The 63,511-nt window shown below is 50.7% G+C and overlaps 2 protein-coding genes across 2 annotated transcripts; both read right to left on the bottom strand.

Annotated features, from left to right (window-relative positions):
* Positions 1–5,565: 5,565 nt before the first annotated feature.
* Positions 5,566–35,822, bottom strand: SLC1A5 (solute carrier family 1 member 5). Its single transcript, XM_034792408.1, has 9 exons — positions 35,183–35,822; positions 18,597–18,639; positions 17,142–17,228; positions 15,889–16,055; positions 13,195–13,428; positions 11,903–12,097; positions 10,385–10,519; positions 7,726–9,398; positions 5,566–7,625 (listed from the first exon to the last, which is right to left on the bottom strand). Exons 1-8 carry the CDS (start codon positions 35,737–35,739, stop codon positions 9,161–9,163), a joined length of 1,656 nt encoding a protein of 551 aa, XP_034648299.1. The 5' UTR covers positions 35,740–35,822; the 3' UTR covers positions 5,566–7,625; positions 7,726–9,160.
* Positions 35,823–50,242: 14,420 nt separating this feature from the next.
* LOC117889145 (phospholipase A2 inhibitor and Ly6/PLAUR domain-containing protein-like) lies at positions 50,243–61,762 on the bottom strand. The gene is made up of 6 exons (XM_034793014.1): positions 61,669–61,762; positions 57,779–57,936; positions 57,120–57,236; positions 52,327–52,479; positions 51,725–51,865; positions 50,243–50,716 (listed from the first exon to the last, which is right to left on the bottom strand). The coding sequence occupies exons 2-6, from the start codon at positions 57,825–57,827 to the stop codon at positions 50,370–50,372; spliced, it is 807 nt and encodes a 268-aa protein (XP_034648905.1). The 5' UTR covers positions 57,828–57,936; positions 61,669–61,762; the 3' UTR covers positions 50,243–50,369.
* Between the last annotated feature and the right edge of the window lie 1,749 nt (positions 61,763–63,511).

Below are 63,511 nucleotides of genomic sequence, written 5' to 3'. Positions count from 1 at the left end.
TCACTAAGTCTTGGAGCACTGGGGAAGTTCCAGAAGACTGGAAGAAAGCTAATGTTGCACCAATATTTTTAAAAGGTAAATGGGATGACCAGATAATTATAGACCTGTCAGTCTGATATCAATCCCAGGCAAAATAGAGTGGCTGACGTGGGAAGGTAATATGATTAATGCCAATCAACATGGGTTTATGGAAAATAGACCCTGTCAACCTAACTTGATACCTTTTTTTGATGCGATCACAAGTTTGGTTGATAAAGAGAACAGTGTTGATGTAACAGACTTCTTGTGAGGCGTTTGACTTCGTACCTCATGACATTTTGATTAAAAAACTAGAAAGCTATCAAATTAACTTGGCACATTTTCAATGAATTCAAAGCTGGCTCACTGATAGGTGTCAACATGTAACTGGAGCCGGGAATCAGCCTTGCACAGTTGTATTTCTAGGAGGCCCCTCAGGGATCATTGGCCCTACATTATTTAACCTTTTTATTAGTGACCTGAAAGAAAACATACGTTGCTGATAAAGTTGGCAGATGACACCAAAATTGGAGTGGTAAACAGTGAAGAGAACAGGTCACTGAGAGAGAGCGAACGGGATCACTTGGTAAGCTGGGTGCAAGCAGACCGTAGGCATTTTGATATGGCTAAATGTAAATGTGTACATCTGGGAACAAAGAATGCAAGCCGTACTCCCAGGATGGGGGACTCTAGCCTGGGAAACAGTGACTCTGAAAAAGATTTTGGGCAGGGGGGCAGACAATCAGTTGAACATGAGCTCCCAGAGCAATGCTTTGGCCAATAGGGCTAATGCAATCCTTGGATTTCAACAGGGGAATCTTGAGTAGGAGCAGAGAGGTTATTTATTTCCCCTCTGTATTTGGCACTGGTGTGACCACTGATGGATCCTGTGTCCGGTTCTGGTACCCACAATTCAGGAAGGGTGTTGATAAACTGGAGAGGGTTCAGAAAAGAACCATGAGAACGATTAAGAGATTAGAAAACCTGCCTTATAGTGACAGACTCCAAGAGCTCAAACTATTTAGCTTAACTGTTGCCTGACCTATTGATTGTTTATTGATTATATTAATTACTTAAGAATTCCCCATTAACATTCTGAGGTTTGGTAGGTTCTTGTCTCCAGCTCAGGCCCAATATTATTAAAATTAAAGGTCAGTTGGGAACCCGGGTGTGCTTGGTTGCAATACTCGCACTCGTTTTATTAACACAATTGGTAAAATTGCAACATGCCAAGCCAGCAAGGTAGATTGAGACAATTCCCTGCTCCAACTCCGGGTCTTCAACCAAGATCAGAAAGTGCATTTGAGCATCTATATACTCACACCATCCCTTGCTGAACAACCTGAAGTGTTAGTTATTATCCTCCTCGTCACCATCACCAGTGGTCGTAACCCTGGCACCTCCCAGGAGTTCCATCTCCCAAAGCACTCAGGCCAGGATACAACTTTTAAATGGTGTTACACAGACGCCACTATGCCTAATGTTCAGGAGGGGCTTCTCCCCTTTTCCTCCTTTGTATTTCCTCACCCTACTGTGATTGGGGGCCCCTTCTCCCATAGACTACTAGCCTGTTTACCTCACGCTTATTAGCATATACGTCAATTAGTTACCACGGCACCCTTGTGGTCAGCCATCTGCTGATGTTCCTAACTTAACATATCCCCCCAAGCTGATAGAAACTAGCATCTCGTGACTGCCTGAGAGCAGTTTAGTCACCATAGTGTTCTGTCCTGCGAGATCTTCTGAGCCAGGGTCCCTCCTAAGGTTAGCTGTTCATGCTAACGTTTTGGGGACCATATGCCTTGCTTAGTTTAGCTAAGCTATTGTCTTGGAGGCCTGTCTCACTGCGTTATTGCTTTAACTTATACTCCCGCCTTACCTAGCAAACACCTACAGGCTACATAAAGAGAAGGTTAGGGGGAGGCTTGACCTCAGCCTACATGGGAAACAGGCCCTTCAATCTAGCAGGGAAACGCCTACCACAACTCAAGGGCTGGAAGCTGAAGCTAGATGGATTCAGACTGGAAAGAGCGTACATTTTTAACAGTGAGTAATTACGCTTATCAAGGGCCATGGTGGATTCTCCATCGCCTACAGTTTTTAAATCCAGACGGGATGTTTTTTCTAAAAGCTCCACTCTAGGAATTATTTTGGGGCAGTTCTCTGGCCTGTGCTATCCAGCAGGTCAGGCGAGGTGATCCCAATAGTCTCTTCTGGCCTGGGGAATCTGAACTGTTGAGGATCTGGGCCCAAATGGGAACTGGTTTGATCTTTGCGATCGCTTTGGAGCTCCATGGTAACCCCCAGGCTCAGCAATGCTGTGTTTAAAACTCTCCCCAACTGACAGCTGCCCCTGGGATCTGTCGGAAAACATCCCCAAGACACGCCAGGGCAGTTCTCTCGCTCCATTCCTTGCTGTAAAGAAATCCACAAGGTTGTAATGATGGAGCCCTAGTTAGAAATCTAGAATGAGAATAAATAAATGCGACAAAGAGCCCTGTGGCACCTTATAGATTTACAGATCCAGACTACCATGGCTATCCCTCTGATAATAGATAAATGGAGGCTCATGGCATGGACTGGTGGCTTTTGAAGAAATGGCTAGGCCCAGCTCCTCAAAGGTATTTAGGTACCTAACTCGCAGGAAATGGAGGGGAGTCAGGTGCCTGCAAGTGCCCACATCTGCACAGATCCCCTGCATTTTAGCATGTTTCCTTCACCCTATCGTCAGTTCTCGCCTATGAGCCCTTGGTTTTGTTGCACTCCTAGATGCAGTGTATATCCCCTTCCCATTGATGAAGTGGGCAAGTGGCGAACTAATTAATAAACTTGCACTGGTTGTCTTGAGCAGTGCAAGACGATCTATTCCTGAGATACAAGGCTGGGAGCTGGGGGGATTTGGCTGGTGCCTTTCTCTGTGTGATTCATGAGTGGCTCTGGGAGCATTCATGCAATGGAGCCGGGTGTGGGGCTCCACATGCGGTTGTGCTGAGTGATCACAGCGCCCGGAGGGGTTTGCTGCTTGTCACTAGCAAAACATTGTGAGAGACAGCCCAGGCTGGAGAGTTAAGGTGGCACAGTGGTCCCACAGTCCCAGGCTGCACCCCAGGGATCCTGTCACAAGAATATTGTCTCCCAAACAGTCTGTGAGTGGTAAAAACAAATCCATATAGCCATCAGGGAGATGCTGGAGGGAGAATAGGGCAGAAGGTCCCAGCGACAGTAAAAATATGTCCACTAGCTATAGTGCAACTGGGGGGAAGGGAAGCTGGGTCCTCTGCCTGTTGCAGAGGAAGTAAGCCAATCCACTACCGGAAAAGAGAAGCGGGAATGCCTCCCGCCCAGACAGGCAGGGTTGATTAGGAGGAAGATGAGGAGTTGCACTGAGGGGCCAAAGCAGGCGTCGAGGGACGAGCTCCGTTCCAGTGAATGCGGCCTCATCCCAGGACTGGCTATTACCATCGAGACTCAAGCTGTGTAGCCCTTCCACAGAGACCTGGGCCTGGCTTGTTTACTGCAGGGCCTGCCAAACCCATGCAGTGTAGCCCAGTTCTTGCCAGCAGAGGGCAGCACCGACCATCCTCTTCACATGCCATTGCTGGACGCAGATGGGAAATCCGTATCCAGTCTGAGCACTGGGGGCTGCCCTCCTGGCCTGAGCAGGGGCAGGGTTACAGGGGAGCCCGGCTCAAGCTCTCTGTGTGGGGAGGAAGCGGTGGGGCAAGACAATGGGCAAATTAAGTCGCCTACAAGTTAAGCCGACGCAGAGCCCCATACAACCTTCTGCTGTTCTGCAGTCCCCTTTTCGACTGGCCCAGTGTAGCTGGGTCACCTCCCATAGACCCAGAACTATACAGGGGAGACCCACCCCCTCTCTCTGGGGGAACTGGTGCTTCTCAAAGCCCCTGCCATGAGGCTTTGGGGAAAAACTGCAGAAAGGAACTAGCTCGAGACTCCAGGCGGGAGCAGCAGGGGACGCTGCAGCGGACTGGACTTTCCTCCCACCCTCTTCCTCTCTGCTCCCCGCTCCCTTCCTAAACCCACCCAAATAAAATCGTGGCACGAACCTGCCCTTTGATGCCATCACATTGTTCACGCTCCACCCTTACCCCAGCCTGGCTCTGTCCGGGCTTATTCAATTGTCCACATGGAAGGGCAGACTGCTACCACTTGTACAGCCCCTAGCACAATGCCATCCCCTGTAAAAAACATGATTAACAACAATAAAGGGAGTATAGATCAATCCTTTAAATCTGGCCCACAGTGGAAGAACAGCTTGGGCTATGCTTCCTTATGCACTTTGGGTAGCTTGGGAGGTTACCAATAGAAAGTCAGGTCCTGTCTTGCCTACCATAGATGATGCTGTGGCCAACTGGAGAACCAGGAGTTGTAAGACAGACACTGGGAAGGGACACTATGTTGGAAAAGGCCTAGTTCACAGCAGTCATCCTAGAGCAGGGGTAGGTAACCTGCAGGACGCGAACTGATTTTCAGTGGCACTCACACTGCCTGGGTCCTGGCCACCGGTCCGGGGGGCTCTGCATTTTAATTTAATTTTAAAAGAAGCTTCTTAAACATTTTTAAAACCTTATTTACTTTACATACAATAGTTTAGTTATATATTATAGACTTCTAGGAAGAGACCTTCTAAAAACATTAAAATGTATTCCTGGCACATGAAACGTTAAATTAGAGTGAATAAATGAAGACTCGGCACACCACTTCTGAAAGGTTGCCGACCCCTGGGCTAGAGGCGCTCCTCTTCCAACCCCAACAGAACAAGACTGGATTGGGCCGGTATTTAAAGGACAACAGTCAAGTGGAAGCAGTAGTGTGGAAAAAAAAAAGGAGAAAGAAAATAATCTTTATTCATTGCTAAGCAGAACACAAGGGCAACACCCCCTGCCAGCCCTCCTGCTGTCACCTGCTTGCCAACTTTCACCTGAAGTCATCCAGTGTGCAGCCAGCAGTTTAATGATTGTCACGCTCTGCTGTGCCAAAGCCCTTGCAAGTGAGTGGAGGCAGATTCCAGGCCCCCAGAGGCTACAAGCCAAGGCGGGTGCCGGCTTTCGGAGACTTGCTCGCACTGGGTGATTGTGCAACATTGGATTTCCCTAGGATGGGGGAGAGCGAAGGCTCAGGGGCTGGCTCCGGGGGAGGCAGCCTCGGGCAGGAAAGCAGACGGGAACCGTATGGCTGGGCCAACCTGACTCACCGCAGATGGGAAGCGAAGCCCAGCCGTGGCACAAATCGGCAGCTGGTCCCATACCCAATAGCCCAGGGACTGCATAAACCAGCGTTCCCTGCTTTTTCCGCGTGCTAGGACCTGGTTCTTTACTCTGTCTTTATTGACCTCCCCTCCCCCACATACTGTCTACGATGCCCATCATCTGAGGGTTAGCTCACTGCTCCCCCTCACCTCCGCTGCCAGCCTAAAGTAAGGGGGCCCAGGCCCTATTGGGGCCCCGCAGACCAGCCACAGCAGCAGAGCCCGCCTGTTCTGAGGCCACGCTAGGAGGATCACAGCGTACAAAGCACAAACGCACCTGTGGACAGTCTTGTTTTATTGTTTACACAGTCAAGAGTAGACACAGTTTAGAGTTACAGTCATTGCAGCATTGAGGACAGACACTGCCACCACCCGCCCCGAGCGTCCTTGAGAGCAGCACTGCCCCTGCAGGGCTCCTACCAGCAATTCCTTTGGCATTGCGTACTTTGGACTTGCCCCTGCATCCCCGTCCCCCTCCGTCTCAGGGGAAGTGGGGAGATCTCAGCCCAAAGACCGGTCTAGGGATTGGTTCATACTTCCAAAAGGCTGAAGCAGATTCAGACAGACCTGTACCCAACCTTCCTGCACCCACAGGCACTGATCTGTGGCCCGTGTAAACCACATTCCGCTGCTCCTACACACAGGTACCTTCTGGAGATGGAAATTCTTATCTCCAGGGCCAGGGGTCAGGGCTGGCTTTCAAGCCCAACCAGTGATGAGACCTGCAATCCCCCCAAGCAGAGTCTGCCTGAGAATCACGGAGCTGCCACTACAGTTACTCTTGCTTCAAATTGTGCTTCCCTCTCCCCGGGACTGGGATGGCAAAGATCCCCTGAAATCCAGGGTTAGTACTGACCGGGGTCGGACCCAAGCCTGCAGATGGGGCTGTGCTTGAGGAGTGCTATATCACCGTAGCAGCTACGGGGCCTAAGCAAGGCTCAGATCCCAGTGGGGGATGGCCCTCAAATCACCACCCCCAGGATTCAGTTATCCCCCATATTGGGCCTTTTCTCACCCCCTTCTGGAACAAAGGGGATGGAGTCTCTGCCCAGGTCACGCTGGTGAGAGGCAGCTGGCGCGGGCCAGCCCAGGTGGGAGCATGCCCCTGCAAAGCCCTACCTGTGTTACTGCGGGCTGGATCCGACCTTGGATCTGGGGGCATAGCCGCTGGTTCTTGGAGCTGGGATGCCCTAGGATTATTTCCAAGGCAACTGCAGAATGGGTCTATCCTTCGGGGGGAATTGTGGGCAGCCTTGGAGGACTAGCAGCAGATACCCGCAGCTGTGCTAGCTGGCCCAACCTTAGAGCAAACGGGGCCAGAGGGTTTTGTAGGTGGCTGGGCTAAAACCCAGGTTATCTGCCTCCCCTGAGGGAAGGAGACTGGCTGAAGGTCACCGTGAAGCTATGGCAGAGGTCAAGAGGCCCATGCTACAGCCCAAAGACAGCCGCGCTACCGGCAGTACACCTTGTGCCTCTAGAGCCGGCTCACCCGCGGCTCCGGTTTCTTCCCTCACCTGGAGTAATGATCCTGACTGCCACTGGTTGGTTGCCATGGAGACGGCTGCCAGAGGAACACTTGGCACAAGGCCACTAAATGCCCTGAAGCGCCTGTTTCGTGCCAATGTCCCCAGCAGCGAAAACAGCATTAAAAATATCCCCCCCCAGCAAAGGGAGTTCACACAGGGATCAGCCGGGGCTTGTTCTCTCCAGCGAGCGGCTTGGCACTCTAGGGGCTGGGCACGAGGGGGTGAGCACTCATCTGCAGCAGCTGCCCAGATGTTTGTCTGGTGGCAGGAGCCCCCTGGGTGGAAGCAAGGCTGCCTGGGCCTGCCAACAGGAACCAGACCCTGGTGGACCGTGTGCGATTCCCCCACAGGCCAGGCTGCCTGATTAGCCACTCAGATTTCTTCTTCAGAGAAGGGAGGCCGCCCAGAGGACGGTGGGCAGCACCAGCCTAGGTTTGGCAGAGAACCGCAGCCTGCGGGCCGACAGGGCACAGCAGGCAGCCCTGGCATCTCCCAGGAATGCCTCGGTTCTCCCAACACCCCCCGTTGAACCCTCAACTCAGCCTGAGTCCTTAGAGGGCAAACAAAGGGCCTCCAAAAGCCCAAGTAAAACCAGCGTTAAAGAGCCAGCTTAAGTAATGAAATGCTCCGCCCCTGGCCTAGGCGGGAATCAGCCAGAGACACTGGGTCAGTAACAGCACATGGCGCCAGCAGAGCGGGCAATCACATCCAAGATCCGGCCAGTATAGCAACCACCCTCCCCTGTCAGATCTACCGAGGGGCCTGGTATCTTCTCCCAGCCTGCCCACCATCTGTTTAAAACGGGGACGGACCTTGATGCCAAGAGCAACCCCCCCCCCCCCCCCCCCCCCCCCCCCCCCCCCCCCCCCCCCCNCCCAGCCGGCCCACCATCTGTTTAAAACGGGGAAGGACCTTGATGCCAAGAGCAAACAACCCCCCCCCCGTGATTCCTCACCCCCAAGTCCCTGGGGAAAATACAGCAGAGATTCAAACGGACCAACCCACCGGACTGAGGCTGTGGCCGAGGTCAATACCTTAAGCGCTACCAGGGCCTGACAGCTCCCAGAACGGCTTGCTGGGGAACGGAATGGAACAAGCCATTCGCCCCCAAGAACAGCCCCAGATCAGAGCCCCCCACGGCTGGTCGTGGCACAGGCGAGAGCAGCAGATTCCAGCTGGCATCGGAACAGCCCTGCAGGATTTGGGTCTAGAAGGCTGAGGAGTGAATGAGGCCAGAGGAACCGCAGCCTTTCCGAGGTTATGCTGAAGAACCAGAGGGTTGACACATCAGCACTGAGCTGTAACCCTTGGCTGGAGTGTCCAGCCCAAGAACCAGGGCTTGGAGTCAAATAATTAAGGCAATGCCTAGCTGGGGTGTTGACGTACAGGCTTCCCCATCAGTCCAGGATCTGTCCCGTTCCCTTTTCATGGTAGATGCCAGGTGCAGCCTACAGTCCATTGGTGCTGTCTAAGGGCTCCCTCCCCTCTAGTCTGGAGAGACCAACTCACTTGTATCATTTAAATAGCAAAATAAATTACGTCAGCCCGGCTGGAGCAACCAGTTTCTCGGGACACCAAGAGACCGTGGGACACAGACACATGACTCCACACCAACGTCAGCGCCGGCTCCTCCGGGACCGGCGTGACAGACAGGACTGGACCACAGCCACACAGACAAAGGCACAAGCTGTTTCACAACCGAGTTGTAGCCACATGGAGAGAATGCGGGGGGAAATCTCTTCCAGGGACCCCCAGCCGGAGCTCTGGAGGAGCTGGAATATCAAGTCTTTCAGGCAAGGAGAGGTCAGAGGTCGGGAAGGGCCCGCGAGCCAGCCGGCCTCCACTTGAGCAGCTGAGCGCACAACGGAAGGTGGCGTTACCGGTAGTTCGAGAAACGCCAGATGCTTAAGTACATTTAAAGCGCAAGGAGGTCAGTTCTGGTGCTTGCTTGGTCCAGAAAATTAACAGGAAGAGGGCAGGGGCGGGAGGCCAGACCTCAGAAGGTCAGAGGCAAGGAGTGATTCAAGAGGCCTCTGACCCAGCACAGGCTGCAGCCAGCGTCAGGAGAATGGGATTGACATAGAAAAGGAGTAAGAGGTGGGGCTGGGAGCCCAGCCTAGATTCCGGCTCCCTCAACCCAAGTCAGATGGGTGGGTGCCAGGGGGTCACTCTAGAGAGTTGTCGGGTTGTCTCGAGCTCATCAGCCCCCTCACAGAGATTGTCTCGGCCCAGGAGGTTCAAGGTTTAAGAAAACCAGAAGTGGCCGTTTCTGCCCCGATTGACATCTTTAAAAAAGAACCCTAAAAAAAGGAAAAGTCTCCGACCAGGACCACGCTCCGGGCGCTGATTACATCACAGACTCCTTCTCGCAGGAGCCAGCGGCAGCCAGCGGGACGGGCCCGTCTCTCTTGATCAGTGGGGAGCCTTCCTCCTCGCCCGGAACCTTGCTGGGGCCCAAGTCCTCAGTCTTGATCTCCACCAGCTCCTCGGCTTCAGCCTTCCCCATTGTCCTCTCTGTGTACACCTGCAGGAGGCCGGCTCCAAAGGCATCTCCTTCCACGTTGAGGACGGTGCAGGTACGGTCCCTGAACAAACACAGGAGGATCGGTAGGTGAGCAGACGGGCGACAGCAGGGAGTCAGACACTGCTCCCCAGCTCTGAACCAGGGGCAGGGGCTTCAGCGCCACCGGGAGACGGCAGCCCAGCGCTGCCACAAAGCCCCTGCCCAGCAACCCAGAGCCCTTCACGCAGCTCTTGACCTCGGGTTGGGCTGGATGCTGACTTGGCACAACTGTGGCAGATGCCGCCAGAGGATTTCTAGAGCAGGAGGAATGCTGCACCCCGCAGGATACACCCTTGTGCCCCAGGGCACGTCCAATTCAGAGCCGGGGATTTGCTCCGAGCTGGTCCCACTCCATCAGGCTTTTTAGCTGCTAGGCCCAGAGTGTTCAGACATGGGGAAATAGCACCGAGCCCACTAACCAGGCCAGCCAGTTCCCTAGCTCACCTTGGACAGGAGCCAGCAGCAGTCTCCTCGCACTGATCATGCCCACGATCGAGACCCTCTTCCCCGTCCTGACCTACCCACTCCCCTCCCGGGCCTGGTTACATGCAAGGGCAACCTCGCAGGCATCTGCCCCAAAGGCTGCTCTCGTGGGAGACTAACCCACGCACCCCCTTGCTTCAGCTGCCCACTGGCAAAGCGGCACTGCGCCGTGCCGCAGGGCTTGTCTACATGGCACCGTCCCTTCCCCTTTGGAAGCAGGGGCGGCTGCGTGGCAGGCGAATGCAGCAACCGCAGCCCCATCCAAGCAGAGACAGCCTATGGGGAGTGCAGCCGTGTGTCACTTTGCCCAGGGCTCTCCCCGTGCGAGAGAGACTGCTCTGCGCTGGTTTAACGTGCTCTGCTGAGGCTGCAGAAATGTAGGGGGCCTCCGGGAAGCGGATTCCCACGGACCCAGCCAGCCGGCCCATTCCAGCCAGCTGCACCCGCCGAGCCCATCAGACGGATCTGTCTGTTCTACCCCGTACAGCCCGTGTCAGTGTCTTTGCCCCCCTGTCCTGCCCTTACACGAGCCAGTCCACAGCCAGGATGAGGGAGATGTCGTTGGTCGGCAGCCCAACGGCTTCCAGGATGATGGCGAGGGTGAGGACGCCACCGGCAGGGATCCCCGCTGCCCCCACGCTGGAGGCTGTAGCTGTAACACTGCAGGGCAGAGAGAGAGATCAGACACGTCACCAGCGCAGCAGGGGTGCTCGTACATAACACTTTTCACTGGTGGATCTCAAAGCACTTCACAATGCAACTCACTTATCCTCACAGACTGTGGGGCAGGGCTCTCATTCCCATTGTGCAGATGGGGAAACTGAGGCACACAGGGGCCAAGTGACTTGCCCAAGGTCTCACAGTCTGTGGTGGAGCTGAGACTTGAACCCAGGTATCCCAAGTCCTTGGGTAGTGCCCCAACCACGTGATCTTTGAGTTAAGGAGTATGTGGCCAACGGATGTGTGTCAGCACTGCTCAGAGAAGGGACCTCCCAGCAGCACGACCAGCCAGTGACAGGCCCCACGTCAGCCAGCAAAGCCAAGGGCAGAGTGAGCTCTTCCCCTTCCACCCACTGCTGGGGAGGAGCATGGGCAGCGTCTCTCGACTAAGGAGGAAGAATCCGGCTCTAATGAGCCACGGGACAATCATGGGACACTTTGATCACTGACCCTCTGGTCACCTTGTGTGATCTGTGCCAGATGGATCGGCATGGCTGAGCGCCCCGCACTCAGAGGCAACGGCATATCCCAGTCTGACTCAGTGCCCACACTTGGAGGGGGGTTCGGGGCCGGGGCGGAGCAGCTGGGTGAAGTGAAAGCTCCTACGACAACAGCTCGTCTGTGCCTTAGCTCAGACAGCGACCGTATCCCAAACATCACCCCAGCAGTGTCTGCACTGAGGAAACGCAGACACAACCCAGGGGTGAAGGCCACCTTTTAAGAGCACGGGGTGCCGGGGGGAGCGGCGGCGGAACTGGGCCCCTCAAACCCCTGGATTTCCAAGACCTGGGAGTTCTGCAGAGGCAGGACATTCAGCCTCTTGGCTGCTAACCCTTGTAACTCGCACTGGTTAGCACCAGGGCTCGGCTACTCATTCACTGCGCTCAGTTATAAAGCAGAAGCAACTTCCTGCTGTGAGCCAGCGTCACACGAATCTCCCCTGGTCTTGGCAGCACGCTCATGACTGCACTTTTCCTACGTGAGGCAGGAAGGGAGATTCCGTTTCCTGCAGAAAGCCGCAAGAGGAAGGGGAACAGCCGGGTGGGGCCAGACAACGGGGCCTAGCAGTTAGATCAAGAACCTGGGAGTCAAGGACTCTCGCCTCTGGACAGAAGCATGGTCTCGTATGGAGACAGGACTCCTGGGTTCTAGTCCAAGCCCTGCCACCGCTTGGCAAGTCCCATCACCTCCCTGTGCCTCAGGACCCCACTCGCCCCTGCGTAAGCCAGGGCTAGTAACCAGCCCAGCTCTCGGAGTGGGGTGGGGCAGAGTGTGTGGCTCAGTGTTTTAGCGCTAGAGCAGGGTGCGGGCTGCTCCACTCACAGGATGGTGATGACCTGGATGAAGTTGAGTGGGATGTTGTTCAGCTGGGCGATGAAGACGGCCGCCACGCACTGGAAGAGGGCGGCCCCGTCCATGTTGACCGTGGCCCCGATGGGCAGGATGAAGCGGCTGATGTGCTTGGAGACGCCGTTGTTCTCCTCAACGCACTTCATCATCAGCGGCAGCGTGGCAGAGCTGTGGAGAGATCAGAGCGCGTACGCTGAGTACTCATGCACCCGCCCAGCGAGGCCTTGAGCTGGGTGTGTACGTCAGGGTGGACAACCAATGCAGAACTTCCTAATAGATCCACAGGCACCCTTCCCTGTGGGAGAAGGGCACCCATAGGCTACGCTACAAATGGGAAACAGCCCCCACCAAGTTTGTTACCTCCTTGGTCTATATGTTCTGCTGTGCAGCAGCCAAAGCCAGGTGCTTCACAGGAGAATGAATACACCTCACTTAAATAAATAAAAAATATAAATTAAATAAATGAATGGAGATATCTTATCTCCTAGAATTGGAAGGGACCTTGAAAGGTCATTGAGTCCAGCCCCCTGCCTTCACTAGCAGGACCAAGTACTGATTGCCCCAGATCCCTAAGTGGCCCCCTAAAGGATTGAACTCACAACCCTGGGTTTAGCAGGCCAATGCTCAAACCACTGAGCTATCCCTCCCCCCTTAACAGAACTTAGAAGCAAGTTTCTTCCTGACCCCAGTGAAGAGTTTATGCCCTGAAGCCCAAGGATGGAGAGCCCTATTTACTGCATCCTCCCTAGGATATGATTCTACTGCCCAGAAAAACCTGAGTACTTTTCTTGACTCTTAAAGATACTAGACGTGTTAGTATCATGCAGCAGTGAGTTCCACAGGTTAACGCAACACTACCGCTGCCAGTTAGAGTTGCTGAGTGACCACAAACCCAGCAAGAGTAGCAGCAGCAGCCCAGGACCGCTGAAGAGGAGGTAGCATTTTCTACCTGATTATGCTGAAAGTAGATTATGACTTTCAGCATAATCAAGCACGGTCTCTGGTTCTTGTATCACATAAAGAAATTGTTGGGTTCAGTACGTGAGCAGCAGGGTGGAGTTGGGGTGGTGAGGTCAGACTAGATAAGATGGTGAGCCCTTCTGGCCTTGGACTCTATGAAGGGACCTTCTAACAACCCCAGTATCTATCACCCTCTCTCCTTTCCAGGCTGAGCAGCCAGGGCCTCCCTGATCTGATGGAAGCCTCCCTACGAGAGGTTTACTCAAGCCCCATAGCTCCTGTGCCCACAGCTAGTATTGCAATACCTGGAGGAGGTGCCGAAGGCAGTGGCCAGCGCTGTGAAGATGCCCCAGAGGAACCTGTAGGGGTTCTTGCGTGTGAAGATGAAGTAGATAACTGGGAGGAGGATGAAGCCGTGGATGAAGTGCCCCAAGATACAGCAGCAGATGTACTTGCCCAGGCTGGTGAAGAGAACCACCACGTCCTCCATCTCCACAATCTTGCCAGCCACCAGGAACATGATACCAAGGGGGGCGTACCTAAGGGCAGGAGAAACCAGTGAAGACAGGGAGACTCCCCCCCCCGACTCAGCCAGGTTGGCAATTATCCTCATTTTGTATATGGGAAAAGCCAGGTTAAGTGTCTTGCCCCAGATCTGCGTGCAGTGGGCCAAGCCAGGATGAGAACCCAGGAGTCCTGGCTCCCAGGCTCAGATCCTCAAAGATATTCAAGCTCCTAACTTCCACCGAAATCTGGGCTGAATCCCTTTCTTAGTTCATGCTACCTCTCATAGGTCAGGAGGAATCCACATCTCCTGAAACAAGTCTGCCCAGCACATGTTGCTTGGGAGTGGAGAGAAGGTTACATCAGAATGGCCATACTGGGTCAGACCAAGAGTCCACATAGCCTAGTATCCTGTCTTCTGACAGTGGTCAACGCCAAATGCTTCAGAGGGAATGAACAGAACCGTGCAATTATCAAGTGATCCATCCCATTATTTTGTCCCAGCTTCTGGGAGTCAGAAGTTTAGGGACACCCAGAACACAAGGTTGTGCCCGTGACCATATTGGCTAGAAGGCATCGATGGACCTATCCTCCAGGAATTTCTCTCATTCTTTTTTGAACCCAGTTATACTTTTGGCTTTCACAGCATCCCCTAGCAAGGAGTTCCACAGGTTGACTATGCATTGGGTGAAGAGGTATTTCCTTTTGTTTGTTTTAAACCTGCTGCCTATTAATATCATTGGGTGACTGCCTGGTTCTTGTGTCATGTGAAGAGGTAAATAATACATCCTTATCCACTTTCTCCACACCATTCATGATTTTTCAGACCTCTATCATTTCTCCCTAGTCATTTCTCAGCCTCAGTCAAGCTTTTTAATCTCTCCTCGTATGGAAGCTGTTCCACTCCCCCAATCATTTTTGCTGCCCATCGCTGTATCTTTTCTAAGTCTAATATATCTTTTTTGAGATGGGGCAACCAGAACTGCATGCAATGGTCAAGATGTGGGCGTACCATGGATTTATATAGTGGCATTATGATATTTTCTGTCTGATTATCTATCCCTTTCCCAACATTCTGACTGCCGCTGCACACTGAGTGGATGTTTTCAGAGAACTATCCACAATGACTCCAAGATCTCTTTCTGGAGTGGTGACAGCTAATTTAGACCCCTATCATTATCAACACTAAATTTCATCTGCCATTTTGATGCTCAGTCACCCAGTTTTGTGAGATCCTTTTGTACCTCTTCGCAGTCTGCTATGGACTTAACTGTCTTGAGGAATTTTGTATCCTCTGCAAATTTTGCCATCTCAAAGATCATCCCTTTTTCCAGATCATTCATGAAGGTGTTGAACAGCACTGGTCCCAGTCCCAACCCCTGGGGGACTCCGGTATTTACTCTTTCTCCACTGTGACAACTGACCATTTATTCCTACCCTTTGTTTTCTGTCTTTTAACCACTTACTGATCCACGAGAGGCCCTTCCCTCTTGTCCCATGACAGCTTACATTGCTTAAGAACCTTTGGTGAGGGACCTTGTCAAAGGCTTTCTGAAAGTCCAAATACAACAAGAGGACTGAGCGGGGCAGGATCCCAGAAGAGGTGGATAAGGAGTTCAGCCATAGCCAGGAGGACTTTTGCTGATCCTTGCTGTCCACTCCTCCAGCCCAGAGAGAGGATTCTATTTATTGCCCTTTCCGGTCCAGAGATGCGCGCATCAGACCCTTCCAGAAGCAAAGAACCCCACAATCCGCTCATGTTTCCCCCATTCAGCTAGGGAAAAAACTCCCATGATCTTTCCACTCCCATCTCGCACTACACCATGGCGTTTCCAATACAGCAAGTCATTTACCCATCTCCCAACAGCGGAGGAAGAACAGGAACATCCAGCCGCTAAAAGGAGGCAGAACTGGGTGTCAGCACCAATGCGTAGTCACCGCTGCACCTGGCATATTGGCACACCAGGAAAGAAAGTGCCAACAACCACGTCCAAGAGCATCTGCGGTATAATATTACGCCCCCGGCATGTGTCTGACCCGAGATCAGCAGAGCAGGGCCAGGTTCTATTTGTGGCTCTGCAGATGACTGCCACCCTGGATGAATCACTTGACATCTCCCATTCTGTAGTCAGGCTCACATCCAGGTCTCGGAGGGCCTGAGAGCAAGGCACTAACTGTACGTACTGGTGAGTGAGCCCAGCTCTTCCAGAGTGAGGATGTTAACGAATTAGCACCGAGCCAAGTGGAATGGTCTCCATTACAGCACAGAATCACCACAGTCTATCTGAGCAGCTTGGTAGATTCCCATCACCGGCTCATCTAGCCCCATAATTATCCCCACAGGCCTTTGCACCCACCCCGCACCGCTCTGGCTATCTACCCAGGGCGACGCACTACAGGAGACAGTCTCATCGCCCAGTTACCAGTCACTGCCCACCCCTCACCGAATCAACCCCCTTCTCCCCCAATGGGTGCAACTAGCTGCCCTTTCATACCACATGATCCAGGCGACCAGCACCATGGTGGCTTCATTGAAGGAGTTGAAGAACTTTATCAGGTTCTCCCCCTCGGGCCCAAGCTTCCGCAGAGCGATCCCAAAGACGATGGCAAAAACCACCAAACCCAGGATGTTCATCCCTTCCACCTCATCTCCCAGGGGAACCTGAGCAGAGAAGAGGTCAACATTTGTCATCAGAGGAACAAGGTAGCTCAGAGAAGACAACAGACCAGGGATCAGAGAAAGGCTCTAGCTATTTGCGGCTGCTTGACAGGCATGAGTTTGGCAAGAAAGGAGAGCCTTGTAGAACTTTAGCCATCTGTACTTTAAGGTCCCAGAAGGCTGGAGAACCTGGAGAGGTGACTTCCCTGCATTTGCGAGACACAGACACATGCATTGCCTGGGTCTTGTCTTTGCGATCCTCTGCCCAGCACTCACACTACTGAACATATGTCTGTACAGTCATGAGCCTCCATAGCGGACCACGCTGGGTGGCATCTCCAGGAATAAGGGAGATGGTCTGGATAGCATTTGTGAAGGTTGGTGTCATACACAGAGTCCTTCCATGACCACTTGACTGAGGACAAGGGGGAGCAATGGGAATGGCCTGTTCTGATTCATGTTGTTAGAACATACCTATCCAGTCACCATCCAATTTTTAAAAATACAGGGCTTCATCTTTGGGAGCTAGCACCTTGTCTGTACTAAGGAGGCCTGTCTGGCTCTCCCAGGGGTTCCTTAGACACGGCTGGAAAGGGAACAGAGCAGGATGCAAAGCCTCTAGTTCTGAGAGACTACTACGTCCAAGCCATGAAGAAGCTCCCTGCAATTATGTCCTATTCCAGAGCAATGGAGAAGAGGCCGATGGGGTACCAGCAGTGTCCTAGTCACAGACAAGGAGGAAGCCGGGTGGGACCGCAGAGTTCCCATCTGGACAGGACTCTTAGCACCAAGGCCCCTCCAATCCAAACAGAGACAACTGCTTAGCGGATTTAGATGGTCCCACCCCAACCGGGCCTCACCACTAACCAATCCCGTATGAGCAAACAGGACGGCCTCAGGCCAGCCTAGTCTCTGGCTCTGTTGTAAAGCAGAGGCCTCCGTGTGCAGCTTCTGACATGGGTTGGGATGACAGCAGTTTCACCTGCTCCCTGTGTTCTTAGCAGCAGAGGCCAGGCTGAAGGTTCATCTCAGCAGGGATCAGACCAGAGCGGCTTGTAGCAGCACCATTCCCCAGGATGAGGTTCTTACCTTCTCCTCTGTGATGGTTTCATTGAAGACTCCCAGCTCATCGGTGACATTCTTTCTGATCACCACTACCTTGTAGTGGGTAGCATACTGGAAAGACAAAAGGGGAGATAAACGCTTCAGCCATGTCTTATGATTAACCCCACACGGTTTGGGGGCCTACAAGATGGGCTGAGATGGAAAAACCCACCCAATGTTGTTTACTGGCCAATAGGGTGGGGGAGTGTGCGTGCTTGGTATGAAGTTATAGGTCACACAGTACAGCGTAGTGACCAGTTACACTTTAGTTACACTGCAATTACAACTATAACCACAGCATAATTGCCACAAATAAATATAACCCAAAGGTTAGCGCGGTGACAGATTTGCTTATGATGCCCTTGTTCCATTAGCAATAACTGCACCTGCCAAACTACACTGTATGTAAACCCTCCAATTACCGCGATGCTCACACTGAAGCCTTCACCTGCTACCCAGATCCTATAATCAGGTGCTTAGCCGGAGCTTGCCAGTTCCCAGGTGTATTTTTAGAATCCATGTGCATTAAATGCACTGCAGTGGGAGCAGGCAGAGTTCCCACACAATGGAGAAGGGCGAATTTACATCCCCATCTGGGATTTGCCTTGGTTGTTAACATAATTCTCAGCCTGAGTTCCCCCCCACCACCCCACCCACCTGAGCTTAGCTCTCCTTTAAGGGCTCTCTCCCTCTCTAAAGGGCACACACTGATTGTCCTTCTTCAATCTCAGGAGGCCATCAGACACCATGGCAGACCCATTACAAGAACCTGGGGAGACTGAGCGCCACTTGGATCTACCTGATCCTAATTCCGAGTGACTCAGCAAAACCACCACTGTCTCTCTAGAGCAGGCATTATACACCCAACATCACGTTCATCGTTTATTCTTTTCCCAGAGGCCCCACTGTGCTAGGTGCTGTATAAATATATTGAGGGCACTTCTCGCCCACGCTAAGCCCAGGGCCGGCTCCAGGCACCAGCTCAGCAAGCAGGTGCTTGGGGTGGCCAACCGAGAGGGTCGGCAGGTCCGGGTCTTCGGCAGTAATTCGGCGGCGGGTACCTCACTCCCTCTTGGAGCGAAGGACCAGCTGCTGAATTGCCGCCGAAGACTGAAGCGGCGGCGGTAGAGCAGATCGCGATCACGTCTTTTTATCTTTTCTTTTTGCTGCTTGGGGCGGCAAAAACCCTGGAGCCGGCCCTGGCTAAGTCTATGGAAGGCAGCTCTTGAGAGTCCTGCAATACACCATGAGAGTCAGTAGGTTCCATCTACACTACTGACCTGTGAAGGGACTGTTCTGCCCCCAACCCGGAGGATATCTGCAGTGCAGGCAGTGTCCTACACTCGGACAAACAGCTCAAGGACAGTTTCTAGAACAGTTATTAAGGGGAGACCTGCGGGACACAGCGCAGCGCATGGGATGATGCAGCGAGTCACTTACCGAGCGGAACGCCGCCGACACCAGGTTGGAAGGGAAGATGTTCCTGTGGAGAAGGAAAAGGGTTAGACAGAAGCTTCAGAGAAATACAAGGTCACTAAATTGGCCCCCTTCGCATTAAAGATCTCAGAGCAAAGGTTTGTCTATACAGGAAAGTTAAATCAATCTTGTTTGTTCACTCTAAGTACCCTGAATTAACTGTATAGAACTGAAGGATGCAGCATGGAGCTGTTATGTAGCCTTAAGGTACAACCTCTGTTAATTACGGCAGCCACACAGCTCTGCCGTTGTTCAAATAAAGCAGGAAGCGTTCTGGGCAGCCGTCCCCATAGTGCCAACTTCTACCGCTCAACTCAATGCTCTAGGATTTTTCTCACGGTGCATTGGGGGAAGCCTTCCAGAACCTAGAGGAATTCTGGGGCTTGGGGAAGGAGATCGGAGAAACACCGATGATTCCTCTCCTAACATCCCACAATTCATCTGCATTTTGCCAGCGCCATTTTCAAACCGCTAATCAGACCGCCCTGGGGGGACACGGAGCGCAGCGCTCATGTCAGGATGAGGCATGTGTATTGGCAGTCACTCAGCCGACAGGCCTGGGTCAGGTGCTTTGGGTGCCGCAGTGATACAGCTGCTGAGGGGGAGAAGAGGAAATCCAGCCGTTACTCCAGCAGGGCATTTAACCGGAGCAGCCTTACTGAGTGCAGCGCGGCTTTTGGGCTCGGTCAACTAGCGCAGATGGAGGACAGGACAGTGCTGCACAATGGGGCTGACCAACAGTAGCTGCCGCAGGCTACGGTCCTAGAGATCTCTGCAGAGCTCACCCTGGAGCAGCAAAAGCCCAACATGAGAATTCCCCTCTGCACAGAGAAGTGTGGGGCCATTTGGAAGCTCACCCTCCGCCCCGCCCCCCCACACTGCTAGTGGTCACTTAGTGATCTGGAGTTTTGTTTTGGGGGTGGGGGAAGAGAAATCAACTGCTTGGGCTGGTCTTGTGGAGGTGTGCAAGGCTATTAAGAGGATGCTTCTGCCCCAGGTCAAAGTTTGGCAATGCCTGTGCATGGTACAGGGGCGATTGCTAAGAGATCAGTGCCTTTTCTTTGCACCACCCACACATCCCAGGCCAGAGATTTTGCTGAAAAGGGCGCTGCAAAATGGTGGCACATGTGTTTGGAAGAGCGAAGGGAAAGCAGCCCTGGCACCGCGCCAGGCTGGCTATTTCTCCTCATTGCATGCCTTGTGCAGAACATAGCAAACGCTCATCACAAAACATCCACGAGCCAGGGAAGAGAGCCTGGCCAAGGAGCGAAGAGAATTTCTGATTATAGACAACCTCTGAGAAAACATGCCCCAAGCGTTCAGGGAAACAGGAGCAGTGATGCAACTGTGCTCCTACAGAGAGGCCGACGGATAGTTTGGGGTAATGAATGTGTTGCAACTAAAACAGTGACTCGGTTTTTATTAGGAACTCATAGGATGGAGGGATGTGATGTAAGTGATGTCCCAGCCAAGTTGGGCAAAAAGATCCATTGAGTTAACAAGTAACGCCCACCCCAAAAACACTACTACTTTAATAAAAGAAACCCAGCCAGTTAACCAAGAATGTAGGCCACAGAACTGAGACACACCCAGCCTATGGGGTGCTCACAATCTCCTGGAGGAGGGGCACTCAGGCCTATCCTTCTGCAGAGGGTTGAGTGAGGTCTTTCCCACACCCCAGTCGTCCCAATGTGATGTGTTCCCCATAGTTGGCAGGGCAAGACTTAGGGGCAGTGCTTGACCTTTGCTACAAAAAAAATCTCTATCAGGTCCCTTTCCAGGGCCACACACTCTCCTGTGAGCCTCCACCATCCTGCCTTCATAGGCTGCAGGCACTGGTTCCTGGAATGTTTCCTTTTGTCTCTTCCTGATCATTGGAGATTTGAGCTAATTTTATTGGTGCCAGGACCCTGGATGCACAGGCCCCAGGAAACAAGTGCTGAGGTCAATCGGAATGATCATATTTATTCTCCCAGTGCTAGTCCCCCTACCAATAGTGAGAAAACCTTGCTTCTCCCTCTGACTTCAGAATGCCCTTCCCCTCTTCTCTTCCCACTTGTATAGCACCCATGTAGCAGGGGTGGGTGGGGGGCAGGTTAGTGGTAGCCTGCAGGGGTGCTTATCCCATCCTTATGGAGAACTGGCCTCAGGCAGTCTTGTTCTAGAAGGCAATGGGCAAACCTAGGAGAGATGCAGCACTGCTATTCCTGAGGAGAGGGTCTGCCCAGCTCCTGCAGGAATGGAAGGGGACCACTAGCTCTACAGGGTGTATAGGGCCATGAAAAAGATGTGTGCTAAAGCACAGCATTCCCTGAACCTTCATTTTTTTTTATTAAATGAACACCTGTAAAAAAATAAACCTTTACAGCCACTAAAACACAAAGGTTAACAGCCTGTAGGAGGCGACTGAAAATGCCTTGAGATTCTGGAGTGGCTCCATAAGCTGCTTGCGGCCATCAAACCTCAGTTTAATTGTATCTTAATTGAAGTGCACTGGAACACGCTGGGAGCCAGAGTACAGTTCCTGGTGGAGCTGCTGCTACAACAAGCATAAACTGTGTACAGAGTAACCCCCACCATGGCACTGGCTGGGGTATTTACTAGTTATAGCTTTAAGTCTCTGGCACAGGTGCCCTTTTGAGCATGGAGGAGGACGGGGATGATAACTTCTCTCTGCCGGTTTGTCTTCTAGCTCTGCTCAGCTTGGCAGAGGACAGCGGATACCCAGAAAAGAGCTGTTTAACACCCCCTAGACAGTTGTATTGTAACATGGCACATAATATGGGTACACCTCCCACCCACAGCACGGTGAAGTGGACTGCTGGTAGATCTCTCCTCCATGGCAGCTTCAGGCAGGCTGCACCCACAGGGTTCTTGTGATCTCTGCCTGTGCTGTGTCACACAGTTCTTGTCTACCCAGGAAGACCTCCTCTGGCTTAGACCCCGTAGTGTGGAAAGGACCCTAGACATCTTGGGTATTGTCATGGTGTCTTGGATGCCTTGTAGAAAACAGCTCCTAAGAATGTCATCACTGGAGTCCAGTCCCATTACCTACCCATGTGATGAGCATTACTGGAAACCCTGTTCTCCTCCCTTGCTTTCAGGTACCTCTGACAGAGCCCCTTTGCTCTGGCTGGGCACTGGAACCAGGCCTGGCAGTGCCCCCTCATCTCAGTATCTTGTAGATGTCTGCAGTCCAATGCTGCACATTGCTCTTGCAATCAAACTCAGGTGGTCTCCAGGAAATATGGGGCATGAACTCACCCCTATCTGGTACTGTACAGGGGCAAAGCTGGCTGCATGCCACCACTTAGAGTATGCATCCAGTCAAGATTAGCCCAGAGCAGAAGGCAGCACAGACAGGCCAATCCAGATGTGAAGCAGTGAAGTGTAGGATAGCAACAGGAGGAATGCCAGCAGCAGAGTAGTTAGTAATGCATCCATGTGAACCTTAAGCAGACAAACTGGAGTCACTCCTGTTCTAAATAGGATTCATTACAACAGCCTGAATCTGGCAACATCCCTCTTTAGACAAGCCCCGACTCTCACAACCACGGTGACCTTCTAGCCATTTTACAAAAGCACAGAGATCAATTGCGTCTTCCACGATTGCAGCATCAGCACTGGGGCTAGAACCCAGAAGTCCTGAAATGGAGGCTTTGGACCTGACCTGTTTGCATGGCTTTTCGGGTTGCTTGCTAGCAGCATAATACATAAAAGTGCAGGAGCCTACAATGCTCTTTGTGCTCAGAACTCAGTGACGTCCTTATGAGTTAGGGTAGGGGAGTGGTGGGTGTGCTCCAAGATGAACTCGCACTGGAGTGATATTCTCACCTGAAAGCCACTAAAAGATGGCACCATGGAACCCCATGTTTGTAAGGTCTCCCTTATCCCAGGGGGCTCACTTTACACTTGTTACAATAGCACAGAGGTCTCAACTGACTTAGGGAATCCCACTGTGTTGTGACCAGTACCTGCATCTAGCAAGAGGGGAAACCAAGGCACAGGCGGGGGGAGGGAGGGGGGGAGAAAGAAGAGGAGTGACTTGCCTAAGGTCACCCAGCAAGTCAGTGGCAGATCTGGGACTAGAACCCAGGTCCCAAGTCCCAATCCAGTGGTCTACACTTCCTCGTTCCTTCTTGCAATCAACAACTATCAGGTTGACTAATTTTCCAAGGGAAGCACATTGTGCTCTGCAGCAATCCTGCTTTTATTGGAGTGGAACAATTCTGTTATGAGGAGAGTTAGAATCCAGGCTGCTCTGAGTTAAGGGGAGTCCTGGGTGCTAAGAACTCCTCCACCTGATGACAGGACCATATTATAAAGGGATTTTTAGTAACAGCCCCCCTGCTCTCCCCCTCCCCCCCTTTATCAGAGGTTTGGCACAAAGGCAATATTCGTATTTGCCTCACAAGTTGTCCATGGGGCCTTTTCATGTGCCTTTGTCACTTTCATTTAGTAGTCATCTGTCTGATCAGATCATCCACGCCGGTGAGCCACTAGACAACAGAATGACTGTTCCCAGCAGAGTAAATACCAGCTTAGCTGCATATCCTGGAGCATGCTACGCTGCACCTAACCAGCGGTCTCTGGTAGCCGGATCCATCACTTCTTTCCCTGACAGTTGCAGTTTCTATTGTTGCCTTTGATAAGCCCTGCTACCCATCCATTGGCTAAATGAATTTATGCCTGGCACCCACAAGTTACTTGTGATACCCACCCTATGGGTACACACAATATACATGCCTCTGTCCTCTACACATCTCTAACTATGGGCAAGAGACAACCGCTTTGCTTCCTACTAGAGCACAGACAACACGACTGGTCTCACTGGGGAGCTGCCAGGGTTGAGAACACTGCACAGACCTTTGAGACACTAGGTAGATTGGCAAGTTTCTATAGGAATAATTCCTTGGGTCAGTTTCATACAGTTGTAGGATACATTGTGCTTGACCCATCAGCCCCACATTTATCCTTTGGGTCCCACCACCTTCCTCTAAACATACTGACCAGCCCTCTTAGTTAAGGATCACTCATAGATCAGTCTGACCTCCTCCAGGGAATTGAGTAGCATAGCTGGACAAGATTAGACCCAACACTACATCCCCTGACTATCAGAACCACCTCCCATCCCCGCAAGGATGTCCAAGCTCTTTGTACCCAATTCATTTAACTGCAAAATGAAGGCCAAGAGCTTAGCAGGATTGATATGAGAATTAGATGTTCATAAGGAGAACTAGGATATCCAGAGTTGGTCATTAATATTAAAAGCCAGGAGTTTTGGAAGGGATTACCCTGGAAGCAAGGAAGGGTGTTGCGACAGCTTCTAACTTCTGGGATCAGGGGATAGTTTCTCTGGGGGCAGGTTATCCCAACACTGCTGGGTTTCTTGGACTTGCCTCTAAAGCAGCTGGCATTGGGTTCCATGGAAGGAATGGGTTAGATGGGCACCTGATCTGATGCAGTCTGGCAATTCCTGATTTCAGAGATGGGGAAAACTGAGACCCAGACAAGGGATGGTGGCTCACTCAAGGTCACGCTGCAAGTGGTAGAGATGAGAATTGAACCCTGGAGTCCTGACTCCCAAAGCTGCACCTCGGCCACACAAAACAGAGCTTTCTTCCCCCTGGGCAACATGACACTAACGGCTACTTCCATCAGAAATTTTACATGAGATCAGGGAGAGGGGATTTCCCATGAAAGAGCCAGCAGGCCCTTCAACAATTCCCAAGGCTGAAGGCAGACCTGAATGATCTGTGCCTCAGGTGCTGAGGTGGGGTGAAGAGTTACCCAGGCACTTTGCCCTGCATTCACATCACAGTCCAAACCCAACTTCTCCCAGCCCACATAGGCAAGTTTGGCTGAGAAGCACCATTCCTTTGGGGCAGCGGGGAGATGCCCGCATCCTCTCCCCCAGCAGCCGGCCCTGAAACACAAATCCAAACAGCAGTCACACGGGGCCGCCACAATCAAACCCCAGCGATTGCCACATTCCAACACAGGACTGGTTCTAAAGGGAGCGACTGCGTTTTCCCCTCAAGAGAACTATCCTGATCTAAAGCAAACAGGGCATGAGCCCAGCTCAGCCCTAGCTGGGAGTGGGGTGGGTAGGGGGACTGTATACTCCCCCCACTGGAAGGGGCTTACCGACTGCAGAGGTAAAGGGAGTATTCAGGCAGGCTTTGGAAGGGAAAGTATATGGCTGCCATGCTTGTGATCCTCTTAAGGACACAACACCCTGTCCCCAAGTTACCCAAAGATAGGAGCCAGTAAGTACCAAAAGCAACAAAGCTCCGCAGACTCCGCTGTCATGTGCCTCTAGCTAATCCTGCACAATAGGGCTAGTGTGAGCCTTCCTGCCTCATTCCCAGAGCGCTGCCACAGACTGCATCTAGTTCCCAGCCACCCTCCTTTATAGGACTCCCCAACCAGTCACAGAGCCCAGCATAAGGGGCAGTGTGATCACCAGGGCTGTGGGGTGTTCTGCACATGTACAGAGCTCTATTCCAGCACTGTGGTCTCCTGCAGCAGCTTCGGTCCCTGCCTGTCTCAATCCCATGGGGAGAAGGGCACATTCATTACAGAGCTCCATTCTTCACTGATTGCCATGAATCCAGGGTATGAATTCAAACTGTCAATCATTCCGCCTCTGCAAGGAGTCAGATCCCACTATGTAGACGCACCAGCCTTAACTGGTCCCATACACGACAACCTAGGACTGGTTTATGCTGGCTGGAAAGGACTACAGGGGGAAAACTCATAGGGCCCAACTCGGTTGCCCTTGTGACTCGTTCTCACTAGTGCAAAGCATCGGTGAACCACCACCAGATCAGCATGGTGGCATGTCACTATGTGCACTGATGTGAGTGACTGTACAAGATCCCACAAGCAACAGAATAAGGCCCCAGATGTCTGAAGTGGTTCTCTATTTTTTTCCATTCAAACCACGGAGTGGCTTTCTAGCCTATTCTCTTTCCCTTATAGCCTCTGCAGGCCCAGCCCCAACCCCACCACCTGCAGCTAAAGTCCATATTTTACCAGACTTCCTGTTTTAGCTTCCCCATCTGTGCAATGGAGTTACTAGCTCTGCCCAGCCTCCCCAGAGGAGGGGAAGATATTGATAACGGAGCACTCATGCTCCACTAACCTACGCCATAAAAGATCAGGATTTTCACATCCAATCTTACCAGCCCCTGCTCCAACTCTAGGTAGGTCTCCTAGCTCTGATGTTGGCGTGATCACTCACACTGGGTCCAGCTGGCTTTCACAATTAAGGGCTGGTCTACACTACTGCTTAAGTCTATGTAACTTACGTCGCTATGGGTCTGAAAAAGACGCACACCCTCCCCGAGCATCGTAAGTTACATCGACCTAAGCGCTTTCCACACCAGCGCTACATCTCCTGCCGACATAGCTTCCGCCTTCTCACGGAGGTGGAGTAATTTTGCTGACTGGAGAGTGCCGATGCGCTTCAGTTGCGCTACAGCTGCATTGGTGCAGCTGTGCTGTTGTAGCGCTCCAGTGTAGACTTGCCCTTCGGCTCAGGAAGGCAGTAGATCGTCCACAAACATGTCAGAGCATCACAGGCCAGCATCTCTCCTCCTCACATTCCCCAGGAGCTATAGGCCAAGGTTTCCTTCTGTTTCCACCCAAGCTGTTAGGAAGGCTTCTCTGAGCACAAGCCAGCCTGTGCAGCTGACTCAGATGAGTGCTGGTTAGAAATAGTGGAAAAACAGAGGAGACTGTTGGTGTCTGATGGCGGAAAAATTTAACTGGTTGTTAAGATGGATTCTACACATTTCTGAAACCTCTAGTCCCTTGGCAGAAATAACGGGAGCAAACCCCTCGCTCCAGACAAGCTGAAGCCCAGCGGGAACATTTCTCTGGCTCTCCCAGGGCGTTGTCTGTGTCAGAGCTTCCAGAAGCAGGGATAAGGTCTTTGATTTTTTATAACCAAGTGCACACTGATGCTTTGATACATCACACATCTCCGTGCAGGAAGCCTGGCAAGTAGGGACAGAATCTAACCTCCTCAAGCGTCTCTGATTTAATCTCAAAATAAAGTGCTGCCTTGCCAGCCCCAGAGACTGGAGAGCTGCTTTTATCCCCAGGGCAGGTATAGCACAGGCAACGGCAGGATGACCACACACCCAGGCATGCCTCAGCCAGCAGCACTAATTGTGTTGTAATACCTACAGTGTACAGCAGTGCTTTTCAGCTGTAGATCTCAATGCACTTTACAAAGCAGGTCTGTACCTTTCACCCCCATTTTATAGCGGGGGAAACTGAGGCATGGTGAGAGGAAGTGGCTTGGGCAAGGTAATCCAGCAAGCCAGTGAGAGTCTGAACAGAACACAGCTCTATGGCACCCCAGTGCAGTGCTCTAACCACCAGGCCACACTGCCCCCCAGAAGGGTCCTCAGCTCTGGCAGTTGCTCACTCTCATTCCCCCTCTTCTGATCAGGATAGCAGAGCCTAGAGGAGCCAAACACACTGTAGGGATCATCCATTTTCCTGGGAGCAAGGGGGAGAGGAAGCAGTTTATTCAGATGTGCCCAGATGCCCTTGGATGGGCATTTTGACCTGTTCAGTTTTGACTGTGTCCACAGTTCTCCTTTGAAAGAGGCTTCAGCACAGCTTCCAATGGGGGAGGGAAAGTGCTGGCTTAGGGGTCATGACCAGGACTAATAATGCCAGCAGTAATTGCTGGATATAGATCCCTGCCTGCTAGAACTGAGACCACACTTATTTCTGAGCAGGCATAAGAGGGCAAACAGATGTTCAACCCATGTCAGAGTCAAACCAAGGATTCCAGATCCCGGCTGCTGCTGGTTGTTCTACGCCCTCCGGATAAACATGTTTACGATGTCACTTGAGCATGCTAAACCTTCCCTAGCGCCAAGACACATGGAGCAAAGTCCTGGTTAACAAAAGCAAAAACAGGATCACTGAAGATTAGTGAAATGCCAGGAAATCCCAACGTAAAGCCAATGACTCTGTCCTCAATTCCCCCTTGCTGCAAAGGGATGAGATGAAGCCTATAAAGGACAAAAGATCTGCCTTGAGGAAGTCTAGCGCTGCAGTTTTAGATGCACCCTTATCTTCGTAACAGAGAATCCTGTGGCCCCTTTAAGACTAACAGACGTATTGGAGCATAAGCTTTCGTGGGTGAATGCCCACTTCGTCAGACGCATTCATATTCACCCACGAAAGCTTATGCTCCAATACGTCTGTTAGTCTTAAAGGGGTCACAGGACTCTGTTGCTTTTTACAGATCCAGACTAACACGGCTACCCCTCTGATACTTGACAGCCTTATCTTAGGTATCTCTTCCACGTCTAACGGAGGTCTCAAGTGGGCAGCAGTTTTGCATGAGCAGAACCATTGACGTCTAAATTTGTGCTGCCACCCAGCTGACACTTCTATAGTGAATGAGAACCTGTCCCTTTACCAATCACACTGGCCCAAATCCCACCCCTCCACCATCCTACTCTTGCTACAGACACCCAAGATCGCTATTGTTAGAACAAGTTCTTTGCCTCTTTTGGACATCTCATTGCTCTCTGAAGTTTCACTGTCGCACCTGTGAGCTATTCCCAGCTGTATGCGAGAGTCAGACATAAATCTCTTTAAAGACTAATGCCCAAAAATTGGCCCAGAGCAGTGAGAAGAGATTCAGGACAGTTAAAGGACCCAAAATAACCTTTCTAAACTTATTTAACTTGGTCTAATCAATTTAAACGCTCCTTTTGACCTGGGTCCTGTGGACAATGGGCACATGAGCCAGCCACTTCAGGAAAAATGGTCCATTGGTTACAACATGAAAGCTGGCATTTCCCCAAGTCCCAGCTTAATTCCCTGCTCCACCACAGACTCCCCGTGTGACCTCAGACAAGTCAGTTAGCCTCTCTGTGCCTCATTCCCCCATCTATATACTGTGGATAATAGCCCTGCCCTACAGGGGGATTCTGGGGATAAATACATTAGACCGTGAAGCACTTTGAGAGTGGATGAGAAGTGCTACATAAGGAATTGTCAGTTCATGCAGAGTGCACAGGCCCTTCATTGTGACAGAGCACCGTGGCTGAATGGGACCGTTGGGTTCTGCCACGTAGGTCTGTGTATTTGTTTTGGGAACAGATTTAACCATGGCTTTTTAAAAAAAAGGACAAATCCCCCTTATGCTGGATTACTGTCGCTTATGAAAGCTACAGAGTAGATTCCAGCTGTAGCAGAATGCACATTTTAACTCCAGCCACTCCAAACTCTTCAAGCACAGTCGTCAATGGGTTTGGACAGTTAAGGCAGTTTATAATAATTTAAGCTACCAATCCCATGGCAGCCTCTGGGGCCTGCCGAGTGTCAGCCAGGTGCAGTATTCATTTACACACAGCCTAAAAAGATCAATGCAGACTTGACCTGAGTGACAGAGCAAGACAGCCGTAGAGCCGGGAATAAAAACCAGGAGTCCAAGATCTACTCGCCTCCAAATCTGGCAGTAAACTGAAGTATCAGATGCATCAGTGACGATCCCTTTCTCTAGGCTGTGCGTGGTTTTATCTCAGCATGTGTTTTGCCCAGAAGTTTTGGTTTAAGGTAGTCCGTTTTGGCCCATGTAGAACAGGTGCTATCCTGGGCAAGGAGGCAAGTGTCCCTGACAAGTAGCAACTGGGTAAAGCAGAGAGATCATTTGAAATAAGGGTGTGTCTACACAGCTTAGTGATCACCAAATACGCTATTCTAGAACAGCTGTGTGTGGTCACACTATTCCAGAAAAGTTACTCTGCATTCTTGGCCCTACAGATGGGGGAGCGAGCTTGGAGATCTAGTTTGTACCCTACTTTGCCACTAGAGATGGTCTGAGGCAGAAAGCCCAGCTGGGCTCTTTAGATTCTCCTTAGCTTGTTCATCATCTTTTGGCTAAAAAAAGGTTGTTTGAACTGGAATCAGCAAGTTTAAGACAGACCACACCACCAGTTAGTCATTTTTCTGCTGAACACTTCACTGGAAAGGCTCCAAATGGGGGTGTCTTAGAGGAGACTGGATAATTAGAGTTAATGATCAGAGTTGCCCCTCTGATCTGACCAGCTGGCCAAATTCAGGGCCCAGCAAGGTCATTTCTATTAGGAGGAGAAATAGATGAGTCCGTATTCTTGGTGTTACCTTGTTGATTCACAACATCCAGAGTCGTTTTCCCAGCAGGCAGTTTCTTTGCTCTGAAATTCCTAAGCCTGCCATTCCAGCATGCTCTATGCGCAAGAAGCTTCCTCTGAGGGTCATGCTCACAATTCCTTGTCCTGACTCTCTGCATCCAACACCAACTCTTAGCTCCTTCATTGGCAACTCATCAGTTCACACAGCTTTACTCTGACCTGCCATGCATCCTAGTGCCTTTGGCAGTAGCCCCCCATTGTTTGCAGCTGTTTTTACTACACAGAGGGGCTTAAGTGCTTCTGAGTCTGCAGCTGTCTTCATGGACAAAAAGGTGCATTTTTACAAGGAACTAAACCCCCGTCATCTATCCTGCTATACAATCCTGGTGGTGACAAGGCCCTGTCATTTTATTGCAAGGTAAACTAAGTGAGGTCAACCATGGGCAGAGGGAAGACACTGTAATGAGACAGCTGGGTGAGGTCTGTACAATGACAGGACCTTGGTCTCCACAGTTTTCCTGCTGTAAACAAAATAAAGACCCACCCACCCCACTTTTTTGGGAGGGGTGGGGGGGTGGAGGGACAGTGAAGATGTAGTTCAAGGATTTGTCTAAACACAGTTATTCAAGGACAGCTATTGAGCTTTGAATTCACAACATATTTGAATCTGAATTAACTTTCAAATGCAGACATGCTCCAGGAGTACTTGGCAAACCCACAGGCTTTAACAAGGGTGGTGATTGTCTTTGGATCCCAGCCACACCTGCTGGCACCCAGGAGCACCTTCCGGCATAATAGCAAGAGAGATTTATAATTTCGCCTATTTGAACTCAGACAAAGGCAATAATAATTCATTGGCAACAGGCAGTTAGAGATTTCTCCTCTTTTGTAAGAGACATTTGCATCCCTGACCCACACTAAGGCCTTGGCTACACTGGCAATTCACAGCGCTGCACTTGCTGCGCTCAGGGGTGTGAAAAAACACCCCCCCCCCAGCACAGCAAATGCAGCGCTGTATAGCGCCAGTGTAATCAGCGCTCGCAGCACTGCACGCGCGCTCGCAGCGCTGCAAGCTATTCCCCTCGGAGAGGTTGAGTACTTGCAGAGCTGTGAGAAAGCTCTTGCAGCGCTGGTGGCACAACTACACTTGTGCTTCACAGCGCTGCCGCGGCAGCGCTGTGAATCCGCAAGTGTAGCCAAGGCCTAAGCCAACAACTAAAGCATGGGCGCCCTTAACTCTCCCTCGCAAAAGGCAAGGAAACAAACCAGGTCACAAAAAAATATGCAACAGCCCCACTAGGAAGAGAACACTTTGGCTGCTATTTCTGATTTTAGCACACAGGCAACAAGACTATTTTGGATGGGTTAATTAACCCTCTCACCTTTCCACCCTACTATTCTAGCGGTGCTCCCCAAAGACCACAGACTTCTTGTGCTGCTGCCCTTGGGGCATAGATAAAGCAACATCGGATGTCTTTACCTCCTAGGAGCTCCTTTTAGCCTTTTTTCTAGGCTTGAGGCAGACAGCTTCGTTTTAGACCCATGCTTGACAGTTCAAAGCTCTGCTTTACTATCCCCCTACCCAGCCTCCGCATGGCTAGTGCTGGAATGCCTGCCCAGAGCAGCACTCCAGTCTCAGCCCCACCCTATGCAGCACTTGCTTTGCCTGGAAGCAGACTCAACACAGAGTCAACATTGCATCAGACAGACAGGACTCCACTTACATACATCACACCCCACATCTCCTGAAGACAAGACTAGTGGTGACTCCCTCCCTGTTTGGTTTGGTTCCTGAAAAAGCCAGGGCATCTAATGCAAGCTACATTTTCATGCCACTGAAGTGAGGGCGTTTCAGCATAAGACACTGGCTTACGTGGAAGCTGGCCACTGGCAGAGCACTATGTCGGAGCCCCTGGGCAAGAGATGGCTTCAGTAGCTAGCTTGCTAGCCCCGAGCCACATAAAAAGCCCATAAAGAACACGAAGAGACTGTTCAAATGTCAGTCCTTGTGCCTCATTTCACATGAATCATACATAAGACGTTACGCTTTTGCCAGGAAGAGGGGAAATTCTGACAGGCTGATCCAATGAAAGGAGGAGATTCAGGCTGTTAGGGACACAGCAGCACCTCGGCCATGAAGCCAACAAGAATAGAGGGTAGATCAGAGGAAGTGTCCAAAACACAGCTAGCTAATTCTCTGCCCAATAGGCATTACACTCCAAGTGTGGGGCTAGGACATAAGTCATCTATGCAGGGATTTTTGGTGTTAGTTGATGGAGAACTCCTGCAACAAGAAATTTCTGTTCATCCATCAAAACAGGAACAGGGCATCTGATTTAAGCATATAAATAGACACAAATGAAGCATAGGAGCGTGCCGCTACTACAAAGCTTGGTCATCTCTCACGTTGGGGCTCCACGACCAGCAGTGCGGTGATCAAAGATACTGCGCTGGCCAAGACAGACAATAGCCAGTCCTAGTGTCTATCCTCCCCTGCCACTTATCAGCTCTCTCACAGACAAGGAGCAGCCTGTTGCCACAACAGGCTCTCTCCATCAGCAACAAGCCTGACTCCTTCACTCGGTGTCCAAATGCCAGTCCAGGCTAGCAGCTCAACCAATCCCAACTCCCACCTGACAGACTCAGGATGTCAGATTTATACCAGCACAGCATGGTCGTCACCCCAGATTTCAAACTAATCCGTTCACAAGAGCCTTTGCGTTCATCAATTGTGATCTGGGGTTATTTGTCCTCCTCCAAGTCAACTCCCTTGGGCACGACGTTAGTATGAAAGATGCTATAGAAGGCTGGTCTTTGTGGTTCTAATCCTCTCTCTGCCACAGCCTGCATGACTGTGGGCAAGTCACAACCCAGGGATAATGCCTACCTCATATCCCTGCTCCACCCAGACCGGGATCTAGTTATTTGTATAATTCAGGAACAAAGAACGTTTGATGGTTCAGGAGCTCAGTCAACTTTGCCTGCGTTGCCTCTGCCCTTGGTGTGAGGCAAGGCTATACTCGTTCAGCAGCAAGTTACAGGCTTTGTGACAATTCTCTTCCTTATGGGCTGCATGCCACTTCTCTCATCCCCAGCTACCAAGGAGAGACTTTAATTCAACCACCACTCACTGTGACTCAGCAGATTCGGGAGGATCGTCCCTGTACCAGGCAACTGTTATCACAAATAGACTCTCCCTACTAGGCTTTTTGTTAAAAGCTATGAGGAAAAAAAACCCAAAACACCCTGCCTTTAACTCTAGGAGAGAGACTGAGAGATGCCATTAGGTTTCATAACATGACACGGTCTCTTTCCCTTTCTCACACTGGCAGGCTGCTACGTAGCAGTCTGCAACCAGATTGGGAATATCTACTGCAAATGGACTATACTGACTGTAACTGAGACCCTGAAAAGAGTAAAGCCCCGGTAGAGTGTCAGCATCTGACACAGCCCAGAGGGATCGCTCCCTTTTATACTTTGGCAACACTTGTATGGCTTGACATGTCAACTAAGTATTAACGAATTAACAGCCTAGAGGCCAGGCTGTCTCTGCATACAGACACCATGAAGAAGAGGATGTCTGTAATGGACATGTGAAGTTTACATCAGACACAAAATATGCAATATACAGGCCATGTTGAGTCAGAAGTGTTGGGGACTATCACATTCCTCTGGTCTCCTGTTGGATCTCCCACCATTCCGGACATACTACATGGCTTGAAGTGCCAATCAGGTCTTTACAAGCTTCCCATAGGTGACTATGTTATCTTGGTGACTTGCCCAATATAACACAAGACTGGCCATACTGGGTCAGACCAAAGGTCCATCCAGCCCAGTATCCAGTCTCCCGACAGTGACCAATACCAGGTGTCCCAGAGGGAGTGAACCTAACAGGTAATGATCAAGTGATCTCTCTCCTGCCATCCATCTCCACCCTCTGACAAACAGAGGCTAGGGACACCATTCCTTACCTATCCTGGCTAATCTCCATAAATTTATCTAGTTAAGTCCATTAATGACTGTTTTCTTTTAAACCCTGTAATAGATACCTACACTGTATCCCAGTTTCCCAAACTGTACCAGGAAAGGAGGTTGGGAGTCTAAAGTCTTTCTTGGGATCTCCAGATGCAGGGAGTGCTGTGCAGGAGGCAAGGCACATTCTCATCCAACATGTCCTGCTCATCTTTCATCCCAGCATGTTACAAACTCTTAACCAACCAGACACTCAAGAGACCCACAGAGCTTTAGTTACCAGCGGACAGGAGTCTGAAGGTAGAACAAGGTTAGCAGAAAGCCTTTGAGGTTACTTCAGGAGTGGCAGTTTAAGATAGCTGCCTTAGAGCAGGTTAAACACAGGGCTTTAAGGTCTAATGGGGGTGGGGTGGGAGCAAGGGAACTGCATGCAACTCAGTGCACCTGTTCAGAAAAGTAAGCAGGTAAGTGGATAGACCCAGCCAACTGTAATGCCAGGGAGACCAGATATTACATCCAATGGACACACAACGCAGCCAGTGCAGAGGGATCACTAAGGGTTTATCTCCCCAAACCAGTCATCAACCCGAATGGGGTGAAAGGGGATGAGCAGGATTCCCCTCTCCACCACCTGCAACCAGAGCCCCCAGCTGTCCTATCCAGGCCTTGGAGCAGCCATCATCACAGCGCTAGGAGGGGAGGAAGCACCCGTCCACCTGAAGGGCAACTCTGGCGGCTTGGGTAGCCAAGGCACCTTCAGGCAGAGGAGGGGATCTGCAGCCTGCCAGGTACAGAGCTGGAGCCAAGATGCATTTCAGAGTGGTAGTCGTAGTTAGTCTGTATCAGCAAAAAGACCGAGGAGTACTTATGACACCTCTTCCTACTGTATTTTCCACTGCATGCATCTGAAGAAGAGGGCTTTCGCCTACAAAAGCTTATGCTCAAATAAATGTGTTAGTCCCTAAGGAGCCGGACAGAATCAATAGGGTCAGCCAGGACTTGGGTCTCTCCTAGATCTGGGGTATGGTCAGGGCCGCCCAGAGGATTCAGAGGGCCTGGGGCAGAGCAATTTTGGGGGGCCCCTTTTTTTTAATGGAAGAAGGTGCAATACTATAGAATACTATATTCTCATGGGGGTCCCTGCAGGGCCCGGGGCAAATTGTCCCACTCCACTCCCACCCCCAAGGCGGCCCTGGGTATGGGACACGTGTCCGTTTTCCCTTCGCTACCGGAACAAGTCTTGCCTAAGACAGGGTCCTCCACGCTCCCCAGGTCCCCCCCAGACACCAAGGTATGTACAGCGCCGTCCCCCCACCCGTATCCTCCAGGGGATGGGGGAATTGCAGCTCCACTCCCCCCTATGCATCTGCCCCAGGGGACACGTGGCTCCCCCCCCCCGGCTTCTGCCCCCTCCCAGCGCCTCACCGGATGAGATCCAGGAAGGAGTCCGCCACCTCCTTGGCCTCGGGCACGGCGCCGTCCCCCTCGCCCCCTAGGCTGGGCGGCGCGGCCCCCTGGCCGGGCCGGATGATGAAGGCCAGGCTGACGCCGAGGGCCGAGGCCAGCAGCGTGGTGAGCAGGAAGAAGAGCATGGCCCAGCCCCCCAGGCGGCCCAGGGCGGCGGGGTCCAGGCTGGCGGCGCCGGCGACCAGGCTGCAGACCACGAGCGGCAGGATGATCATCTTCAGCAGGCGCAGCAGCAGCTCGCCGGGGAAGGAGAAGGCGAGGACCCCGGCGCGGCTCAGCCCGCCCGGCACCTGCCGCACGCCGAGCCCCACGGCCACGCCGGCCAGCACCCCGGCCACGGTCAGCAGCACCAGCAGGTTGGCGCGCAGGCAGCGCCGCGCGCGGGCGGCCCGGGAGGGGGAGCCCGGCGCGGGGAAGAGGGGCCCGTGGCCGGCGTCCGGCGGGCCGATCTCCCCGTTGGAGGCGCCCTTCTCCCCGGCGCCCGGGAGGCGGACGCGGTCCCTACACGCGGCCATGGCGCGCACGGGGCGTCGGGTCCCGATGCGCGCGCGCGGGACGGGGGAGCCTCGAGACAGCGCGCGAGCGCCTCGGCCTGGGGCGCGAGCTGCCGGCGCGTGAGAGAATAGGGAAGCATCGAGCTAGCGGCAGGGCTTTTGCGGAGTGGCTAGGGGGCGGGGCACGGGCGGTGATTGGTGGAAGCGGTCGAAGGGGCGGGGCGGGGCGGTGAGGGCGGGAGATGATAGATAGAGCGGCCAAAGCCTGGCGGGGGAGAAGGGACCAGGCTACTGGATAGGGGAGGGGCTAATTCCCGGGGGAGGGCGGGGCAAGGAGGAGAGGGAGAGTGGGTTTCCCGCCCAAAAGGCTCTGCCCAACTGCCGGTTGTTGAGGGAGCGGGTTGTTGTTGTCCCCCCACATATTACCTCAGTAGGGAAGTTGTGCCCCCACCTACACACAGCCACCCACAAGTCTATGTCACCAAAACTCCCTTTACGCAGGCGGGTCCTTTCCACCTCTGAGTCACCCTCCCCGAATTCTCACATCAGACCAGGCTCGCCACACAAAGCCCCACATCCGCCGTGTGACAGGGACACCTTGCTGGTGGCCGTGACACCGCCTCTGTGCGCTTAGCCCCTGCGCCTCCAGTCCCATCACCGCACCCGACCACCACATCCCTCCTCCTCCAGTCCCCTCAGAAACACCTCAGAGCACATAGCCAGCCCCGAACTCAGTCTGCTGCCCTGCCTGTTAGCCAGCGGCTGGACGGTGCCTCCCAACTGTCAGCGCCTGTGTCTCAGCCACACAACTGCCACCACCCAGCCACCCAACAGTTATTCCCAACTGCCATCTCCCACCCAACAGTGCCTCCCAACTGTCACCGCCTGTGTCTCAGCCACACAACTGCCACCACCCAGCCACCCAACAGTTATTCCCAACTGCCATCTCCCACCCAACAGTGCCTCCCAACTGTCACCGCCTGTCTCTCAGCCACACAACTGCCACCACCCAGCTACCCAACTGTGCCTCCCAACTGCCACCATCCAGCCACCCAACAGTTACTCCCAACTGCCACCTCCCCCAGATGGTGCCTCCCAACTGTCAGCGCCTGTCTCTCAGCCACCCAAGTTACTCTAACTAGCCACCCAACAATTTACTCCCACCAATCACACAACAGTTACTCCCACCTGCCATCTCCCATCTTGCAACCACCCAAGTTACTCCCACCTTCCACCTCCCAGCCACCTAAGTTACTCCCACTAGCCACACAACAGTTACTCCCACCAACCACACAACAGTTACTCCCAGCTGCCATCTTACTTCTCCCACCCACCAGACTGCCACCTCCCTGCCACCCAACAGTTCCTCCCAGATGCATTCTCTCAGCCTCCAGCTCCTACTCAATTGTTACCCCCAAATGCCACTTTCCAACTCCCATACCCAGCTTCCCACTCCCCAGGGGGCATTCTGATTAACTCTGTCTCTCCTGCTGCTCCGGAGCATCACCCTAAGCACCAGGCTTGGTGCATGACTAGCAGTACCTCTGAGAAGGACATATGGTTTCCACCTCTGAGGGCATCCAGGATGATCCTGAGCCCTTAAAAATGGACAGGTGGCAGTGTGTGCTGCGCAACATTACAGATTCCCCAGGACAGCTACCTCAACAAAGGGACAGTCCTGGGAAAACCTGGGCAGGTGGCAAACCTAGGCTCCAAGCCTAGCTCCCTGGTTACTCAGTGAGGGAGGGACAGGAAGAGGACGGACAGACAGTGGGCTGGGAGAGAAGGAACAGCTATAAGCATGGAGATGAGAAGGGATGAAAAAAAAAAGAAGAGAGGAGAGAAGAGGATGGACAGGATACCTCATGGCTATGAACAATGAGCGCCTTGACGGACCCAATCCAGACCTGCCACCCCGCCTCAGGTAGGAGAATTGACAGTAACGGGCAGAAGTGAAGGAGAATGGGAAACGTGTGAGCAATATTTCGAGACATTCTTTTTCTGGGTAAGACCCATCACTCCTCTTCCTATTCCCTGCATCAACTAGACTTGTAGGGCCAGACCCTCAGCTGATGTAAATTGGCATAGTTCCAGTGAAGTCAATAAAGCAACATCAATATACAACAGCTGAGGATCTGGCCTATTATTCACAACTCCAGCAAATTCTGCGTCTTTCCCTCTGTCAGAGTTCCTGGGCTAACTGCCTCTCTGACTCCTTCCTGGTCTTTATGGGTGCACTTCCTCCAGGTCTCATGGATAGAGTCAGCACATCTTTCAGGGTGGAATCACACAGTTCTCCCACTCTCAGACTGGCCTTGAGCTGCAGTCTACTGGCATTAGTCTTGATTATCTCGTCAGATTCAATTTAGGCTTAGCACCTACAGTCCACTCCTGTCGGGAGCAATGACCAATGATATCCAATGACCACAAACAGCCTTTTAAAGCAAAGTATTGTTTATTTAGAATAAAAGCATTTCAGAGAAAAAGCTCTTAAAATTACAAACAGACTTTATGCATGTCTAGCTTACCAGATGCCAATCTACCTTCCACCTGGAGATCCTGGTAAGTTTAAGCTGTTTACAGACATCCCAAGACCTCTGGGAACTGGGTGACAGTCTGTTCCCTCAACTCACAAACCAGTTCACTCTGTCTGCTTTATGGATAGTGTCTTTAAATCTTGGTCAGTTGTTTGATCACCCCCCTTTCCCAGAGTCCAAGTCACTATGTAACTCAGGGGTCGGCAACCTTTCAGAGGTGGTGTGCCGAGTCTTCATTTATTCACTCTAAGGTTTCGCGTGCCAGTAATACATTTTAACATTTTTAGAAGGTCTCTTTCTATAAGTCTATAATATATAACTATTGTTGTATGTAAAGTAAATAAGGTTTTTAAAATGTTTAAGAAGCTTCATTTAAAATTAAATTAAAATGCAGAGCCCCCCGGACCGGTGGCCAGGACCCGGGCAGTGTGAGTGTCACTGAAAATCAGCTCGCATGCCGCCTTCGGCACGCGTGCCATAGGCTGCCTACCCCTGATGTAACTGTTTATAGCCCCTTGATCTGTTACTCCTAGCACTAGCTACACAAGTCATGTAAATTCGTTGGAAGCAAGATGTTGGGAGTATCTGCTCTCCTTTTTGCAGCCTGCCCTGACCTTGGCATTTCCAGCGAGAGCTGCCCCAGGCACCACAGGTCACACCCTGTAGTGGGAGAGCGAGACAAACAGGGACCCAGGTCCTGGCAGCCAAGACCACTGGACTGTTACAGCGATAAGCACACAGAAAACAGTGGGCTACACCCAGTGAGTACTGGTCCTCATAACTGGGCCCTTCAGCATGGCCCAGTTTGTTTCCCCTTCCTGACCCAGGCCCTCCAGCATGACCCCATCTGCTTCCTTTGCTACATCATGGGTACTGGGCACCCCTCCTTCCCTCTTCCCTGCCCGTTGTTTTTAGTTTTTACTGATTTTCACCCTTTTTAAAATTTTGGAATAAATAATAAGAAATTCCCAGGAAACTTTAAACAAAATAACTGAAAACTAAAGACCCTATCCCATTAACCCAATATACTTATACAGGCTCTCTCAATGACAAGGTCACATACAGCATGACTACAGCTAAAGGCTTGGGGTGTCACACAGTGTGCTGGTTGCGTTGTTGTGTGCGTGGTTCAGAAGAACAGCAGCAGTTGGGCCAAGTAATCCTCCAGCTGTGTGGTCTCTTGTACAACCAATGAAATTGTTGCATGCAAATTATCTGTAGAATAAGGGTAGTGATTGGTTAAGTTACCTCTGCTATGACAATGGTCTAGGATTCTTGGGGTGGCATATGCCTTGCTGTTGCCCGGGTGTACTTCTTAAAGTCAAAATGGCCGAGAACTTAAAAACTGGATGGCAACAGACCATGAATCCCCGGGATGATCAAACCTAGTAATATTCTAAATAAAAAGAGCTCTCACTCATGCTTGTAGCTGTTTCCATCACTTCAGACTGACTCAGCAGACACTCTAGGGTGTGTCAGAGTGACAATCCTGGAATTGTATTATATAGATTACGTGGCAGCTCCATGTCTGCCACACCCTCTTCCTCATTTCATTCTGAATGAGCTAAAAAGGCAAATGCTTCCCTATTGCTTCTTACTAGGGCTTTGCTGTTGTCCCCATTAGGGCATAAGCAGCATCTCCCCCTGTTCACACACGCATGTTTTTATTTACATTATTTCAACAGCTGTACTTAAAGCTCCTATACTTCCAAAATTGTACTGACTAACTTGGAATGGTGTGGTTTAGCTAGGGCAGAGCAGTACATTTTTCACACACTGTCCCTTTCCCTCGACTCTCTTAATCTTCATGCATAAGTTGCCCTATCCTTCCCACACACACCTGGAAATGCAGGCATGTATTGTCTTGCTGCCTTCTCTCCAAGTCCAAACTGGAAATTCAGAGCTACCACCTCAGGACACTGTTTTGTTGATTGTGGAACCGACACACATTCCCATTATATCTGACCATCAGTCAGGGTCGTCCTTAGGATTTATGGTGCCCTAGGCGGGATTATTAAACTGGTGCCCCTATGCCTGACTTGCTCTTAGCAACACAAACATAAGCTTACAGTATTGGAAAACTTGCCACATGCACTTTATTAAAAACAGTTTAACTTAATTAAGCACACTGTAATGCTGGTGGACTAGCACTAAAGAAGTAGCGCTATAGAAAAAAATCTGATTTATTGACAGAATGAAGCAAATAATATAATATAGCCGTGAGTCTGTGACTTTGAGCTAGTGTGAAGACACCTCACAAGGCGCTCCGCCCTGACTGAGACACGGTAGAGTTGGAAACCCAGGTCATTTTTACAAAGCCACTTTTTAGTTTTAAATGTATAGTGGTCATCAGTCTTAATGTTAGTTACAACTCTCTATCAACCTTATACTGTAAATAGATTAATGGCATTATCCAGTTTAATAAGCTGGGTTTCCAAGCAGTGGGAAAATATAACCCTAGTTTTACTCCTAGGTAAAGCACAAAGTGACCTGAATGAAGTCAGTACAGAATCATCTCATCTAGATTAAGGTAGCACAGAAATGTTACAGAAGTCCTATTGTGCCTTATTTTTCTTTGGAAAGACGTGAGCAATAGCAGCACATTTTGGGCACTGCCAGAAATACAGGATAAATCACTGCCTCTAAAGTTCCATCACAAACTGACATTTTCACAGTTCTAGCATGATCTGCTGCACAGATTCTTCACAAGGAAGTGTCCCTGGCCTTTTTAACTCATATTAAGCATGTATTTACTTTATGAAAGTTGGACAAAACATTGTGAAAACGTAAGACATTGGCAGCCCAACCTCTGGGCTGGCAAAAGCTATACTGACTCACTGGAAAAAAAAGCAAGAGAATCTTAGTACAACATATGGTCACTCGGATGCATCTGAAGAAGTGAGGTTTTACTCAAGAAAGCTTATGCCCAAATAAATCTGTTAGTCTTTAAGGTGCCACCAGACTCCTTGTTGTTTTTATATGGTCACTCTATACACTAGTAAGGAGATGAGCATATTACAGTTGTTGGAGGGCTCTATTCAGCAGTAACAGGGCTATAGGAAAGCCAGTCAACATTTTTTGTTTCTCTGATGAAAACTGGCCCACTCCCTGCCTCAAACCAAACCTGTCACAAATAATTGTCAACAACTTAATTTTCTGTTTTTGGCTAAGATATTGATTTTTTTAAAAAAATATTGAAATTGGATTCAGGATTGTTAGCAAGCATTTTTGGCAAACAAAGTTGTTAAATGACAATCTAAATGGCAACACAGTACTGCTTTCATGCTTGGCTCACCCCCGGCCTGCTGGTCCCACAGCTGCAGTAGAGGAGAGATAGGTGGAAAACTGCAGGACCCCAAAATCCACCTCTTGGGGTGCAGAGTGGTAACCACAGCAGCAAGCCCTCAGGTCCAATCACACACCAATGGGCACCACCGCCAGCCCAATGGACCATGGTGAAGTTAGCACAGCATCTGATCTCAGGGATGGAGCACCCACGGAGCCACAGTAGCTCATCCTGCCCTGTACCGTTCCCCCCGGATGAGATGGATCGCTGCCAGCCCGGGGGAGAGACGCGCTCCTCAGCTAGGGTGACCAGATGTCCTGATTATATAGGGCCAGTCACGATATTTGGGGCTTCGTCTTATAGAGGCACCAATTAACCCCACCTAGGGTGACCAGACAGCAAGTGTGAAAAATCATGCCAGGGGGTGGAGGGTTAAGAGCCTGTATAAGAAAAAAACAAAACAAAATTGGGACTGTCCCTATAAAAGTGGGACATCTGGTCACCCTACCCCAACCCCCTGTCCTGATTTTTCACACCAGTCACCCTTTCCCCAGCCCAGCCAGCTGTGTGTGACATTCCAACCCTGGCTAGGTGCCGAGGAAGTGAGTTAGTTTCACTTTCATTCCTCAGAGTCAGCAGGCAAAGCCCCCTCCTTCCCCCCCCCCCCACTTTCCCTAGCACCTCACCCAACCCAGCCCTGCCGGGGGGGGGGGGGGGGGGGGGGGGGCGCCGGGGGGGGGGGGGGGGGGGGGGGGGTTGGGGGGGGGGGGGGAGAATGGACGTTATGGGGGGGGCAACAAAGGATACTGCCAGAGCCACCCAGTCTGCCTCACCTCACGCCGCCGGGGGAGAGAGTCACAATCACAGGTGAGTTCCTTCCCCCACCCCTTCCCAGAGACCCCAGCAGCCAATCCCCTCCCTCAGACTGTGCTGCAGGCATTCGGCTCTCTCTAGGACCCAGCGCAGCTCTTACGTGCTCCACTACTTGCCATCTGTCTGGCAGAGTGTGGGTGCCCCACGCGACTGCCTATTCTGCCTATGGCTAAGGATGGCCCTGCCATCAGTACTAGAAAGTTAATCTTGCCAGATGTTATCTGAGTTTTCACAAGAGCTGTGATGAGTGGGTAGGGCCATGGAACAGTCTGTGCATCCTAGCCCGACTCCAGAGTCTAGTCCAAGGGAGGGCAAACTATGGCCCGCGGGCTGGATCTGGGCCATCAGGGCTTTCAGTCCGGCCCACGGGATTGCCAGCCCCGTGGCGCACCAGGGCTAAGGCAGGCTCTCTGTCTGCAGTAGCCCCGCGCCACTCCCAGAAGTGGCTGGCACCACATCCCTGTGGCACGTGGGGCTGGGGCAGAGGGTTCCATGCGCTGCCCTCGCCTGCAGGCACCACTCCCCACAGCTCCCATTGGCCGTGAACAGGGAACCGCAGCCAATGGAAGCTTCAGGGGTGGTACCCACAGGCGAGGGCAGCGTGCGGCGGAGCCACCTGCTACCCCCCACCCCCAGGAGCCACTGCCGGACATGCTGGCCACTTCCAGGAGCGGTGCAGGGCCAGGGTAGGTAGGAAACCTGCCTTAGCCCCACTGTGCACCACTGCCACCCTGGAGCCACTCGAGATAAGTGGCGCTGGGCTGGAGCCCGCACCCCAAACCGCTTGCACACTGCACCCCAACCCTCTGCCCTGAAATCCCTCCTGCACCCCCACCCCCTGCCCCAGCCCTACATTCATGGCCCTGCGTACAATTTCCCCACCCAGATGTGGCCCTTGGGCCAAAAAGTTTGCCCACCCCTGGTCTAGTCAGAGAGAGAGAAATGGGTTTGTTGCAGAGACTAGTGCAAATTCAGCCCTGATGTCCAGGAAAGTTGCACCTGCTAACACCAGAACTGAATCTGGTTCAGTGACTCTTTGCTCAAGCCAAAGAGCACATCCAGTATTTTGTTTACAGCCAGATTCCATCCCCTCCCTTGCCCTTTTGCAAGACTGTGGGTATGTCTACATACCAAAAGCTCTTTAGCTGGATTCAAGCTCCTTCAGGTAGACTAGCCCAAACACAGATTTTGCTGTGTGGGGACCCATTCTTAGTCACTCTTCAGTTCAAATCATGAACATGGAACCCTTCTGCCAGGTGTTGTTGGCAGCAAAAAGGGCCAGGCTCAATTTTCTAGTTGTTCTTTTTAAAGACTTAAATAACACAGTTGAAGCCCGCACTCAGAAACCTGGGAAACATATATACCACCCAGGGATTCTGGGTAGGCAACGACTTCTCCACTTGCAAGCATTGTGTCCAGGGGTTTAAAACAAAGAACTTTATGGGAGGGGGGAGGGGACACAACAGAATAAACTTGGGAAAGGCAGCAATTAATACATTAACAAATTCTCTGAGGTAAGTCTCCCAACTGCCCAGCGTGTTTTAACAATAATCTCAACCTCTGTCCTCCTCTTGCAGTTGTGAGCTGCTAATGAGTTCTAGTATCACCTCCTCCCCACTCGCAGTTTGCCATCCTGGGTTGGTGTATTGCAAGGATTCTGGCAGGTCAGTGCTGCTCTATCACCTGACCCATTTGAAATTATTTCAGCTTCGATTGCTGGGTAGAGAGGCCTGCATCTGAGTCTCTTTCCCCTAGGTAAGCTGCAGCACTCTGCAAGCCATTTCAGTTCTACCCTATCCCTCACCTCAAAGCCATCTCTGCTCTGGGTTGTCTGTTGCCTCCAAACTCTCTTAATTTAGCTCTTTAAAGAGGAATCAGTTGTGTCAGGGAGCCTTGACTATGTCTTTACCACCAGAGAGACAATTGTAGCAGAAGATAAAAACCTCTTGTCAGTCTTGCCCAAGCTCCCATATGCCCCTATGCATGACTACAGCTTACTCTCTAGGTTTCAGAGCTTACAAAACTGTATTGGCATGATGTGTTATAACTGTTTCCAAAGTGTAAAAAGACCAAAACATCAGGTCTGTCAGAGGTGGATACAGTGCTTTAAGCAATCATTAAGACTGTTTTTCCTTCTACCTGCAGACTCCAGCAGCCCTTCTCAAACCAATGCAAGGAACCCCCTGTCCTCTCCCCACTACATTAGTACAGATTGCTATTGGCATTTTTTATAGTTAAAGGGTTCTTCGAGGGAGTGAGAGGAGGAAAACACCCCACACAATATTACAATATTCACCTGTGAGAAGAAATTATTTTTCCATTTTAGGCACCAGACAATTTAACTCAGTTTCCCTCAGGAAAGGCAATGCAAGACATGAAGAGCTACAGAAGCCCTAAATTGGTTCTGAGGATGATTAACAAGCTGTAAAGCCTTTCACCCCAGCTTAAGGGTTCAAATCCAACCCCAAGCCCTTTTGAAATGGATAATTTGAAAAAACAAACCTGTCATCACTGGTTTTTAGGATATTTTGAATGCACCCCCCTAATCCACAGCCTCCAGCCATACTGGGTCAGAACAATGGCCCATCTAGCCCAGTATCCTGTCTTCCGACAGTGGCCAATGTCAGGTGCTTCAGAGGGAATGAATAGAACAGGTCATCATAAATCATCCCCTATTGCCCATTCCCAGATTCCTGCAAACAGAGGCTAGGATCGCAAACCTTTTTGGTTTTCTGATGTAGAGGAGCAAGGCAGGTGGGTTATTAGCCACAATGAAGAGCAACTGATAGAGAGTTTTGTCTGGTTTTGACTAGGAGTCAGATTTTTGGTTATTCCGTCCCTGCATTTGGGAGTGGGGGAAAGCCACCTTTATGCTCCTCATATTCCGGAGCTATGGAGAGCTGGGCTGGCCTCAGGGTTGCTCTAACTTACATTCTGTTTCCTATGGCCTCCTATGGGCATCGGAGAACAGTCACAGCATACCGTACTCCACCGAAGCCCCCGTTCCATCCTATATGGGCCCTGGGAAGCAGAGAATAACCATAGCAGTGTGCTCTGACCCTGTTCCCAATCTACCTCCTGAGGGCCTTGGGAGCACAGAATCGCATCAGCACAATATGCTCCACCCCGACCTATGAGCTCTGGGGAGCAGAGAATAGCCACAGTACAGTGTGTTCTGGTCACACACCCCACACCATCTACAGCTGGGGCTGGGAGCAGGGTCAAGGCAGATCCCTTATGCCAGCTCTATACCAGCCAGTGGGCTGTTTGTGCTCAGTTTAAGGCCTTTAAAGGTAAAAGGGCCTTAGCGTAAACAAGAATCCATTCCTGGCTCTGCCCCTGATTCACTGTGTGACTCAGACAACTCAGTTCCTCCATGTCTCCCATGGTAAAATGGGGGCACTATTACATAGGCGCCAACTTTTCCCGGCACTGGTGGGTGCTCGACCCCTCCTGCCCTGCCCCCATTCCAACCCCTTCCCCAAAGACCTTGCCCCAACTCCACCCCCTCCCTGCCCCTATTGGATCCCTTCCCCAAATCCCCACCGTGGGCCCGCCTCTTCCCCAAGTGCACCGCCTTCCCCCTCCTCCCCCTGCCTCCCAGCGCTTGCCACCATGAAACAGCTGTATAGAAATATAGATTTTAAGTGATTATAAGCAGCAGGCATAGAGGTCAAAGTTGGTTACTTAAGAAATAAAAATAAATGTGCAGTCTAAGTTCTACAAACTATGCAGGATTTGTCTGAAGCAGTGTCTCCCTCTGACAGATGGTGCAAGCAGGTTACAGGTCTTCAAAACACAGGCTTGGGACTCTTACAGCCTGGGGCCACCTTCCTCCAGTTCAAAGTCTTTGTCCTCCAGCCGTGTTTCCTGGTGTTGACACCATTTAGGCAAACTAGGCGGCCGCCTAGGGCGCCTAGTGGTTGGGGGTGCCTAAAAGCCCGCTCAGGTGAGGAGGTGGAGTGGAGGTGAGCTGGGGCGGGGGGAGGGCTGCCCGCAGTAACAGGGGGGTTGCACAGGGGAACTGCTCCGCACCCCAGATCACCTCCACTCTGCCCCCTCTGTTGAGCACACAGCCCCCGCTCTAAGTCTCCTCCAGTCGGCGCCGCAAGCCTGGGAGGGGAGGAGAATTAGAGCGGCACCGGCGTGCTCAGAGGAGGAGGCGGAGCTGAGGTGGGCTCCCCAGGCGGGGTTAGCTGCCGTGGAGACGGGCTCCCCGGGTGGGGTTAGCTTCCACGGGGGGGAGAGGGTCTCCCCGGGCTGGGTTAGCTGCCGTGGAGGGGGGGGTCTCCCCAGGCGGGGTTAGCTGCCATGGAGGGGGGGTAGCTACTGCGGGGGGGCTCCCCAGGTGGCAGGCTCCCCGGGTGGGGGGCTGGGTTAGCTGCCAAGGGGGGGCGGGGTTAGCTGGGGGGGCACAAGGTGGAAGTTTTGCATTGGGTGCGAAACTTCCTTACACCGGCCCTGGGTGTTGAGTTGTGGGGGGAGTGAGGCCAAGTGATGATGTCACTTCCCCTCTTTTATAGTTTCTTCCAGATTGCTGGAAAGATCGATGCTGTGATGTGAGGGTCAGTTAGTCCCCATTGGTCAAGCAGTCTCCATTGCATATATGCTCTCTCTGAGAATTCTCCATTGCATACAGTCTCTGGGATAATGGATTCTTTCCCAGATGTGTGTTGATGAGCCATTAACACTGCCTAGCTACTCCACTGTTGTACCTGAAAGGCTGGTTGTGGGTGTTCCCAACCTCAAAACATATTTCAGTAACATATACTGCAATTACAATCCAATGGAATGCTAATGTTCAACAGATCAAGACTTTTAAAATGATACCTCACAAGGTATACTTTGTACAAAACATATCATAATCATATCATCACGGTGAATATGGGGGTGCCAGGGTGCTACTATGAGGTACAGAATGTCACACTCTCCCTCAATCTGCCCTTCCTGTAGTTCATCTCCACTTTCTGTCTGTTGCTGGCAGTAGTTACACTGTGGCTGGGATTTGTAGCTTGGGCTAGTAACGTAGTAAACATTAGAGCTAGTCAAAATATTTCCAACAGAAGAACCCCCTCCCTGTCACCACCCCCCAGAAAATGCTGAATCAACAAAATCAAAACTTTTGAGGTATCATATTAGATTCACTAAAATATTTGACAGCAAAATTATCAGAATATTTCAACAAAGTCAAAACATTTCATTTTGACTTGTATATTGTATCATCATTTAGAATGAAATATAAAAGCCAGTGTAAAAAATTGAAAGTAGGAAATTTTTGGTTCTACCAACCTTTTATTTCTCCCCCTCACGCCAATTTTGCTGCTGAAAAAAGGAATGGAGAAATGGGTCAGAAATAGGTGGATGGGAGGGAATGTTCACCCACAGACAATTTTTTTTGTTTAGAAAACATTCAATTTCAAAGGTTTTCTGAACCAAAAACTTTCATTCCCCCCTCCCACAAATACACACCTGTACTCCCTAATTTTCTCTGTCAATGTCAATGGGACAACTCATGGTAGCAAAATTAAGCACATTAGTGAAATATGTGCAGGATTAGGGTCATGATTAAGGCTATCAGTCACAGAATCCATGACTTCCAACAACCTCTGTGACTTCAGCCTGTGGTGGTCAGGAGCTGCAGGGTCCCCCACCGCCCACTGGGGCCAGGAGCTGAGAGGTACCTCCGACGCATCTGGTGGCCCCCTAGAGCTCTCAGCCTCTGGAGGAACCACCCGAGCTCTTCCGGACACCAGGGGAAACCCCACAGCACCTGGCCACTGGGGTGGTGGCAGCAGAACCCCCGAGCTCCTGGCTGCCAGGAGCGGCGGTGGCAGAACCCCTAAGCTCTTAGCCCCCAGTGCTGCGGGTGGCAGAGGTATCTGTAACAGGGTGCTGGCTAGGAGAAACAAGCCAGGCCCCTGTTAGCCCTGTTCCAGAGGGAAAAGGATATTAGTTGGGCTGGCTGAGGGGCCATGCCCTAATTACCAGAGTGGATCCACCTGCAGGTGTGGGTAGCCAGCCTGCCCTATAAAGCTGGCTAAGAAACAGGAAGGAGACAGGAAAGGGAGGAGTGTGGGCTCTAGAGCCCTGCTGGCTAGGAAGTTTGCACTCTCCCAGAGTGTTGGTCTCTGGTGGGAACGGACACAAACAAGAGGACATGGGTGCTGCACTTCAGTTGGTCTCTGATGGTGTTTGTGGAGGGGCTGAGAGCAGGCACTGCTACATGACCTCACAGCTCCAGCTGCCGAGGGGGGTGGGGGAATCCTTGAGCTCCCAGCTGCCATGGCCCCTGGAGCTGTGGGCAGCAGAGGTACCCCCCCCCCCAGCTGCTGCAGGCAGCTCCTAGCCCCTGCACAGTTGCCCCGCTTCAGGCGGTGTGGGGACCTGCAGATCCCCACGTTGTCATGGATATTTTTAGTAAATATCATGACTTCCATAATTTTTATTTTTTGCCTGTGACTTTTACTAAAAATATTCATTACAAAATCATAGCTTAGTCATGATCTCCAGAGCTGGTTGAAAAACAGAATAGTTTTGGGGGAACGTTTTCAAAATAATTTTTAAAAGGGAGATTTTTTTGTTTCTTTGGTAGAAAATTTTAATCAGAGCTTTTCTGCTTTCAAAAAAATGTTCAAAATGGACATGTTTTGGTGTTCTCCTCCCATGCTTCCCTTTTTCCATTTTGTTGCTGAAAAAGAGGAAACACCCCCTGGAATTTGGGGGCTTCATCCCCAAAACATGGAAAGTTTAAAAAAAAACAAACAACATTTTCAGTTTTGTTAAAAAAGATCAACTTTCAACATAAAAAGTGTCAAAAAATTCAACCAGCTCTAATCATGGTGTTTGTTACACAGGAGCTGATTGTTCCTGGCATAGGCACTGATGTTTATTTTTCCCGGGGGGGAAGGTGCTCCGCCCCTGCTCCGCACCAAGGCCCCATCACCACTCCGCCCCTTCCCCTGAAGCCCTACCCTCGGTCCGCCTCTTCACGCCCCGCTCCGCCTCCTTCCCTAAGGCACCCGCCTGCCATCGCTCTCCGCCTCCTCCCTTGAGGTCCCGGCCCGCCTGCCTCTCTCCATCCTCCCCCAAGTACCTCCCTCAGCCACCAAACTGCTGATCGGCAGCAGCACGGAACAATTGTACTGGTGGGTGCTGAGCACCCACTTTTTTCCCCCCGTGGCTGCGTAAGGCCCGGAGCACTCATGGAGTTGGCGCCTATGGTTCCTGGCATGGGAACATTTCCCAGGGCAGAAATCCTCCTTCCCCCTTATTCTATTTGCTTTCCCTCCTTGTCTGTCTAATTATGCACCCTCCCACGTGTTTCTGTTGCTTAGAGAGGACTAAGTGGGAAAATCAAGGGCTTTTTCTTACCACAGAGAAAAGCTCCATGTGCCCAACACATGAGCTAATAGACCTGCCACGTTAGGTCCCCCTTCAGGAAGCTATTTTAAGTGTGATGCCTAAGTATTAATATGAGTAACTCCAATGCAGGTGCTAGGGTGGGGCCTGGGAGGCCAGGGTTTTGTTCCCAGCTCTGCCACAAAAATTCTTTTCTGGATTTTGAACAATAATTTCCAAATTAGACTGTAAATTTACAGCTACCTACTGTAGGGTGCACCAGCAGTAGAAGTGGCAGGACTTGGCTTTGATGAATAGAGGATCTTTCATGAAGGCTGCTGGATGCAGGCACTCCCTGAGTGTGCTGTCTAATTTCATCACTAGGGGTCTCCATAAATCTAATCAGCTTTTTGACACATTTTTCATGTCAAAATAATTCATCCAGTTCCAGAGTTTTCTGATCTCCAGTTTGTTTTATTCAGTGCAACAAAGTAAAGGGGAAACAAATCTGTCCAGAAAGGGAGAGCCTCTGGAATGGAAAGGCAGCAGCTGAGAAGGGCAAATGCAAGCTGAATAGGTGTTGTTCAGTGCAGTGTCGCCGGTGCACAGTGTAGGGATCAGGAGAGGAGCTTCACCAGGAATAACCCTGAGAGGACTGGGAAGAAGAGAAGCCCAGATGGTCCTGGAGTTGTGCCAGCTGCAAAAGGGGCTGGTCCCTTAGCTGTGCCACTTGCACTGGGGACAGGTCCCTTAATCGGACTGGTTACACTAGGAGCTGGCTGCTTAGCTGTGCCTCTTGCACCCGGGGCTGGTCCCTTAGTCGGTTCAGACTTGCCAGGGGCTGGCCTGCATGTGGCTGTGCTTAGCTCTATGTTGTCGCCGAAGATCCCCGAATCTCCTTTTAAAAGGTTGCAGGCGGATTGAGTGGTGCAACCCTTCATGGTGATCTGTACAGGAAATAAAACTGCCCCAGGAAAAAGAAGCATTTGGTCAGTGTTAAGGGAGCTTTGTCTCCTTCTGTCGCCATTACCCACAAATCCACACCTCCTGCCCATCTTAAACACTCCAGCCTCAGCTTCATCCTCTGCTCTGCTCCCTGCACATCCATCTAGGCCTCCCCTTTGCTCCATTCCCCAGAGCTGCATGTAAGCTCTCCATGGCCTTCACTTCTTCGTCTGCTCTGTTTCCCCTTCTCATCTAGGCCCCAACAGCCTCCCCCTCCGCGGCTCTGATGCAGGCTCACTGTGTGTCCTTGGACAAATCACGGGGACACCAGATCTAAAACCCACTGACGACACCCATTCACCTCAGTGGGCTTTGTATTAGTCCCACTCTTCATTGAGCAACAAAACAATTGACGGTTGGTGACAGACAGTGGGAACCCCAAGAAGAGAGGCCTTGTGCTAATTAAGGGACTTGGCTGGGACTCATAATATCTGGATTCAATTCTTGTCTCTGCCACAGACTTCTTGATTGGGCTTGGGCACATCACATAGGTGCAGATTTTTCAAAGGAGTGTAACATAGGCGGCGGTTGAATTTTAATGGGATCTGGGTCCCTAACTCCCCAAACTCCTTTGAAGATTCCAGCTTTAAATCTCTCTAGGCTTGAGTTTCCTCATCTGTACAATGGAGATAATAATCCTTCCTTTGACTATTTAGATGGTAAAATCTGTGGAATGGTGAATGGCTGTGTCTGTGCAGTACCTGGCACAATGGGGGACCCTCCCAATCTCAGTCAGGGTCTGTGCAGTGCCTAGCATAACAGGGCACCCAAGAGAAGAGATCTAGTCCAAGGGGAAACAGATACAGAGGCTTGCCTGAGGTCACACAATAGGCCAGTTGCTGTCCGACATTAAAACCCAGGTGTCTGGAGTCCAAGCCCAATCCCTTATCTACCAGACCATAGGTGTCGTCTGAGAGGAAATAATAAGAAAGCAAATAGCATACCAGAATAAATAAATTCAAGTTACCCATTGTTATGCTTCCGGTTACTGCGATGCAATGGGTCTCCGATCCAGTGCAATCTAAGGTCGCTTCGCTGCATGGAAAGCTAAACACAGAAGAGCAGGCAGGGCAACGCCGACCATTTGGGATGGTACTTGCTGGGGGCACTGTGAAGAGGCAGAGCAAATACAGTCAACTTGGGGGATATTCCAGAATAGGCTTCAGGACAGAGAGAGCAGGTTAGGGTTGAACAGCTCAGCCCTACATCTCCCATACAGGAGCTCAGGAGACACTGGACGTAGCAAGGTTAGTGGCATGAGTTTGCAGCACAGACCAATTGAACCATGCCCCATGTGGAATCAGCTGCAGTTTGTGCCAGTCTAGAGCCACATTCACTTAATTCCACCTCTTCCCCCAGGGACCCAGTGCTATTCAGTGGAGCACCCCCTGCAGGCAGCAGGACTGTTCTCAGGGCTCAGTATAACTCACTGCAGCACCCCCTGTGGGGCAGGAGACTGTTCTCAGGGGCTCATTCCAGAAAAGAGGGGTGCAGGTGGGCAGAGGGGGTGAAGGGGGAATTGGTGTGGGAGTGGTAGCAGGGTGAGGAGATAGAGAGAGGGATACGTACTTGTAACGGAAGCTGTATTGCAGGCATCCCCCACACAACAGGTGATGCTCTTCCTTATTGCCATTCCCTTCCCAAACCTCGAAACAACAGGGCTGGCTCTGCACTCACTGGACGCCATGCAGGACTTGGTTACCTTCTGTATATCAAATCCCACTGTACAGAAGGAGAAGACCGATGTTTACGCATCAACTCTGCCACCCTATCCCCATGCTCCTCAAAAAGACGGCTGTGTCTTTATCTTTAGTCTACCCAGGCGGAAACTGAAGCATGGAGACTTGCCTGAGGTCACAGAGTCAGTAATAGAACCCTGGAGGCCTGAATCCTAGTCCACACCCTGCTCCAACCCAGGGTTGGCCTTTGGGAAAATGGCACCCTGGGCGAACTTGTATTTTGGTGCCTCTGGCCCTCGTAGGCACGGTGCCCTGCCCCTTTTCCCCTGGCCACCTTGGGCTCCCCACCCCCCATCACCTCTGGCCCCCAAGGCTTCCCACTCCACCTTGGCCCTACTGCCTTTCCCCCCCGCCCCCAAATTTATATTGAAAGAGGAGCTCAGCCCTGGCAAACCTCAGCACAAATTAAGCACTAGCTGGGTGGCTGGAGAGTGGCAGCTGCTAGCTGGGTGCCTAGCTCTGAAGGCCGCTGCCAGCAGCAGCAAATTAAGGGTGCCATTGTATATGGTGTACTGCCACCCTTACTTTATGCTGCAATGTACCCACTTTGCCCCAACCCCTGCACCCCCTCCTGTGCTCCTAAACCCTATACTATTCCCCCTTTGCCCCGAACCCATGCACCTCCCTGCTGTGCGCCTAGCCCTTGCACTCTCCTTCTGTGCCCAAATGGGGAAACTGACCTGGATGCAGGGAGCAGCTGACACTGCTGCTCACTCCCCCACTCCAATGCTGCTCCTCCACACACCCCTAGTGAGTCTTGGGGGGAAGCATCAAGCAATGTCAGAGCTTTCTGCACCCAGGTCACTTCCCCCCCCCCCCCCCCGGCCTGCATAAGGGGAGGGCAGGAGAGCCACAGCTCCTGGTGTTTGCCTCACAGTACAGACCAGGTGGGGAAAGTGGCCTGGATGCACGGAGTGCCTAGTGTTGCTCCACGTTCCCCCCCATAGGTGTCGACTGTGTGGGTGCTCTGGGGTTGGAGCACCCACAGGGAAAAAATGGTGGGTGCTGAACACCCACCGGCAGCCCCCCTATCAGCTCGCCCCTCCTCCCCAGCTACCCCGTGGATCAGTATCTCCCTCTCCTTCCCCGTGCCTCCTTCCCACCGCGATCAGCTGTTTTGCGGCATGCAGGAGGCTGGGAGATAGCGGGAAGAGTATATGTGCATCACTCTTTGCACCCCCATTCCTCCGCTGGGAGAAAGCAGGGAGAAATCTCGGCACTTCCCTCCATGTGTCATAAGAACATAAGAACAGCCGTACTGGGTCAGACTAAAGGTCCATCTAGCCCAATGTCCTGTCTTCCAACAGTGGCCAATGCCAGGTGCCCCAGAGGGAATGAACAGAACAGGTGATCATCAAGTGATCCATCCCCGGTCACCCATTCCCAGCTTCTGGCAAACAGAGGCTAGTGACACCATCCCTTCCCATCCTGGCTAATAGCCATTGATGGACCTATCCTCCATTATTTTATCTAGTTCTTTTTTGAACCCTGTTATAGTCTTGGCTGTCACAACATCCTCTGGCAAGGAGTTCCACAGTTGACTGTGCATTGTGTGAAAAAATACTTCCTTTTGTTTGTTTTAAACCTGCTGCATATTAATTTCATTTGGTGGCCCCTAGTTCTTGTGTTATGAGAAGGAGTAAATAACACTTCCTTATTTACTTTCTCCACACCAGTCATGATTTTATAGACCTCTATCATCTTCCTCCTTAGTCGTCTCTTTTCCAATCTGAAAAGTCCCAGTCTTACTAATCTCTCCTCATACGGCAGCCGTTCCATACCCCTAACCATTTTTGCTCCCCTTTTCTGAATCCAATATTTAATATATCTCTTTTGAGATGGACGACCACATCTGCATGCCATATTCAAAATGTGGGCATACCATGGATTTATATACAGGCAATATGATATTCTCTATCTCTTTCTTAATGATTCCCAACATTCTGTTCACTTTTGTGACTGCTGCTGCACATTGAGTGGATGTTTTCAGAGAACTATCCACAATGACTCCAAGATCTCTTTCTTGAGTGGTAATAGCTAATTTAGACCCCATCATTTTATATGTATAGTTGGGATTATGTTTTCCAATGTGCATTACTTTGCGTTTATCAATATTGAATTTCATCAGCCATTTTGTTGCCCAGTCACCCAGTCTTGAGAGATGCTTTTGTAGCTCTTCGCAGTCTGCCTGGGATTTAACTATCTTGAGTAGTTTTGTATCATAATTGGTGGGGAGGGATAGCTCAGTGGTTTGAGCATTGGTTTGCTAAACTTAGGGTTGTGAATTCAGCCCTTAAGGGGGCCACTTAGGATCTGGGGCAAAATCAGTACTTGGTCCTGCTAGTGAAGGCAGGGGGCTGGATTCAATGACCTTTCAGGGTCCCTTCCAGTTCTAGGAGATAGGATATCTGCAAATTTTGCAACCTCACTGTTTAGCCCTTTTTTCATAACATTTATGAGTATGTTAAATAGGACTGGGCCCAGTACAGATCCCTGGGGGACAACCCTATTTACCTCTCTCCATTCTGAAAACTGACTATTTATACCTACCCTTTGTTTCCTATCTTTTAACCAGTTACCAATCCATGAGTGAACCTTCCCTCTTATCCCATGACTGCTTACTTTGCTTAAGAGCCTTTAAGGAGGGACCTTATCAAATGCTTTCTGAATATCTAAATACACTATATCCACTGGATCCATCTTGTCCATATGCTTGTTGACCCCCTCAAAGAATTCTAGTAGATTGGTGAGGCATGATTTCCCTTTACAAAAACCATGTGAACTATTGCCCAACAAATTATGTTCATCTATGTATCTGACAATTTTGTTCTTTACTATAGTTCCAACCAGTTTCCTCAGTACTGAAGTCAGGTTTACCAGCCTGTAATTGCCAGGGTCTCCTCTGCAGCCCTTTTTATAAATTGGCATTGTGACATTACACTCTATATGATTTTATGAAAACATGGTAATGAGTTTGAATATAATGTAACTGGAATATGCTTCCTACAAAAGGTCTCTTGTAAGGTATCATTACAAAGCTTATAATCTACTGAGTATCATCATCCTATTTGTATAAATGTATCACTCTTGTATCTGAAACTAGAAATATGAAATATAACTCTGAGGGCCTACTGTAATTATGCAAAGTGTAGGCCCTTAACGATGGTTTGGAATCTTGATGGCTCCCATTAACCAGGACAATTGACTGTAGATGGCTCTGTTTACTTGTAAGTCTTCCTGTATACCTGTGTGTTGGCAAGTGGGTAATGAAGTCTTACAGTGACATGTGATCATATCAGCTAAACTGGAATCCATTTAGAAGGAGGGGTGGGAAACCAGAGAAGGACAAAGGATTCCCGCCTTGTGCAAAAGATATATAAGGGGGTGGAACAGAACAAAGGGGGCTGCAGTCATGAGAAAACTCCTAGCTACCACCTGAGCTGGAACAAGGATTGTACCGGGGAAAGGATTGTGCCCAGACTAGGAAGGTGTCCAGTCTGTGATAGAAGCTTATTGAAATATCTCTGAGGGTGAGATTTTATCTGTATTCAGTTTTCTTACTGTACTAGGCTTAGACTTGCGTGTTTTATTTTATTTTGCTTGGTAATTCACTTTGTTCTATCTGTTATTACTTGGAGCCACTTAAATCCTACTTTTTATATTTAATAAAATCACTTTTTACTTATTAATTAACCCAGAGTATGTATTAATACTTGGGGAGGTGAACAACTGTGCATACTTCTCTATCAGTGTTATAGAGGGCGAACAATTTATGAGTTTACTCTGTATAAGCTTTATACAGGGTAAAACGGATTTATTTGGGGTTTGGACCCCATTGGGAGCTGTGTATCTGAATGCTGGAGACAGGAGCACTTCTTAAGCTGTTTTCAGTTAAGCCTGCAGCTTGTGGGGGATGTGGTCCAGACTTGGGTCTGTGTTTGTAGCAGGCTAGCGTGTCTGGCTCAAACCAGGCAGGGCATTCCCAAGCTGCCAGGGAAAACGGTCTTAGAGGTAGTCTCAGCACATCAGTTGGCAGTCCCAAGGGGGTTTCTGTGATCCAACCCGTCACAGGCATCACATTAGCTATCTTTCAGTCATTTTGGTACCAAAGGTTACAGATGACAGTTAGTCCTGCAAGTTCACATCTGAGTTCCTTCAGAACTCTTGGGTGAATCCCATCTAGTCCTGGTGACTTATTACTGTTTAGTTTATCAATTTGTTCCAAAACCTCCTCTTATGACACCTCAATCTGGGACAGTTCCTCAGATTTGTCACTTAAAAAGAATGGCTCAGGTTTGGGAATCTCCCTCACATCCTTGAGGGTCACCTCTGTGAGTTTGTGGTCCTCCCCTACCAGCCAACAACGCACACCTCTGCGCTGCTGCACAGCACCCCCCTGACCATATCACCCTGGGCGGTTCCTCAGGTGGCCCACCCCTAAAACTATCGCTGTTCCAACCCACTGGCCCCATTCTCCAAGCTCAGAATAAAACCCAGGAAGCTTGACTCCCAGTCTATCTCATGCTCCAACCCACTAGACCCCATTCTTCACCCAAAATTGGGAATAGAACCGAGTGTGCTCTGATCACTGGACCATGCTGGTGTGAGATCTGGCTCATCTACCTATTAGGGTTTCAAACATAGTGATGGCACAGGAATCTTCTCCAGAACTGCAGGTCTCCATGCTGCCCCTGCAGTTCCTGCCGAACTCGGAGCAAACCTCACACTGCAGACAGGCACCTAGTAAAGGAGAGAGACAATTATTCATGTAGATTTGTCCCTTGCCCCCTCACCTTCCCCTGAGTTCTTAGGGAAACCATCTGGTGCAACCTGCACGCGCGCGCACACACACACACACACACACACACACACACACACACCCCAGCTGCATATTCCCCATTTTTTAAATTTCCTACAGGAAAATCAGCATTTCCCAACAGGGGATTTTCAAAAGTGGATTTTTCCCACAACATTTTTTGTGGGGGATAAAACACCAATTTTCCAGCCATTTCTAAAAAGGAACCAATCAGAACATGTCTTGGACGACTTCAGGTATCAATATTTCCTCTTATTTCTAGAATATTTCAATATGTTGTCATGCCAACTCGGGACTTCACAAGGAACATGTTCTTTTCTCTTTGACATGTCCAGTTGGTCCATTTTTCTAATACTGGCTTTTTGGTGACATTTATAAACAAATTTATACAAAGGACCAAGTTGGATTCTTGCTACTTTGTACAACCTAGAATGCAAGTCCCTGCAGAGAAACAGCCCTGACTCACCCAGACCCATGAGAGCAGAGAGGATGTAGAGAAAGAGGGGAGCCTTCATGGTGATAGGAAGAGTGTGAATGGGAGCTGGGGTCTCTGATGCAGCAAATTCTCCGTCCAGAGGATTTATGCAAGCAGGGGCTGATGGGAAGTCAGAAGAGGAATTCCACCTTCAAAAAGGAAATAAATTGGATGGTGTGATGTAAGTGTCATTAAGGGCCCTATGAAATTCACGGTCCATTTTGGTCAGTTTCTCGGTCATAGGATTTTTTAAATGGTAAATTTCATTATTTCATCTATTTAAATCTGAAATTTCATGGTGTTGTAATTGTAGGGATTCTGACCGAAAAAGGAGTTGTGGGGTGGTCACAAGGTTATTGTAGGGGGGATTGTGGTACTGCTACCCTTATTTCTGCGCTGCTGCTGGCATTGGGAGTGTCTTCAGAACTGGGCAGCTGGAGAGCAGTGGCTGCTGGCTGGGAGCCCAGTTCTGAAGGCAGAGCCATCACTAGCATCAGTGCAGAAGTAAGGAGGGCATGGTATGTTATTGCCACCTTTAATTTTGCCATGCTGGTGGGGTGCTGCCTAAAGAGCTGGGAAACCCCGCTGCATCTCCCATTTGGATCAGGACCCCCAATTTGGGCAACGCTGGTCTCCCTCATGAAATCTGTATAATATAGAGTAAAAGCACACAAAAGACCAGATTTCACGGGGGGAGTCCAAATGTCATGGTCTGTGACGCGTTTTTCATGGTTGTGAATTTGGTAGAATCCTAGTCATAGAATCATAGACTATCAGAGTTGGAAGGGACCTCAAGAGGTCATCTAGTCCAACCCCCTGCTCAAAGCAGGACCAATTCCCAGTTAAATCATCCCAGCCAGGGCTTTGTCAAGCTGGGCCTTAAAAACCTCCAAGGAAGGAGACTCCACCACCTCCCTAGGTAACGCATTCCAGTGTTTCACCACCCTCCTAGTGAAATAGTTTTTCCTGATATCCAACCTGGACCTCCCCCACTGCAACTTGAGACCATTGCTCCTTGTTCTGTCATCTGCCACCACTGTGAACAGCCGAGCTCCATCCTCTTTGGAACCCCCCTTCAGGTAGTTGAAGGCTGCTATCAAATCCCCCCTCATTCTTCTCTTCTGGAGACTAAACAATCCCAGTTCCCTCAGCCTCTCCTCATAAGTCATGTGCTCCAGACCCCTAATCATTTTTGTTGCCCTCCGCTGGACTCTTTCCAATTTTTCCACATCCTTCTTGTAGTGTGGGGCCCAAAACTGGACACAGTATTCCAGATGAGGCCTCACCAATGTCGAATAAAGGGGAACGATCACGTTCCTCGATCTGCTGGCAATGCCCCTACTTATACAGCCCAAAATGCCGTTAGCCTTCTTGGCAACAAGAGCACACTATTGACTCATATCCAGCTTCTCGTCCACTGTTACCCCTAGGTCCTTTTCTGCAGAACTGCTGCCTAGCCATTCGGTCCCTAGTCTGTAGCAGTGCATGGGATTAGTCATTAAACATCAGGTTGAAGGTGCCCAGAAACTATTAGCATTTGCTGTGGTGGGGCAATGCACAGGTTAATGATGGATTGTGTAAAGAACCCCAAGGTTTTTTTCATCTGCCACTTTTACCTTTGTTGCCTTTTAATTTCATAGGGTGCCTGTTTGAGAAGAGAGAGTGAATGCTCATTCTCAGCTCTTGCCACCTTGCCCTGATCTCAGGGCCATGTACCTGGGCCATGCACCGAGCATGTGTAATGGGGTATGTGTGTGCTGGGGCAATATTATCTATAATTATTACACTCACCATCTTCCTGCACCGCTGCAGAGCCCTTTGCTGAAGCACAGCCAGAGTTCTGTCTTTTGTGAAACCATTTGCACAGAGTTCAACTTTAGGGCTATATGTAAAACCCTGATAAATAGGTGTTAATAGCTCCCAGTCAACTGCAAAAAGAACCACAGTTTCTTAGGTCAGGTCTACACTACAAACCTATATCGGTATAACTGTGTCACTCAGGGGTGTGGGGTGACGTAGTTATACTGACCTAACTCCCTGTGTGGACAGCGCTTTGTCAGTGGGAGAGCTTCTGCTGTTGACATAGCCACTGCCGATAGGCACCGACTCCATGGGTGCTCTGGGGCTGGAGCACCCAGGGAAAAAAAATAGTGGGTGCTCAGCACCCACCAGCAGCCACCCACTCATCAGCTGTTCAGCAGGCCCCGCCGATCAGCTCCTTCTCCTTCCCCCCAGCACCTCCTGCCTGCCGCTGATCAACTGTTCAGTAGTGGGTAGGAGGTGCTGGGGCGGGGGCAAGAGGCAGAGCGAGGGCAAGGCGCGCTCAGGGAGGGGGCGGACTGGAGGCAGGAAGAGGCGGTGTGGGGTGGGGCCTTGGGGAAGGAGGGGAGTGGGGGTTGGGCCTGGGGGTGGAGTGGGGGTGGAGCACGCCCGGGGAAAGCTGAAGGTTGGCACCTGTGCGTACTGCCTCTCAGGGAGGTGGATTAATGGTGCAGTAGCGTCTTCACTAAAGTGCTACTGTACTGTAGCACTGTATATGAAGACAAGCCCTGAGTAAAACAAAGATTTAATGCTCAAGAAATTATTGTAAATAGCATTTGGAACACTATCAATAACTTCAACAAAAACTGTTAGGCAGTAAATGTACTGGTGTTCCTTACAGAGACAAGATGGGTGAAGTAATATCTTTTACTGAACAGATCTGACAAACATTTGAGCCACACAGAGCTCTTCCTCAGGTCAGAGGGCTCTAGTATCCTGGGACTAACACAGCTATACCTACGCTACAGACAATTCGTGTACCTAATACTGACTTCCTTCCCACTTTGTTCCTCTCATATACATTCAAATATAAGGTTTCAATATAACATTTTCTATACTTTAGTACATACATCAAAACACCTTCCCCTCTGATGGTGATTTCTCAGTCTGTAGTCATAACATGCAAGCGTGTGTCACCTGAACTCTTCAGAGTTGGAGGAGAATGGCAGCATGAGTCTTTTCAAACATCTGAAAACCCTGTCAGCAAACGAACTGTCTGGAGTAATCTGCACAGCCAGCAGCATTCCTGCATTCGGGTTGATAGCTGACTGGTCCTCTCAGTTGCAGGTGAAACAGAAATCTATAGCCTGTATCCAAAATGGTCTAGGCATTGGGAGCAGCATATAAAATAGCCATTCCTTGGATTTCTATAAGACTCTCACTCCACAGGGCGATATCATTCCCCCATAAACCCGCTATGTCAGGCAAGTATGTACAACCCCCCACCTCACTAAGTGCTGCCCCATTCTCTTTAACTGAGACAGAATCCCCAAGTAAAGCAGTTAGCTAATAGCTAAATGTCAATTCCACAGGTTGAACAATCTCTAGGGGTAACAAGTGCTCCCCTCAGAGTTCTCCCTCTAGATCCGGGGTTCTCAACCTTTTTCTCTCTGAGGCCTCCCCCCCCCCCGCCCAACATGCTATAAAAACTCCACGGCCCACCTGTGTTGCAATAACTGGTTTTTTCTGCATATAAAAGCCAGGGCCGGTGTTAGGGGGTAGCAAGCTGGGCAATTGCCTGTGGCCTCATGCCACAGAAGCCCCCTCAAAGCTACATTGCCCAGGCTTTGGCTTCAACCTCGGGTGGCAGTGCTCAGGGCCCAGGTTTCAACCCCATGCAGCAGGGTTTCAGCTTTCTATCCTGGGCCCTAGTAAGTCTAATGCTGGCCCTGCTTGGTGCCCACCCACTCCCTCACTCCGAAACCTGCTCACAGGCCACGGACGGGGCTTTGGATCCCTAGTTGAGAACCACTGCTCTAAAGGTCTGTAAGACACACTGTGGTAGACCAACCATTCTAATGGAGGGCTTCATAGTAAAGTAAAGCTGGAATAGCACTCACCTATAGCCAAAGTAATACCAGTATTGGAAACCAGCCCTCACAGCAGACACATCTCCTGGTCCTGAGTTGATAAGCCACAAAGACTACCAGGCTGTCTTTTATTTATAAGTGTAGCCAGACGCGCCCCCACTCCCCACTCGAGTGCAGTTTGCACAGTTTCCTGTTGTGCTGTTACAAAGCCACAAGCAGCGGAAGCTCCCCAATGATGTTAGATGCTTGCATGGGGCTGGGCATAGGGTAGGGACAGGGAGGAGACCCTGACTCTGAACCCCGTGGGGACTCTGGACCCCACGGGGACCCTGCCCCCCGCCATGCGGGGCTGGGGAGCAGCCAGGGCCCCGACCCAGGACCCCACCAAGATCCTGGACCCTGCCAGGATCATGAACCCCAAGCCGCTGTGCAGGGTCATGCAGCAGCCAGGGCCCAGACCCCGCAGGGATCCCGTAGCTCGGAGACAACTGCACAGCAGCCCAGAGCCTGGAGACTGTTGCGGAGCAGCCTGGAGACTACCGCGCAGCAGGGCAGCCTAGAGCTCGCAGCCTTTAGCACACAGCTGAGCTGGGCCACCCCCGCAGCTGTGTGCTAATTGGGCTGCATGCAGCCCATGGGCCGCAGGTTGAGAACCGTTGCTCTACTGTCATACCCATTTTTAGGATAATTGGATAATATATGTAGATTGCTGAAAACTTTGAAAAATCAGATTTTAACAAATAGCCTGATGGAACCTTAACTATGGTAGGGCAGCTGCCATCCCAAAAGTAATAATATTTAATGAGTGGCAACTCTTGGTTTAAAGCAGAATTTTTTCATGAAAAATTTGAAGCCATTTGCATTCCGTTTTTTAATTTTTATTTTTAATTTCATGTTCACAAAAAATATCCTGGAAATGTTTGAGTTTGACATTTTTTGTTTTTCATTTCCCCTTCCCCTTCTCAACCCTCCATTTCACTGTGAAATGGGGGGAAATGGAAAGACAACAAAGCAAGGTATAACAAGCAAACATAAAAGGCCCAAACAGAGAATGACTTTTTTTGTTTTCTGCTTTTGCCCAGAAAACTGATTCTAGTTGAAAGATCCATTGTCAAACAGCTGTCAATCTGTGGAAGAACAGAATCCCAGAATAAAATAGTTCTGGGGCAATTGACCCTGTCAGGATCATAAGGGAAAGCAAAGCTGACTAACCCCAGGGTTGTGTTCCCAGCTCCGGACAGGGAATTGAGACTAAGGTTCAGAGAAGGGGAGCTTGAGAGTAGTATAACCTTGATAGCATTCATCACCATGTATTTTTGACAGGTTTCTCTGCCCCCTTTAATGCTTATGTCCTGCCCTCCATTCCTGTTTCCACTGGTGTCGAGGTTTGGCACCGTCGGCCATTTTGAAAAAAAAATTAAATTGTTTTTCATGTTTGAATAGGGGGAATGTTGCATGCTTGTGCTTTGATACATTTGGTTGATTGTTTAGAGTAGTGGTTCCCAAACTTGTTCTGCCGCTTATGCAGGGAAAGCCCCTGACGGTCTGGGCTGGTTTGTTTACCCGCTGTGTCCACAGGTTCGGCCGATCGCGGCTCCCAGTGGCTGCGGTTCGCTGCTCCAGGCCAATGGGAGCTGCTGGAAGTGGTGGCCAGTACATCCCTTGGCCCGTGCCACTTCCAACAGCTCCCATTGGCCTGGAGCAATGAACTGCGGCCACTGGGAGACGGCAGGTAAACAAACTGGCCAGGCATGCCAGAGGCTTTCCCTGCACAAGCGGTGGAACAAGTTTGGGAACAACTGGTTTAGAGAAAAAGGTTGAAAGAATAGAGTGAGAGAGCTTAAAGATTAAAAAAAGAAAGATTTGGTAAGGT

The sequence above is a fragment of the Trachemys scripta genome, chromosome 16 (assembly GCF_013100865.1).
Source record: "Trachemys scripta elegans isolate TJP31775 chromosome 16, CAS_Tse_1.0, whole genome shotgun sequence".
In the NCBI taxonomy this organism is placed as follows: domain Eukaryota; kingdom Metazoa; phylum Chordata; order Testudines; family Emydidae; genus Trachemys; species Trachemys scripta.
This window is presented reverse-complemented; position numbering and strand designations above follow the sequence as displayed.

Excerpts from the sequence above, each read along its gene's own strand:
- LOC117889145 (XM_034793014.1), bottom strand. The coding sequence starts at position 57,827 with ATGAAGGCTCCCCTCTTTCTCTACATCCTCTCTGCTCTCATGGGTCTG. Across the intron at positions 52,480-57,119 it reads TATGTTTGAAACCCTAATAG|TGGGATTTGATATACAGAAG; the intron begins GTAGATGAGCCA and ends CCTTCTGTACAG. Across the intron at positions 51,866-52,326 it reads CAATACAGCTTCCGTTACAA|TGCCCCCAGCAAGTACCATC; the intron begins GTACGTATCCCT and ends GCCTCTTCACAG.
- SLC1A5 (XM_034792408.1), bottom strand. The coding sequence starts at position 35,739 with ATGGCCGCGTGTAGGGACCGCGTCCGCCTCCCGGGCGCCGGGGAGAAG. Across the intron at positions 13,429-15,888 it reads CTGGTCGCCTGGATCATGTG|GTACGCCCCCCTTGGTATCA; the intron begins GTATGAAAGGGC and ends TCCTGCCCTTAG. Across the intron at positions 10,520-11,902 it reads ATCCAGGTCATCACCATCCT|TGTTACAGCTACAGCCTCCA; the intron begins GTGAGTGGAGCA and ends TCTGCCCTGCAG.